The 65,921-nt window shown below is 36.0% G+C and overlaps 4 protein-coding genes, 1 non-coding gene and 1 pseudogene across 9 annotated transcripts; 5 read left to right on the top strand and 1 right to left on the bottom strand.

The window, feature by feature from the left end:
* The first annotated feature begins 5,433 nt into the window (after positions 1-5,433).
* LOC110816486 (U4/U6 small nuclear ribonucleoprotein Prp31 homolog) lies at positions 5,434-16,571 on the top strand. 2 transcript variants are annotated; one of them, XM_022044701.2, is made up of 8 exons: positions 5,434-5,618; positions 7,824-7,889; positions 12,559-12,693; positions 13,220-14,112; positions 14,213-14,283; positions 15,158-15,260; positions 15,423-15,498; positions 16,304-16,571. In XM_022044701.2, the coding sequence occupies exons 1-8, from the start codon at positions 5,616-5,618 to the stop codon at positions 16,409-16,411; spliced, it is 1,455 nt and encodes a 484-aa protein (XP_021900393.1). In that variant the 5' UTR covers positions 5,434-5,615; the 3' UTR covers positions 16,412-16,571. The 2 variants fall into 2 exon arrangements, with proteins under 2 accessions (XP_021900393.1, XP_021900409.1); XM_022044717.2 differs by lacking the exons at positions 5,434-5,618; positions 7,824-7,889 and adding an exon at positions 11,906-12,088.
* Positions 9,459-9,673, top strand: LOC148252788 (small nucleolar RNA U3). The gene has a single exon (XR_015815636.1). It is a non-coding gene; the product is annotated as a small nucleolar RNA U3 (small nucleolar RNA).
* On the top strand, positions 16,428-21,065 carry LOC110816505 (benzaldehyde dehydrogenase, mitochondrial-like; annotated as a pseudogene). The gene is made up of 11 exons (XR_015814225.1): positions 16,428-16,487; positions 17,661-17,724; positions 17,957-18,098; positions 18,193-18,317; positions 18,605-18,826; positions 18,885-18,987; positions 19,700-19,875; positions 19,963-20,100; positions 20,245-20,382; positions 20,465-20,526; positions 20,618-21,065. The product of XR_015814225.1 is annotated as a benzaldehyde dehydrogenase, mitochondrial-like (transcript).
* Positions 21,066-21,455: 390 nt separating this feature from the next.
* On the top strand, positions 21,456-27,852 carry LOC110826078 (benzaldehyde dehydrogenase, mitochondrial-like). Of its 2 annotated transcripts, XM_088209875.1 has the most exons (11): positions 21,456-22,654; positions 24,955-25,095; positions 25,209-25,351; positions 25,478-25,631; positions 25,795-26,024; positions 26,167-26,256; positions 26,518-26,691; positions 26,781-26,918; positions 27,058-27,195; positions 27,313-27,374; positions 27,461-27,852. In XM_088209875.1, exons 2-11 carry the CDS (start codon positions 24,993-24,995, stop codon positions 27,732-27,734), a joined length of 1,506 nt encoding a protein of 501 aa, XP_088066001.1. In that variant the 5' UTR covers positions 21,456-22,654; positions 24,955-24,992; the 3' UTR covers positions 27,735-27,852. The 2 variants fall into 2 exon arrangements, with proteins under 2 accessions (XP_088066001.1, XP_088066002.1); XM_088209876.1 differs by lacking the exons at positions 21,456-22,654; positions 24,955-25,095 and having other exon boundaries at positions 25,221-25,631.
* A 22,829-nt stretch (positions 27,853-50,681) lies between these two features.
* On the top strand, positions 50,682-55,227 carry LOC110813141 (benzaldehyde dehydrogenase, mitochondrial). 2 transcript variants are annotated; one of them, XM_022040167.2, is made up of 12 exons: positions 50,682-50,700; positions 50,965-51,085; positions 51,863-51,997; positions 52,166-52,308; positions 52,391-52,544; positions 52,639-52,868; positions 53,254-53,343; positions 53,860-54,033; positions 54,129-54,266; positions 54,391-54,528; positions 54,618-54,679; positions 54,759-55,227. In XM_022040167.2, the coding sequence occupies exons 2-12, from the start codon at positions 51,022-51,024 to the stop codon at positions 55,030-55,032; spliced, it is 1,602 nt and encodes a 533-aa protein (XP_021895859.1). In that variant the 5' UTR covers positions 50,682-50,700; positions 50,965-51,021; the 3' UTR covers positions 55,033-55,227. The 2 variants fall into 2 exon arrangements, with proteins under 2 accessions (XP_021895859.1, XP_088065407.1); XM_088209281.1 differs by lacking the exons at positions 50,682-50,700; positions 50,965-51,085 and adding an exon at positions 51,095-51,225.
* An 867-nt stretch (positions 55,228-56,094) lies between these two features.
* XTH33 (xyloglucan:xyloglucosyl transferase 33) lies at positions 56,095-57,653 on the bottom strand. Its single transcript, XM_022040168.2, has 4 exons — positions 57,333-57,653; positions 57,151-57,251; positions 56,819-57,027; positions 56,095-56,709 (listed from the first exon to the last, which is right to left on the bottom strand). The coding sequence occupies exons 1-4, from the start codon at positions 57,562-57,564 to the stop codon at positions 56,292-56,294; spliced, it is 960 nt and encodes a 319-aa protein (XP_021895860.1). The 5' UTR covers positions 57,565-57,653; the 3' UTR covers positions 56,095-56,291.
* Positions 57,654-65,921: the final 8,268 nt, after the last annotated feature.

Genomic DNA, 65,921 nt, shown 5'->3' with positions numbered 1-65,921 from the left:
TATATCCACCTGATCTGCTTGACAAGGCCAACACAGGTGCAGTATTCAACCACTTCTTTAGTTTTGAAAAATTTATTTCACAGTTATCGTTCAACTCAAACTCAACATTATTCTTTGTGAGCCGAGCCAGATGAGCAGCTATAATAGAAAATCCTTCCACAAACCTGCGGTAATACCCTGCCATCCCCAGAATGCTACGAATCTCCTTAACCGAGGTCAAATTTTCTCATCTGAATACTGCTTCAACTTTTTCGGGGTTCACTGATACTTCATCCTTTGATATGATATGTCATATGAAGGTAGTTTGCTCAAGCCAGAACCCACACTTACTCAACTTTGCATACCACTTCTTCTCCCTAAAAACTTACAAAACCTGAGTCAGATGGTGAGCGTATTCATCTCTGTTCTTTGAATAGAACAAGATATCATCAATGAACACAATGAAAAACTGATCTAGGAATTGTCTGAAAATTCTGTTCATCAAGTCCATGAAGATGGCTGGAGCGTTGGTTAGTCCAAATGGCATTACCAGGAACTCATAGTATCTATACCTGGTTCGAAAGGTTGTTTTTGGAATGTCCTTTGCCCGAATTTTTAGTTAATGGTAAACTGAACGCAGATCTATCTTGGAAAAGATCTGGGCACCTTACAACTGATCAAAGAGGTCATCAATCCTAGGAAGGGGATACTTGTTCTTGATCGTGACCCTGTTCAGACCTTTATAATTAATACATAACCTCAATGTCCCATCTCCATTTCTTACAAATGTAACTCCGGCACCCCAAGGGGACACGCTATGTCAGATGAATCCATTGTCCTGCAATTCAGTAATTTGTTTTCTTAGTTCCTCTATCTCAATCCAGCTCATGCAGTAAGGAGCAACCGAAATAGGCTGGGTGCCTAGTTGAAGATTTATGGTGAATTCGACTTCTCTATCCACTAGTAGTTCAGGTAGTTCATCCAAAAACATATCTGGATTAGACTACCAGAATCTCTTGAATACAAATTTATTTATTGGGTAATCCTAGTTAGAGAAAATAGCTAGGTTAAAATACTTAATAATAAGAAAATTTGCCATGAGGGAACAAATGTTAAACGATTTTATTAATTTGTAAATGACTCATCATTAGAAGGGTTGAATACAACCATCTTGCTAAACCAATCTATAGTGGCGTGATACGCCGCAAGCCAAGTCATTCCTAAAATTACATCAAAGTCCCCCGTGTCAATTTCTATTAGGTCCACATTCAATTTTCTTTTTGCTATATCTATGAAATAAGTCCTATATACAACCTCCCCCAGTAGTGTGCTACTCCAAGGAGTAGACACAAATAATACAGAATCAAGTTTCTCAAGTAATACATCTAATTTTGATGTAAAAACATGTAAAACAAATGAATACGATGCACCAATATCAATCAAGACATCAGCAAAATGGTTACATATAGTGTACATTTCCTATACTACGTCCGAATTAGCTTTTGCATCTTACTGAGTGAGATTGTAAGTCTTACCCTAGATAGGAGGTCTGGCCTAGTTCTGGTTCCTTGGGCACTCCTTTGCATAATGTTGGACGTTACCACATATGTGGTAGGTGTTGCTGAAGTGATAGCAGGGTTGGTCCCCATGATCATTGCCACAATGCTGACAGATCTTGCCGCGTCCTGCTGCTCGAACCTGAGGGGGAGCCTAAATCATCGGCCTGGGTCTCTTGTTCTGTTGAACAGGTGCAGTAGATACTGGTCTGCGATGTGGGGCTGAGGACCTGAGGTTCCCTGCTGCTTGAGGGAAGGTGCGAAGGCTCCTCTCCGCTAATTATGCTTTGGCCAGAATAACCGAATAAGTACTGAGCTCGAGCACAAACAACTGCTGCCTGATCTCATGAAGGAGACCCCACTCGAACCTTCTAGCATTCTTGCCTTCATCCATCATGCTCTCAGGAGAATATCAACTTAACTCTAGGAACTTGTGAGTATATTCTGATACAGTCATGTCCCCCTGGACCAAGTGTGCAAACTCCATATCTTTCAGATGTCGGAGATGCTTTAGGAGGTACTCTGTATGAAAAGCCGTCAGGAACTATTCCTAAGTGACTGGAAAGGGCAGGGTGGTTTACTTGAGTTGCCACCAGCGATCTGCTTCTCCCTTTAGCATATAGGTAGTAAGGATGACCTTCTGTTCGGTGATCACCCTGAGGGTCTTGAAGGCCTTTTCTGTCTCAAATAACTAGAACTCGGTCTCTTCAAAGGAGGATCCCCCTGTAAAAGTATAAGGATTTAGTCTTTTATACATTTTTATATAGCCTGGGTCCATCATGAGAGGAGCTGGGTTCCATGGATGAGGGACTGGGCTGGGCTGAGGATGGACTGGATGGCCTTGCAATGGTACTTGATGATACGGTGGAGGCACCGAATTGTACTGTGATGGTGCCGGGTTAGGGCACCAAATCATACTGTGGTGGTGTCGGGTGGTACTGTGGAGGAGTAGGGTCATATCGGGGTGGCTCGGGATCTTCTTGCTGCAGGGTTAGCTCAACCTGTGGTAGTGGGGGAAGGTCAAGTAGCTCCCTCCTTTTCTCTCGGGTCTGCTGGGCAGTAATGAGTCTCTCCACCATCTCAAATAACCGGTCAATATCCTCTCTAAGCGAACCCTCCCGGGCTGTTCGGTTTAGTGGAGGTCTTTCTCTCCTCATCTATTTGTACCTGTATTTCACAAGGAATGGTTGAGTGACAATTCATTATTTTTGGTGTTTCCTAAAGATTTTATGTAAGGAATCAGTCCAAGGAACACGACTCTGATACCAACTGTAACAACTCTAGAATGTCCAAAGAAATAAATTATAACTTAAGTGCAGAAGTGAAATAGTTAAGGTTTACATTCCTTACAAAAAAACTTAAAGTCCCAAATAGTGTTACGGGAATTATCCTTTTGAAGGAAATACAAAAAAAAAATAAAGAAATAAATAGAAAATAAATAAAAACAGGTATCCTACTCGCAACCCTTTTGTGGATTAGGATCTGAATCCTGATTCTCTTAATGTGAAATGGGGTTAAATGAGGAATGAGCTATACTAGCCCAATAAGAATATCACGCTACTCACTGATACAAAAATGAAGGTTGGTAGAAAATCAAAACAACTAATGGAGCACTTAATTAAACAAATACATTGATTAATAATAAAACCACTTACCATTCTCTTACTGCAGCGAGATTTATAAAAGCAACCTATAGAGACAATAATATAACACTTATCATGATTCCATATGTAATTGGTAACAGGCACACATTATAAATCCATATTTAATAAATCAAACAACAACTTTTCCTTTTATCGACCTACTGGTATCCATGGGGGTTCATAGGGATGTCCCCGCTACGCGTGAACCATTTCCTTCAACATTCTTAATTAAATGGCTGTCCCCATACCCCGTCCGATATGAACACCAAATCACTAAACCTCAATACCTCGTCCGGTATAAGGATGAAATGGATCGTCTCTATACCCTGTCTGGTATGAGCGTCAAATTATCAAGTCTCGATACCCTATCTAATATGAAATAACGTTCACGATAGGATTTTCTATTGTACCCGGTCCGTCCTCCATCTCTCAGGATATTCAGTAAGGTTGTCGTTTCATCCATTCACTTAATCACACAATTTTTTCAGTTTTCTTTAGTCTCCATTTTTCAAATCAACTGTAATCACATAAACAAATAAACATGCATAAGGGAATGCAATCATATCTTGATTTCTCAATTTAACAGTAGTCACGTAAGGCATACATGCATTCAAACTATAAAATTGATAAATTAGATACTATCATGCATTTAAACTAAAAAATAAATCAATAGAGAACAATTTCCAGTTCTAGTTCCATTAATAACCCGTAATTAATTATAGATATTTTTTAAGTTTCACGAAATACCATATTATTTAAAATTAAACTTCAATTCCATAACAGAGGATAAAGTGAAAGATTCTTACTCGATTTGATACCTGAAAGGCTAAACTGTTAACTGTACCTACTGGCGGTCCCTAGGTTCCATGAATTTTTTTTCGGGAATTAAAACACGTTAGAAGTACCTACAAATATCCCAAAAAATTCAAAATAAGTCTCAGGGTCCAATTTTGGCCAATTTTAGAATTCTGGCACGACGGCAGTCCGCCTCGGGTCGGCTATTTTTGACTGTTTTTAGCCAAATTCGGTTGATTTTGTATCGATCCCTGCGAGAAAATACATTAAGGGGTCTCGGTTGGCTGAAAAAATATAAAAAACTGAAACTCACCAGCGACGGGGTTCTCCGGTGCGGCAGCTCCTCTGGCTCACGTTGCGGTTGAGTATTTTGCTCCGGTCAACCTGTAGAGAAGAAAACGGTGATCACAAAGGTGGAATAATTACACCGAATGGGAATCGAAAAGGGCCTCATTGGAGGCATTTTGTTAAATTCCCCGCGGCGGTGTTGCTGGATTTTGTCTGTAATTTTTGGACAATCAGCCGGTTCTTTTGCTCCCATTTGGCCATGGGGGTGTTTAAAATTGAATTCTGAGTAAATGTGAAAATTTTTACTTTTTTTGGTGGTCGAAAGTAGCCCCGGTGCAGCGGCGGGTGGTGGCTCTCTTTTCTGGCGACTAGGTCTTCTTCTCCAACGAGGGTGGCTAGCGGCTAGGGTTAGGGTTCGGTGTGAAGGGGGTTATTTATATCCATCCCTATTTAATCTGAGCCGTCCATCGCATTTAATATGGACCGTTTGATCATGATTAAATAGGGAGTGAATTTGGACCGTTCATCGCGATCTAATCTGGATCGTCTGATCCCGTTTAAAATCTGACCGTCCGATCACTTTTAGGGAGGGAACGCATTCAGGCTGTCCGTGCACGCAGGAACGGATCTGGGTTGTTCGATTGCGGGCATGCGGATCGCCCGCGTGGCACCTTGTTAGTGTCCGTTGCCACACAGCGCGTCCTAGTACATCGGGGCTACTGACCAGGCATCCTACGTGATAAAATTTTTTTAAATTATATTTTGACCCTCATTTTCTAATTTTTCTTTCAAAAATACCATCAAAACCCAAATTTTCATCATTTTTTTTCAAAATTGTTTTTAATTTTATACTCCATCACATTTCTTTCATTTTTACACTAAATTAAAATAAAAAAATAAAAAAATTATATTTATAATTAATTTACTTGTTTAAATTTTAATTATTTCTTTTACCAAATTAGTTTTAATTTTTTCTATTTAACTGTTGAGGGCTCTAGCACGGTAAAAACTCCACTAAATGGGCTTTAATATTGCTTCCGATTATGATGTTGATTCTTATTATCTGCCGAATAAGATAAAAAAATTTATAATTCGAGAAACAAAAACTCGTACTGGACCGAGCAGGCTGGGCCTAATCGAATCGATTCGGATTGAATCAGACCGCTATAGTGTTATTCGGTTGGCCCTCTCTTACACCTCCACACGACGCACCTCAATTCCAGAACACTTTCCAGATTTCCCAATCCCTTCGCAGCTAGGGTTTCTACTCTTTTTTGATTCTACTTCCAGATTACTAGCGTTCTGATTGCTTATTGTTCTGTATATAGGGAGAAATTCCTTTCGAAGCGAAACAATGGTGAGCTAATTATTCCTTTTGTTATTTCTTCATGGCTGTTCCTCACATCTGTGATTGATTATCCATTTGTTTGTCGGTTATAGCAATCTTTTGGTTTTTTCTTGGACAAGTATCAGAATTACATTACTTGATTATTGCAGATAGTCACAAACCTAATAAGGACTTGCCTTCTCTCTCTCTCTCTCTCTCTGTTTCTTTTGGCTACTTAATATTCTTTTATCGCAGTCGGAACACTCTTAAAGCTCCATTTTCCGGGTTCTGAAGAGACTGCATTCCGTTGCATACGATTTAGGGGATTTTTATTTATTATTATTATCATTATTATTTTGGTATTGTAAAGCTCCTGGCAGTGTCTGCTGTTTCCAGTGGCGAAAGTTTCATTTCGTCATTGTTACTTCTTTTGTCTTATTTGTTCGTTTCTTTTGCGTTTTTCTTAAATTAATGTTCGATCTGTTGTAACCATTAAGTAATTTCAATCAATCAAGGGCTAGTTTATGGCCATTAGTAGCATTCTCTTGAAAGACATTACCCTAACTTTATATTCCCACTACTTTTTCAATGCCAAATCCATCAGTGATATTCCTTGATTTTTAACAATATCCTGCATTTAGATTATTCGAAAAGCCAATTGTTGTTATTAGGTTCAATTAGTAACTAATATGATCCTCTGTAAAGCAAACTGATATCTCTTTTTTGTTTCAACTTGCAGTCTTGTTCTTCTGATATCATGATCCCTTATATGGATACTGCAAATTGTGATGGATGATGAAGAGATGTCAAATTTTTTCCCTTTCTTTTGCTGCTTTTGGTTTATACTTTGTTTCTGTTAAATTAGAAGCCTCTGTAGAAAAGATCTTTCTCCTATTCTTGAAAATCTGTGATTTCTCCCTCTTCCCCTTACCCCTGCCCTCCTGGGAATCTTGTCTGTACTGCCTTTCAATCCTTTTCTCAGTTCTCTATGGCTTTACCTGTTTAGAGACAATAGATAAACTTTAGGAAATATTATCCTTACCTTGAGGATCTAAAAAGTTCTATATTTGCCTGAAGAATATGCTTGTAAAGATTTTGGTGACATTTTAGTGATTAGCATAGTAGATATTGTGTAGTTTATCTGGTATGTACAAGCCGCAAGGGGTGGGGGTTCATCACCAAATTCAGTTTTTTTGTTAACTGATTTTATTTTAGGCAAAGTAATTAGTAGTGATTTATCAATTTCTGTGGTAATGATTATGAACCTCCTCTTCATCCTTTAGGTATTTGTCTTGAGAAACAAGTATAGTGTCTGATTCTTGCAAACATATTTTATGAAACTAATTAGGAAAACTGTGATGATCTTTAAATGGAAAGATGGAAAGATAAACATGTTTAGGATAACAATGCAATGCATAAATCTTGGATTATGTTGTTAAGTGAGATGTAATTAGGATTCCCATGCATTTGTCCACTTTGTATTTTTTGTATCTCTTCTTCTTTGTATTTTCCATGTTGTTGAGTCGGTAATGAATATGACACTTTGTTAACATGGAAGATCCTAGTTGATCTAGGTAATGAATGCTCATTTGTAATATGATTGGCTAATGGAGGAGCTTATTTCACCAAGCATGGAGTTTATGTCAAAGATTCTTGGTATTTTTGTTAAGTTTTAATTTTTCTCTGACTTCAGATGTTTGGGTATGCATATGGGCATCAATTATTTTTTTTATATTAAGTTATTCATTTCATGTTTAGCACTCTGAACATTGATGAATTCTTGCTGATGTTTTAGAGAACCCTATTTCCTAATTTTTGTGAAGTACTTACAACGATTCATATGTATAGATTCATGATTAGCACTGCATACATGTGAATAAATCATGAAGGAAGCTATTAAGCTGATAGCTATTAGAGCTTCAAGCCTTTTTTTAGAGAAGTATCAATAAATATTATATATTTATATCTGCATACTGATTCTCATGACAAGTAGGGCTTTTGAAGGTATAGAGGGTGAGATGTCAACAATTAGGGATAGATGGTTACACTTTTTTGACTCTTTGATTTTGGGTCACAACATTTATACGTGTGAAGATTTTGGGAATGTCATTGATACTATTACAGATTTGTAAATATTTTCTACATGGGTGGCACATAAATATTCATATATACTTTTTATTTTTTTAAAAAATATTTGCATACTGATTGTGGTTTTTTTTGGGGGGTCTTTTTCAGGCAACTCTTGCTGATTCCTTTCTTGCTGATCTTGATGAGTTATCAGACAATGAAGATGATCATTTTGTAAGTAGATTTGTCTACTTCTGGTGCAACAAAAGTTTTGTTTGAAAAGATCAAATATAGAGTACTTAGATTACTCACAACAAAGGCTAAATTTTCAAAGAATAACGTTGAATTGTATTAAGTCATATCTAAAACTGTTACAGATAAATTCTTTTATAAGGTTTATGACAAGAAACCCGTCTAGGAATAGGAAATCTTAAGAAGCTAAGAATCTAAGTAGAAATAGAAAATACTAAGGAAACTAGAAAAATGAAATAAATCTTAGACTTAAAGTAGAAAGACAAGAATAATAAAATAATAACACTTAGAATTAAATTAGGAAAAGTGTGCTGCATCAATCTCCTCCTGTTGAAGAAAAATCATTTTCGAGTTTTGTGGTTTGCAAAGAAAACTTATCAGGAGGATAGTGCTTTGAAAATATCAGCAACAAAGCATTGAAGATATTCATATTGGCAGGAAGGTCAATCTTATAAGCATTGTCACCAATCTTATGAAGAATCCGAATGAGACCAATCTTTTTGTCATTTAGCTTGCTGTAAGAACCTACTAGAAAACAATATTTGCAGAGATGAACCATCGCCAAATAACTCTCTTTGAGCACCTAAACGCTTCTATATTGATCTGCAGCTGTCTTATAATGTAAATTTTGATCTTCCGAATTCTATTTGAATTCTTGGTGAATCCATTGTATATGCTCTGCAAGTTCCTCCACTCTAGGATTGACGTCAAGAGAGAGAGGAAGTCGAATCAAATCAACTGTTTTTGGAGCACTAGTGTAAACAACTTCAAAAGGAGCCTTCATGGTAGAATGGTTGACATCATGTTAAAGGCAAACTTGATCAATAGAAAGGTTGCATTGTTTTGGCTTGTCATTACAAACTGATTGAATCATATTACCAAGGGTTCCATTAGCCACTTCAGTTTGTTCATCCGTTTATAGATGACTGGTATTACTATACTTCAAAGAAGTATCAAATAATCTCCACAAAGTTTTCCAAAAATGACTTAAATTTTACATGTCGTTAGAAGTAATGAAATAAGGAACAACATGCAAACAAACGGTTTTATGAAAGAACAAGTGAGCCACATAAGAAGCATCTTCGGTTTTTTTACAAGGAAACAAACCATTTTAGAGAAACGATCAACTATACAAATACTAAATTATCACCTTGTTGAGTCTGTGGCAAGCCAAGAACAAATCCATTGTTAAATCTTGCCATATTGTCTCAGGAACAAGTACAGGCGTATAAAAATTAATATTTTGTTGAACATACCATCCTACATCCCATTTAATTTGAGGCCAATAGAATCTTTCTTCCACCAAACTGATTGTTTTTTCTCCTTACATGCCCTTCTAACCCTCAAACATGCAATTCCTGGACTACATATTTACGCAAAGAAGTGTGAGCAATATATAATTGCATACCTTTTAATAAAAATTCATCCTGAATCATAACATCAACAAACAACTCTTTGTTATTGCATCATGTCAAGATGTTACCAAAATCTTCATCATTAGCATAAATATCTTTCAAAGAATTGAATCCCCATGATCTCAATATTAATTGTACGACCTTAATTGAACATGATATGGTCTATAAGCTCATAACTCTATGTCCATGAGTTTTAAAGAGACGGGATCTCAAGTCTGGTAGATGAATCACGGCCGTGTGATCAGAGCGTGATTAATGGCGGAGATGGTTCTTAACCGTTGATGCTGTAGAGAATTGTTCTCAGTTGGGTTGGATTCTGGCTGGGGTGGTCGCCCAGTAATCTGACAGACGATCTCATTACTAACTGTAGCTAGTAAAGAGGCTAATCGACTTAATGCATCAAGTACTTAATTCTGTTGACCAGACTTACACTTAATAACAAAAGTAGATTTCTGTAGGAAAGTAATCCAATGACCATGCATCTTATTCTCTGTTTTTTGAGAGTTAAATGAACTTTAAAGCTTGATGATATGTGAATAAACAAACTCCGGTTGGGTCAAATAGGACTCCCAATGCTTTAGGACTCGAACTACTGCATTAAACTCAAGTTTATAGGTTATCCATTTTTGACAGGGTTCATTGACCCTTTCACTAAAGTATTCCACTTGCGACCTTCTTGAGACAAAACAGCTCCAATTCCTAATGTTGATGCATTACAAGCAATTTGAAATACATTCTCAAAGCAACATGAGTGTGTTACACAACTTTGCTTTGGTCAAAGCAAAACTGTCTTCTTGAGCCTCTTCCTCTGGAAACTGTTCATCTTTTGAACATTTGGTGATAGGTGCAATGGTAGTGCTAAACTACATAATAAACTGCCCATGAAAGGTAGCTAAGCAAGGTAAACTTTGCACCTCTCCCACTGTTTTAGGGGCTGGCCATTCCTAAATCGCCTTTGCCAAAGCTTTAGAAACCACATTTCTCAATTCTGATACAATCAATAATCATATTACATACTTTATTCCAAATATTACACCTGGTTCGGAATATTGTGTCATTTGAGAATCATTTGGCTTTTTCGGAGCAATTAATATCTGTTGAACAATGCATGACACTTCTTCTTCAACATCTCCCTCTTCATTTTCAGGACCCTTGTAATTATCTTCTTTGAACATTTGTCCTTTGCACCACCGCCTTCTTTAATAAAGTTAACAGCTTGCTTATTTGGGCAATTGTTTGAAGATGACCTGGTTGGTGGCAGAAGACGCATTTCCTGGGATTAGGCCGTGCATAAATATCATTATTGGTTCATTGTTGCTGCTGCTGCTTCCTGCATTGGGTTTGTAGTGAATTCTAGCCTTAAGAGACATCATTCGCAGTGTAATCACTGCTGGCAGAAGCCACTGAAACCCTTGGATTGGGAGATCCTTCTTGACTTGGTTTTCTAAAATGGTTTTGAGGATGCGCCGAAGACCTATTAATATGATTTTCCATCTTCATTGCCAAATTAACTGCATCTGGCAAAGTCCAAACACCTTGAAGAGCCAAATGATCTTGAATCGCAAGCTTCAAGCCTCCAATATAGCGAGCAATTAATTGATACTCTGTCTCTGATAAATTAATACGAGCAATTAAGCATTAAAATTCCTCTAAATATTCATTCGCAGTATCAGTAACTTGCCAACAATTTTGATATTGTTGGTACAAAAATTGCTCATAATCTGGAGGTAAAAATTGTATTTGCAATAACCGTTTTATCTTTGGCCAGGTATGGACTTGTTGTTTTCATTGGCATTGATGATTAAATTGAAGTTGTTCCCACCAAGCAGAGGCGCCACTTTTCAACTTATATGCCATGAGCTTCACTTGATTTTCCTCTGCAATATTCAAATAATCAAAGAAGTTTTTAACAGTATCAATCTGGTTGAGAAAATCTTCAATATTTTACCGTCCATCAAAGTTGGGCGAATCAATCTTTATCTTAAATTCTTGGTTATTATGATGTCGTTCATTAGCTCGGTATTTGGAACGAAGATCATTGTCTTTGCTCGATGAGTTGTCCAATCCTTGCGATGTGTTTGACGGAGGTTTTGAGGTTGTTGGCGTCGTAGATTGTCTCTGTCGCGTTAAGGTGGGAAACATCCATATGGATTTTTGAAATTTTGAGTGAAATTTTGAGATCCCACTTCTATAAAAGTTTGTCTAGGTCTATAAATGTTATTGTCGGCTGCCGAAGGGACTTGTCAGTGACCATCCACCTCACTGCCCATATTTGCCCTGTAGCCGTTGCTCGTACTTCCGCAGAGGGGCAGACCTCGCCAGTTGCAGAAGACACAACTTGATTTGCGATCTTTGCAGTGATGTTCAACTGCGTCGGTTTCCAGTTGGATTTGCAATCGGTGACAGTTGACATTGCTGTTGAAGGCTATCCGTGGATCACTCCTAACTGGTTGATGAACTGTGGTGCTCTAGGAGGTAGATCCGTGTGATCTGTCTCCCTAGCGTTTTGTGTGAACCTCTCTGCACTACATAGGAATCATTGGCCATCTTTTGTCTCGCTATTGGCGGAGTTGTGTTGTTCATCACGCAGATCTGGTCATCGTTGTCCAGTTCAGATTTCCTTGGGTAGATAACGCAGCTAACGTCTGGGTTATTTGCCGAAGAGCTTCATCGATTCCGTCAGAGTCTTTGCTCGATATTTTCGAACCTCGATTTATTGTCGGTGGCTCGTTTTCCACTAGAACCATCCACAGACTTCAGGTCGAGGTGAAAATCCTTGCTCTAATACCAGTTTTGGTGCAGCGAATGCTATTTGTTTGAAAAGATCAAACGTAGAGGCTAAAGTTTTAATTTAAATAATAACGTAGAATTGTATTAAGTTGTATCTAAAACTGTTATATATTTAAAAAAAAAAAAGAAAATCTAAAACTGTTATAGATAAGTCATTTTATAAGGTTTGTAATATGGACCCGACTAGGAATGAGAAATCTTAAGAAACTAAGAACCTAACTAGAAATAGGAAATATTAAGAAAACTAAAAAACAAAATTAACTTCCCTCAGTTTTTGTCTTATTTCTTACTCTCTTTCTCACTCGGATATGAAAAATTTCATTCTTTTTGTTTCTTCTGATCATATCTTTGATTGAGAACTTCTCTATCACTTATTTTTGACTTCTTATTGGAATTCCTTGACCGATTTTATTGGACTGATAAGCCATTTTTGCACATTGTTTCAGGAGGAAGATGCTGATGCTGAGAACATGGATGAAGATATTGATGCCGGTATGGCAGATATTGAAGCTCTTAATTATGATGATCTGGATAATGTTTCCAAACTGCAAAAGACGCAGAGATACATTGATATAATTCAGGTTAGTTGATGTCCACAGTTTCTTTTTAAATTAATGTGGTTCATGGTTTGAAGATCTTGAATTATTGTATTTGAGTTGCTTGCAGAGTTTAGTTTAGGATGCAATTGATCATCATTAATATTTTTTACCCTACACCTACCATTATTAATATTTTTTACCCTACACCTGCCATTATTAATATTTTTACCCTACACCTACCATTATTAATATTTTTACCCTACACCTACCATTATTAATATTTTTACCCTACACCTACCATTATTAATATTTTTTACCCCATATTTATCATTTAACATTTTCTACCACACACTTGTTTTTTCATGGTTTCCCTAATAGATGTAGTTTTCTTACAGACTTGATTATTTGTGACACATTTTTCTTTTTTTTTTTCTTGTGTTTTTTTTTTATAATGTTGTCCTGTTGGTTAGTGTGGCTAATAAAGTTCGGTGGTAATTGACTGGTGAATTGCCTTTCATGCATGGTATTATTTCTAATGACATGTTTAAATGCATTGTTGTGATGGCAGAAAGTGGAAGATGCTCTTAAGAAGGGCACTGATACATCATATCAGGGGACAATACTGGAGAATGATCCTGAATATCAGCTGATTGTGGATTGCAATGCCTTATCTGTTGATATTGAGAATGAAATTGTTATTATCCACAATTTTATTCGTGACAAGTACCGGCTGAAATTTCCTGAGCTTGAATCACTTGTACATCACCCAATAGATTATGCTCGTGTGGTGAAAAAGATCGGAAATGAGATGGATTTAACACTTGTTGATCTAGAAGGGCTCTTGCCATCGGCTATCATTATGGTTGTTTCAGTTACAGCATCAACTACAAGTGGAAAGCCACTTCCTGATGATGTCCTTCAGAAGACCGCTGAGGCATGTGATCGAGCTCTTGATCTTGATTCAGCAAAGAAAAAGGTCCTTGATTTTGTGGAAAGTAGAATGGGGTATATTGCACCAAATCTTTCTGCTATTGTTGGAAGTGCAGTAGCAGCCAAACTTATGGGCACGGCGGGTGGTCTCTCAGCATTGGCCAAGATCCCTGCTTGTAATGTTCAACTTCTTGGTAATAAGAAAAGGAACCTTGCAGGATTTTCCACAGCAACATCACAATTCCGTGTTGGTTATCTGGAGCAGACAGAAATTTTCCAGAGTACACCTCCGGCACTGAGGATGCGTGCTTGCCGTCTCCTTGCCGCAAAATCGACCTTGGCAGCACGAGTGGATTCTACCAGAGGAGATCCATCAGGGAGCACGGGAAGAGCCTTACGGGAAGAGATTCGTAAAAAAATTGAGAAGTGGCAAGAACCACCTCCTGCAAAGCAACCTAAACCACTTCCAGTTCCTGATTCTGAGCCTAAGAAAAAGAGAGGTGGTCGTCGGTTAAGGAAGATGAAGGAAAGGTATATTCTATATACTTTTTATGTTAGCCATTCTATTTTTATATGCTGTTTCTTTTTGCTTTTGCTAATTATTTTATTTTAATTGCTTTTCTGGACCCAGGTATGCAATAACAGACATGAGGAAGCTGGCTAATAGGATGCAATTTGGTGTACCTGAAGAGAGTTCGTTGGGTAAAATCCAATTGTCTTATTTATTAATATTTCTTCTGTTCTGTACTTTGTAATTTAAAAAGGTAACTTCCTGTGCAGTCAATTAGTTTTTTTGCCGTGCCTCAAAAGTATCAATTCTAAACTACTTTTGCTGTGTAAGCTAATTTCTAGTCACTTCATTTCTTTCATTATGTTTTAGCAGATGAAGTTGGAGGTGTATGTTCTGGTTTCCTCTCATTTTGAAAACTTTTGTTGGATGAGGATTTTGGACTCTGTTTAAGGCATGAAAGCATTTTCTAATATTCCTTTCCTAATTCATGTTTTTATCTATGTTGTTATTCATCAAGGTACTTAAAAAGATGTGTGTTTTTGAAATACTTAAGCACAAAAGGAAAAAGTTCTGTAGAAAACACTAAAATCAACAATTTAAAATTTTCAGATTTCATCATTTTCACTATCACTTATTATTGACGAACTTAATATGTTTTGGTGAATAAAACACATTTAATCTTAGAACATGAAAATAGAAAATAGATTATGTATCGAATAGACCTTGGCTTTTCACTTATTTGTCTGATAAGCAGTTTTGTATTCTGTTCACATCCTCCTGTTTGGCAATGTAATGGATAGGTGGCTTATTTAGTGCCAATAAGCAGTTTTAAATAGAAGAAAAAGAGTGTTATCTCCTTTTTTTTGTATTAACTAAGTGTTTATTTTCTTAACGTGTACAATGCCAATTTAGCCTTGAAGATTTGCTTTTTACAAAAATATAATAATTTTTTTTCAAATAATGATCTTTGTCTAAATATATAACCACTTATCTAAATACTTAGTGCTTTAATCACTTAGCAAACCCAAACAATCCTCTCATTTGTCCTATATTTATTGATGATAGGTGATGGTTTGGGCGAGGGTTATGGAATGCTTGGCCAAGCTGGGAGTAACAAACTACGGGTATCCCGTGTTCAGAGCAAACTTTCTGCTAAAGTTGCTAAGAAGTAAGTGATCTAATAATAGCTTCTTTTGTGGTGGATACACACATTCCATTTATAGAAGCTTACAGAGTATCATCTGTTTTATATCTACTTCAATAAAGTTGTGCACTAGTTAATTCTCAGGCTTCTCCTTGCCTTTGGAATAATCGTAAATTTTATATTTAGGTTTAAGGAAAAGGCTTTTGGAAGCAGTGGTGCTACATCTGGACTGACTTCAAGTCTGGCGTTTACACCTGTGCAGGTAGATATTTCTCTTCCTAAATTGGCTGCAAATTGCTTCATTTAGTTATTATGTTCTCCAGGAGCTTAGTTGCTGTTTATTGGGTGTAACTATTTTGTTCTAACCAGGCACCTGCAGTTCCTAGATATATATACAGTTAAAACTTGGGGACATTGTTGGGTCTGGAAATTTTATAAACCATTTCGTTAACCAGCCAAGTACATGTTACTTGCCATCTAGAGAACTAGCTAAATTATGTCTAAGTTCTTAATCTTGATCCTGTTGCTTCTATCTTCTGAGAGTAATGGGATAAGTACATTTTTTATTTTCCCACATGGTCATCGGATCTCCAGAAGTTCATATTCATAAAGATTTGATTAATAGAGGGTACTGTGATTAGCTTTAGAACTGATGGAGTTAGAAAACATATTTTTGTTGAATACTTACTTTGAAAATAGCATACTTTATTGAATAGAGTCCCTCAGGCCGGGTCCTAATTGTAGGTCTTTTGCTATCTAATCCAGAAGTCACAGGTCCATGCTACCACGTTTATTTATTTCAAAATTTTTGTTCATGATATTCCTATAAGCGTATCTTTTCTTGTTCATTAAGAGCGAATCGAGCATATTGCTAACTGCTAATTGGGGTAAAAGCTGACATGGCTAACTTAAGAGAGTATCTAGCCTAACTTAAGCGGATATTCCTATAATGTCCGCTTGTCCCTTCTTTTGGAGCTTAAAGATGATGCTACTTGTTTTCAACATTTTTTTTTTGGGTAGATGATGAGATATGACTACTAGATTTCCTTTTTCCTGTGTTTTTGCAGGGGATTGAGCTGACAAACCCACAAGCTCATGCTCACCAGCTTGGAAGTGGAACTCAAAGTACATATTTCTCAGAGATTGGAACATTTTCAAAGATTAAGAGAACCTGAGCAACCATATCGAAACATGGCTGCATATGTAGCTTGCTTCTTGTTAGTCTTAGACCCACGTAGATTCAATGTGATGGTTTGAGGAGATATGTAAATTGTTGGAAAAATATTACTTGTATGGTAATTATGAGAACAATAACAGGAAACTTTGTTTGAAGAATCAAGTGTTGAATTATAGGTTTTTTTTTAAAAATGATAGATAAATATAACTTCAACGTGATTAAAAGAGAAAAAAAAAAAGTAGGTAGATTGGAAATTTCGTTCTTGAACAAGTAAAAAAGAAAAAAAAAAAAGAAGGGAAGATTGTGAGTTTAACAAACAAATGAAAAATGAAAGTAAGTGAAAAGAGAGATTTTCATTTTATTTTCAGGGAACAAATTAGTCATTTTATCTAACCTATTATTTATACATTCTGAAAATAATAAAGAGGTCTTTATTTAAAAATATATAACTCAAACTAAAATTAGAGAAATATGATTTTGTGTTATTCACAATTCAAACTAAAATTACCAAAATATAACTCCAATATAAACCTTGGTTTATAGTCAATTATCAGTTATACTTAAATGCATATTTTAAAAATTTACTCATGTACAACTGATGTAAGTTTGAGTGTTCTATTTCTTCATGTTTCCTCTATTCCTGTCGCAATCTGAAATGTTTTGGCACTTGTAACAGTATTCTCTCCAGAAATCCCAGAGCCTGTTTTTGTAATAATATTAGTATATAAATCTATCCCTATGGTAAGTAGAGACATCATACTTATTATATACATGCACGTACTGGGACCAACTTGGAATCCTCGCTCCATACGGAACAATATATGTATAAATAGGATACGTAAGTGGAAGAGGCCACTCAACAACTGAACTTTTTTGTAATAAACATTAAATCATGGTAAAGAATTAGTAAAATTCAAGTATTTATTTTAGTTATTTCGGTATTATATTTTTTCAATTCAAACACATAAGTAGTTTGAATTTAAAATTTTTAATATATAGCAAAAAATTTTAATCTTTTGATGATAAAATTTCATGGTTTGAAAAACATATATAAACGATTAGATTGTTGTATGCATAAATCCTCATTATGGTGGATTAAACAGTGTAACTTTATTGTGTCATTTTTGGTTTTCACATTTGCACTATGGTTGCTTGAATTAATCTGCAGGGAGAAATTCAGTTCTGAGGCGAGCAAGAACTTACAAGTATAGTACTGCTACTGATGTATCTATAGACGAACCTATTAGTCCATCTGTCAAAGTAAATTTTACTCAGCTTTAATCAATGGACAATTTGTCGATGCTGCATCAGGTGATTCCCTCCATTTAGTGATGAATTCTCTATCCATAACGTCTATATGTACATATATATATATATGTATATATCTATACGTTAGAATATAAATAATTAATTGAATTCCTTTTTATGGGTTTAAGATTTGGGAGAATTGGCTTAATTAATTATTTAGTATGGTATTAGAATGTGTTTAAATCTCAATTTTTCTATTTTTATTAAAAATTAATTTTACATTTTTTTGTGGCAGGGAAAACATTTCCTACGTTGGACGCCGACCAGGCGATGTGATTGCTCATGTTGCTGAAGGTGATGCAGAAGACATTAATCGAGCAGTGTCCGCTGCTCGTAAGGCATTTGACGAAGGGCCATGGCCTAGGATCACAGCTTATGTATCTAACTATCTGTTCATAATTGATATATTTATTTAGTTGTTTTCTTTAATGCGATTAAAAGATTGATTGATTAGAGTTCTGACTTTTTCAGGAAAGATCGAACATCTTGTTCCGCTTTGCTGATTTGCAACGATGAGATCGCATGGCTTGAGGCATTTGAACAGGCTGCTAAAATTAAAATGCCTATCATTATTCGCTTAATCCGATACTAGGCAGGTAAAAAAATGTAGAAATTAAGATTAGTAATTTATCAAAATGATAAAAAAACAAGTTATTCTAAAGAAAAAATTATATAATTTTTTTTAATATAGAATGCATATATTCATTAATTATAATTGTAATTCTAATATAATAGAAATAATTTTTAAATAAAAATGCATATAAAAATATAACGTAACTCAAAATTACAAACATTATTTCTTTTAATGTTGGAATTTTATGAATAAAAGAAGATGGTAAGTTGTACAGATAATTTAATTTGTAACATTTGAAAACTTTTTCAGGTTGGGCAGATTAAATTCATGGTTTAACAGTTCCAAGTGATGGTCGGCATCAAGTGCAGACTCTTCGTGAACCAATAGGCCAAATCATTCCATTGAATTTTCCTCTTATGATGTTTACATGGAAAATAGCTCCTGCATTAGCTTAGTGGAAATACCATTGTGCTTAAAACAGCTGATCAGATTCCCTTGTGTGCTTTATATGTCTCAAATCTTCTCCATGAGGCTTTTTTTTGAATAAATTATGACTTGTTTTCAAATGGGGAGATTTTGTTTGTGGCAGGCTGGTCTTCCTCCTGGTGTTTTAAATGTGGTTTCTGGGCTTGGTTCAACTGCTGGTGCAGCACTTGCCAGCCATATGGATGTGGATAAGGTATTTATAAATCGTAAGAAAATGATATAGTGAATTTAGGTCTATAAAGATTTTCGCAAGTTCTTTCCTCTATAAAAATTTGTAATTTTGAGTTGTTCTGTGCATTTATATGTATTTTTTTTGAAAAAATCAATATTATAATGATCATATGTGTATTAATATATATTTTTTTGTTTAAAAAAATTTTAAACAAACAAGAAGAAGATCAAGAACGACAATAATCTCTCATAACATAATTAAAACTTAAACTGTTTATCTCTTTATTCTTTTCTTTTTCCAGATTGCTTTCACTGGATCATCTGTAACTGGAAAAGCTGTTATGGAAACGGCTGCAAAAAACAATCTTAAGACGGTAACTCTAGAGCTAGGAGGCAAGTCTCCTTTCATTCTATGTGAAGATGCAGATATAGATAATGCAGTTGAGCAGGCTTATCTTTCACTGGATCATCTGTAACTGGAAAAGCTGTTATGGAAACGGCTGCAAAAAACAATCTTAAGACGGTAACTCTAGAGCTAGGAGGCAAGTCTCCTTTCATTCTATGTGAAGATGCAGATATAGATAATGCAGTTGAGCAGGCTTATCTTTCACTGGATCATCTGTAACTGGAAAAGCTGTTATGGAAACGGCTGCAAAAAACAATCTTAAGACGGTAACTCTAGAGCTAGGAGGCAAGTCTCCTTTCATTCTATGTGAAGATGCAGATATAGATAATGCAGTTGAGCAGGCTTATCTTTCACTGGATCATCTGTAACTGGAAAAGCTGTTATGGAAACAGCTGCAAAAAACAATCTTAAGACGGTAACTCTAGAGCTAGGAGGCAAGTCTCCTTTCATTCTATGTGAAGATGCAGATATAGATACTGCAGTTGAGCAGGCTTATCTTGCCCTATTTTTCAATCAAGTATGTTATATATCCCATAAATTCTCTTTCAATAAAACTCTTCTTATTTATAGTTTAATTAATCAATATTAAATTAGGCATATACAGGGACAATGTTGTATTTCAGGATCTCGTAACTTCGTACACGAACGTGTCTACGATGAGTTTGTTGAGAAATCCAAAGCACGTGCTGCAAAACATATAGTCGGTGATCCCTTCATCGCAGGGGTCGAACAAGGTCCACAGGTAAATGCTCATATTTTTGGCTCATCTTTTTACATCTATTATATCTTCAATATGAATGATTTAAAAATTAATTACCTATATATGCATATAATATTCCATATGTCAAATAAACGTCATTTTCAATATGAATGATTAACACAACAGATTGATTCAAAACAAATCGAGAAGATCCCCTAGTACATAAGATCAAGTGTTGAATGTGGGGCGACTCTAGAAACAGGAGGTGAGCGATTTGGCAACAAGGGTTACTACATTAAACCCACTGTTTTCTCCAATGTTCAGGTACTAATTAATTATCAAACCCAATTGAATTTAGCTGCAAGTTTCTCACATAATAATCGAGCTAATCAAGTTTATATCTTAGGATGACATGCTGATAGCAAAAGACAAGATATTTGGTCCGGTTCAGTCCATTTTGAAATTAAAGTGAGTGTTTTCTTATACTTATTAAAATACATATATGTGTATATACATGTATATGAAACTTATTGCTAACTTGAATAATGTTTGTAAGTAGGGACATGAATGAAGTTATTGAACGGGCAAATAAGAGTCAATATGGGCTGGCTGCCGGAGTGATTACGCAGAATATAAACACTGCAAACACATTGTCAAGAGCCTTGCGGGTGGGAACTGTTTCGGTTAATTGTTATGGAATTTTTTATGCTGCTAGTCCTTTTGGAGGGTATATGATCAGTGGAAATGGAAGAGAAAAGGGTATGTATGCTCTTTCTAATTGCTTGCAAGTCAAGGCTGTTATTACTCCATTGAATAATCCAGCTTGGCTCTACATCATTACATACATACATATATATATATATATATTTCTCTTTTTTTTCCCTAGTTATCCAACATTGGACATTCGTTAAGCTTGAGATCGCTATACATGTATACATACAGGCATATGTAAGCGTGGTATAACTTTGTTCATGTACAATTATATATGGTTTTTGTCCAATAAAACATCCATATAGTGACTTTTTTTTGGTTATGTAATTTTTGGATTTTCTTTTTTAATTATACATGTATTGTACAATTAAGGGTGAAGAGACTCAGATTATTTCTTCACTAATATATATATATATATATATTTAATTTGTGGTGTTTATTTATGAGCTTAGATATAAGTTAAGATATTCCTTTAGAAAGAAATTAGTCTTTAAGATTAAGCTTGTTGATATGGAAAGAAATATGTTACAATCCCTAATATATGGTTTGCATTATTTTTTAGATTAATACACATTTGAGGTGTTTTTGATAATAATCTTTAGTATTTAACATATGAATTACGTTATTTGAAGTATATCTTTTTTAGGTGAAGCTTATATGTGACACTCCACATGTTAACAATAAGTAAACACATGTTTGATATGCATGAGAAGAGTTGAAGATGGAGAAACATATTTTGTGTGTAAAAAAAGTTCTCTTGGATAAGAAGAGTTGAAGAGGAAAAAAAATATCCATGTAAGAGAGATATTTTCTCTTAGGTAAGAAGAGTTGAAGATGGAGAAATATATTTTGTGTGTAAGAAAATTTTCTCTTGGATAAGAAGAGTTGAAGAGGGAAAAAAATATCCATGTAAGAGAGATATTTTGTCTTAGGTAAGAAGAGTTGAAGAGGGAGAAAAATGTCTTATTAGAGAGAGATTTTCTCTCGGGTAAGATGAGTTGAAGATGGAGTAAAAGATTTCATGTGAGAGAAAAATTTTTCAGGTAAGAAAAATTGAAGAGGGAGAAAAATATCATATATGAGAGAGAGATTTTCTCTTGGATAAAAAGAGTTAAAGATGGAGAAAAAGATCTCATATGAGAGAATAATTTTTTTGGGTACAAAAAGTTGAAAGAGAGATATATTGTACGGGAGGGAGAAGTTTCCCTCAGGTGAAGAATTTTTCCCCTAATATTATCATATTTCTCCTTGGCCAAATGTCACCCCTTGATAAATTTAAGATACTTGGATGAATTTAGGATATCTTAATGATTAGATATCATCACTTGGATAAGTTTAGGACACCTTAATGGTTAGATGTTATCACTTGAATGAATTATGGACACCTTGATAGTTAGGTGTCATCATTTAGATGAATTAAAGACACCTTACAGCTAGGTGTTGGATTTTGGAGTATATTGGATAAACTTTGGGACACCTTGCAACTAGGTGTTAGTTTTTAGAGGTTGCCCTTAGCCAAATGTCTTCCCTTGCTCAAATGAGTGACACTTCGATGTAGGTGTCTTCTCTTGGACAAAGTTTATGACACCTTGTAGTTAGTTATCATTTTTTTAGAGTTTCATCAAGACTATAAATAGCCAAGGTTGGTTTTGGAGGAAAACAAGTTAAAACCAAGAGAAGAAAAAAAGAAAGAGAGAAAATTAAGAGAAAGAAGAAAGAGAGAGAGAAAACAGAGAGGAAGAAGAAAGAGAGAGAAAAAGTCGAAAAGAAAAAGATAGAAAGTCGAGAGAAAGAAATGGAAAAGATAGCCAAAACTTGAAGGGAAAAATCGAGATTTTGAAGGATTTCTCGAAATTAAGGGTAACGAAGTACAGGTCCTTATAAGGTAAGTAGCTTACTATGATATGATTTGTAATTATTTTAATATTTTTGTAAGTAATTTGCTATGATATGATAAACATTTGTTTTTAATGATTTTGTGATATGATAAACAAGTGTTTTAATGCTTTTGTAAGTAACATATTATGCCATAATGTGCAAATTATTTTTATTATAAGTTTTGATAATATGATTCGCGCCAACTTAATTTTGATGATACTTTTACTAAAGTGATGTTCAAATTTTTGAGAAATTATGCAAAGTGAATTTTAATTTTGTTTACTCTTATTATGGAGAGAATCCATTGTGCCCATTCGCTTTAGTGGAGGGAGTCCATTGTGCCCATTCGCTTTGGTGGAGAGACTCCATTGTGCCCATTTGCTTTGGTGGAGGGAGTCTGTTCGTGTTCACCTATATTATGATAAAAATTCCCTTGTACTTATCTATTTTTATGGTGGGAGGTGCTAATTCACATCGATAGAGGGAGTTTGGCCCTTTTGTATATTATATGCCTACTCATAATATAGTGAAAGTTTGTTGTGCCCTCAATGTTAATGGTGAAAATGTGGCTCATTGTACGATGTTACAAAATGATTTTTGATATTTGAAAAGTGCGTATGTGTTTTATGTGCTTTGATGCTTTTGAAAAGTGTATATGTTATAAATGTATATGAATTATTGTAATACTCATTAATCCTTTTTGTTATCATATTATAACTTGTTATTTACTAAGATGTGTCTTTCACCAAATTCATAATCATTTCATATCAAGATCAGTAAGTGTTAAGAAACAGAGAGAAAAATTTTGGAGGCTAAATTTTGAAGAGTTGAAAGTACTAGCAATATCAACAAAGACCTTAAAGTTATTTTGTGTATCTCTATAAATATATTGTATTGTAGTAGAGATTTGTATAAAATATTTTGTAAGTTTGAAAATGGATGTATAAAAGCTTTCTAAATGCTACACTATTTGATGATATATATATGAGATAAATTTTAAGAATTCATGTGTTTTGATCGCACCCAAAAAGAAAATTTTAGAACTAAGAGTGCAAGTTGTGACAAAATTGGTGTTTAAGGTTTTTCCAATGTTGTTGAATTATAAAAGAAAAGATTTTTGTTTTGGAATAAAATAGAGACAAAACAAAAATGTATATTACTACTTATGTGTGCTTCGTTTGGTAAAATTTTTTTGTTTATATATATATTTTTTTATAAAAGATTGTGAGTTCGAGTCAAAATATATTTTATATATTTTTAAATATATTTTATATATTTTTAAATATATTATGTCTATGTATAACATTAACAAAAATATTCTATAAATTATAAATAAATGTTAATTTAATTTTCAATTTGATTTATTTTTAAAATACTTTTTTATGTGATAGATAAAAGAAGTATTTAGACTAAACGTTCTTAATGAAATAAAGATATTTTATTTCTATAAGAAATTACTCGAGAAACCACTAAGTGCCATTCAATTTAAAAATTATTCTTTAAATACAAAGTATATATAATAAATTTATATGAAGAGGAAAAAATTATCATTAAATTAAAATTCATCTAGTTATTATTAAGTTTTTTTTTTTTTTTTTTTTTTAAATTTGTGCTGTCAACCTCGCGGCCAACAATGTATATATATATAGCAAATGTTATCTTATCATATGTTATTCTATATAAAATAAAATATTTAAAATAATTTTAAATTGTTAAAAACATTAATAGCAAATCTTAGTTTTTGTTAGTTTTTAAAAATAAATGCATTTACATTATAATAAATTGTATCATGCATGTTTAAAAATAATTTTTATTACTGAAATTAATATTTATTTTAATACCAAATGCACACTTACTATTTGAAAAACTTTATTGAATGTGAAAATCATAATTATGAATTTATATATTGTTTAAAATATGGTTAAAAAAAATGTATTTTTCTATCTTATACTAAAATAAAATATTCAAAATAGCTTAAAATCATGCACCCATTTGGCAAACATTCTGAGTCAATAACGTTTGGTAAATAATTAATTATTTCAGAATTATTTTTGGGTAAAACCCCCCTTGAAAAATTAGCTTGACTGATGATATGTTGACCAACAAGATGCATTGGTGAATCAAAGTAGAAATGGTAATTTATTAATTAATATCTGCATTTTATTGAGTGGATTTTCCATATTTATTGTATATCCATACATGAGAGTTCATACCTTTTATGCAGATATATTGCCAACATAATTTATGGAAAATTATTAAAGTAAAAATCATTCAGTGTATCTCACCATCTTGTTGTGTGATAAATAGAGAGGGAGCAATCAAGGAGCTCACAAACCAGATCTACAATGGCAGAAACTAATTTCACTGTTGAGGAACCTATCGCTCCATCTGTCAACATAAAATTTACAAAGCTCTTTATCAATGGAGAGTTTGTTGATGCAGCATCAGGTGACCCCTCAATGAACTATTATTTCATTAATATTGTATATGTTTTCATGTATTTTATATGTACTTAATCGATATATAATTTAAATATTGGCATGTCTTAATTTTCATATTAGGAAAAACTTTTTCTACACTGGATCCCCGTACGGAAAAAGTGATTGCCGATGTTGCCGAAGGTGATACAGCAGATATTAACAAAGCAGTCGCTGCTGCTCGCAGGGCATTCGACCAAGGACCATGGCCGAAGATGACGGCTTATGTATTTAATCAATATAATCAATTTCATTCACCTTAGGATTATTGAATTATAGTAAATTTTTAATTAATTTTTAAAGAATTTTTTTTTTTCTTCTCCTAGTGATATTATTTCTGTTTGAATTTTCAGAAAAGATCGCGGATATTAAACCGTTGTGCTGATATGCTAGAAAAATACAATGACGAAATCTCAGCCATTGAAGCATGGGATGGTGGAAAGATTTATGATCAAGTTGCTGGCTATGAAATACCTATGGTTGTTCGCATCATAAGATACTATGTCGGTATGAATTTTAAAATAAAAAAAAATTATTTCGGATATCAATTTATTATAATTATTTTAATAAAAAAATTTATTACAAAATATTATTATTATCAAATTAAAAAATATTAATATTTTTATCATAATTTACATATTTGATATATAACATACTTTATATTTTTCAGGTTGGGCGGATAAAATCCATGGCTTAACTATTCCGGCTGACGGACCACACCAAGTCCAGACTCTTCATGAACCGATTGGTGTTGTTGGTCAGATAATTCCTTGGAATTTTCCTCTTATTATCTTAGCTTGGAAGCTGGGGCCTGCACTAGCTTGTGGAAACACCATTGTTGTCAAACCAGCCGAGCAAACTCCATTATCAACTCTTTATCTCGCTAATCTTTTTCTCGAGGTATAATTTAAAATTATCGATTTTTAAGTATTTGTCTGTCGAACTTTAAAAAAGAATATTTATGTTACTATAAAGAGAAATGTTTTTAGATAGATATGTTTTATGATTTATTTTATTATAAGGTTATGTTTGTGGCATGTAGGCCGGACTTCCTCCGGGTGTTTTTAATGTGGTTCCTGGATTTGGTCCAACTGCTGGTGCTGCACTTGCCAGTCATATGGATGTAGACAAGGTAATTTATTTACGATCTTCAATATTTTGTAGAGTTTCATAATTTTTTTTTAAATATTTTATTTCAAATGAGTTTATTTTAAATTAGATAAATAAAAAAATTATCCAGATTAAAATAATTCCGTGACATATAAAATAGAGAATGAAATATATCAATTGCTTTTTTATATGAAACATGAGTTATAAATTAGCATAAATAACTTTTTATCGAGCAAGTATGCTTTCTTTTCTGATAAATTTATCTATTTAATTGTCAAAATAGATTGCTTTTACTGGATCGACGGCAACGGGAAGAGCTATCACAGAGATGTCTGCGAAAAGTAATCTTAAACCCACACTTTTGGAACTTGGAGGAAAATCCCCTTTCATTGTATGTGAAGATGCAGATGTAGATATGGCGGTAGAACATGCGAATTTAGCTGTGTTCTTTCATCAGGTATATCGACTAAAATTTTTCTCTTTTGAGATGTAAATTTTAAGAAAGTCAAAATTTTATTTCATAATAAATATATTTATTATTTGCAGGGACAATGTTGTGCCGCTGGCTCTCGTACTTTTGTACACGAGAGTATATACGATGAGTTTGTTGAGAAAGCGAAAGCTCGAGCACAGAAAATTATCGTTGGTGATTCATTCAAATCAGGTGTTCAACAAGGTCCACAGGTAAATTATAGAAATTTAATTATTATAAAATCATCTATGTTACGTAATTTATATTCTTAATAAAATTTTCTCTTGCCAACAAAAATTAAAGTATTAAAGTTAGTGAAATTTGACTTATAATTCCTAAATGAATATCTAGATTGATGCTAAACAATTCGAGAAGACCTTGGGGTATATAAAATTAGGCATTGATTGTGGAGCAACTCTTGAAACGGGAGGCGATCGTTTTGGCAACAGAGGCTACTACATTCAACCTACTGTTTTCTCCAATGTCGAGGTATTTTAATTTGTTAACCAATCCGATTAAGATAAATATTAAATTAACTAAAACCTAATAAGACATTAAAGGATGTGATTCCGAATATAACTAATATGATTATCAATGTGTTGTAAGGATGACATGCCGATAGCAACAGATGAAATATTTGGTCCGGTCCAATGCATCATAAAATTCAAGTGAGTTTCTCTTGATCATATGTGTTTTAACTAAAATGTACAACATTAAATTAATCCTACTAAATTCTGATGTGGGTAAACTGTAGGGACTTGAATGAAGTCATTGGAAGGGCAAATGATACTCCTTACGGACTTGTTGCTGGTGTGTTTACTAAGAATATGGACACTGCAAACACACTGAGTCTTGCCTTACGAGCTGGAACTGTGTGGGTAAATTGTTACAACGTGATCGATATTACGATTCCTTTTGGTGGGTATAAGATGAGCGGACATGGAAGAGAGAAGGGTATTTACAGTCTTTCCAATTACTTGCAAGTGAAGGCTGTCGTTACTCCTTTGAATAATCCAGCATGGCTCTAAACCCTCTAATTATTGATTAAAATAATGGAGAGATTAAGTTGATGTTCTTATAATTTAAGATAATTTTAGAATGTATTTGAATGATGGTTTATTAATATTTTTATTTTATTTATTTACATTTCACATATAATATATATAATTTTTTTAGTAGTTATTGCATGATTCTCACGGTCACTATTTTTTCAAACTACCGATTGTTTTGTGTTGTTTGGATAATTTTGTTTATTTATATGCTTACTCTTTTTTATTATTTATATTTATATCTTTATTTTATTTAATTATATATATATTTATTATTTTATTATTATATATAATCTTTTTAAATATTATATAATTTTTTTATTATCATATTTTATAATTATCATATGATACCATACATTAATGAATCATTTTAAAAATTATCTAAACACATCCTTAAAAAGAGTTATAATACTCATGTAGTAAATAAAAAAAAATAATTTAAAATGTATTATCTCAAAGATATTATTATTATTATTTTCGTAGGTTATGAATTTTCCATCAAGGAAAATGTTTTAAATCAACGTGATATGGCAAATATATGCCACGTGGATTCATGTAAATGTGATGTCACATGGAGTCTATGAATTTAGAGGAAGAATTTGATAAAGCATCAATAAACTGGTGGAGTTAAACATATTATTATTTTTTCCTTAAAATAAAATAAAACAAAACAATTTTAAATTTAAAAAACACTAAAATTAAAACCTAAATCATACATATTAAGTTTAAAATAAAATGGGTTTCTGTATATTTCATAAAGACTCAATGAATATTTTTGTAATTTAGCCTAATTTTATTTTTATTTTTATTTTTATGGTTGTTCATATTTTAAGAAATTGTGCATCCACATTCACATATTTAATCTATTATTATTTTAAGTAAGTTCATTTGTATTTTTAAAAAATATTATATTAAGACAAAAGTAGAAGAATGACAAGAGAGTATGATTATTTATATTTATTTTATTCAAATATACTAATACAATAAGATATTATATTAATAGCTCAAATACTAAAGTAATTTTTATATTATTTTAACATATATAAATTGTTCCATATTCTAATTTTTTATTTCTTTATTTTTCTTTTCTTGAAAGGTATTGCACATTGGTTTTTTTTATTTTTTTTATTTATTATTATTTTTTTTAATAGTTTGATATAAATTATTATTTTTCCTTCCAAACATCTTTGAGATTACTAAAGATTAGGGTGAAAAATGTTAAAAAATAATAATCATAATGAAAATTGCCATTAGCTAAAATAACACAAAATTAAAAGAAATGAAGGAGAATTCCATGCTTAAATTTTAAATTTTTTTTAAAAGTAAGTTATCTAGTATTTATAATAATCTTTTTTCTTTTTTCCTAAGCAGGCTAATTTTTTTACTCTAATCAATTGCCAGTCTAATTATTTTCGTTTATAAAATTAATTTTTTTTATGTATTTTAAATTTTTTATATTAAAATAAATAAAAAATAAAACACTTTTTTTACACATCAAATATGACATATCATTTGACATAAAAATTTATCTAATAAAAAGTAATTACGTGTTCAACTTAATTGTAATACCCGGACCCGAAAAGCGGCCCAAAATAATTTTTTCTTATTAAATTATTTTAATAAAATAATTATTTAATTTATCATAATTTTATTTTATTGAATTCTTGAGAAAAAATGAATTAGGAACGAAATTGAAAATAATTTAAAAAAAAAAGGTAATAATTTGAGTTCGGAGTGTATTTTTGAAAAAAAAAATAGAAATAGGGAGTCAAAGTGCAAAAAAGAAAAATTCGACCATGTGAGACGGCCCAGTCAACAGTTCTGACGAACTGGAGTACGCCGTATGTCAAAACACGCTGAAGTCGGCGCCACGCAGGAGGTCACGGGGGTGATTTGTGTGCCCAGCGATCCGATGACCCAGGTTTGATCCCGCACGCGTGAATGACTTAGATTCGTTCGCTCCTTAGACGCGATCGAATGGATGAGATCAATAGCAATGAACGGCCTAGACTCGCCCACGTAATTGACCTAAACAACTAAAGATCGAATGATCCTCCTTACTCTACGTCGACGAGAATGGACATTGGAGAAGAAGGCCGACCGTTAACCGCTGCTGCACTAAAGCCACCGCCGACTGCCAGAAAAGGTAAAATTTTCTCCTACTTGTTAGGAATTCGATTCTGAGCCTTCTTGTGGCCATATCGGAGCAAGAGGAACGGTGAGTGAGCTGGAAATTACGGACAAAGCTCGACAGAACTACCGCGACCAGAACTCAAAAATCCCTCTGATGAGTCCCTTCCTGCTTTTTTTTTTATGCAATTTTTTCATCATTGTATTCATCATCCTTTTCTGTGTAGGTTAGCCGAAGAAGGAACCCCAGCCGCGAATGAGGATCGGCCGAGCTGCTGTACCCGGAGACTCCCCCGCTGATAGGTTCGATTTTTTGTGATTTTTCGACCAACTGAGATGGTAACACCCACCAAAATCTTTTTTTTTATCTCTTATTAATAAATATAATTTTTTTTATTATATTATATTATATTATATTTTAATTTAATGAAAAATGGACTAAAATTGATGGAGGATTAAATTAAAAATAATTTTGAGAAAAAAATGGTGAAAATTTGGGTTCTGCAGGTATTTTTGAAAGAAAAATCAGAAATTGGAGGTCAAAATGCAATTTAGAAAACATTTGCCACATCAGACGCCCGGTCAGTAACCCCGACTAACCAGGACGCGCCAAGTGGTAGAGGCGCTGACGCGGGAGGCCACGCGGGGGGACCACGTGCGCGCAATCAAACAGTTGAGGTCTATTCCCGCGCACACGGACGACCTGGATCCGCTCCCGCCCAAACGCAATCGAATGGCTAGATTAAAAGCGATTGGACAGTTCAGAGTGAATTGCGATGGACAGCCTAGATTGGATCAAGATGAACAGTCCAGATTCACCCCTTATTTAATCGTAATTGGACGGTCTAGATCAAATGCGATGGACTGTCCAAATCAAAAGCGGATGGGTATAAATAACCTTCATCTGCACCAAACCCTAACCCTAGCCGTCAGAACCCCTCTCCGGAGAGGACGACCTAACTGCTGGGGAGCAAACCGCCGCCACTCGCCGCCACACCGAAACCTTTTTCGACTGCCAAAAAAGGTAAAAACTTTCTAATTTGCATGAAATTCAATTTTAAACTCACCCATGGCTAAATCAAAGTGGAAGGACTGGCTAATTGGTTGAAAAATACCGATGAAGCCCAGCGGTATCGCTGCGAAAAATTTTACAAACCACCTCCGATGAGACCCTTCCCGATTCCCGTTTTGCGTAATTTTTCTGCCGTTGTGATCACTATTTGCTTCTCTACAGGTTGATCGAAGCGAAACACTCAACCCAACGTGACCCAGAGGAGCCGACGCACCGGAGAGCTCCACTGCCGGTGAGTTTCGATTTTTCATATTTTTTGGGCCAACCAAGGCCCTTTAACGTGTTTGCTAGTAGAAATCGATGAAAAATCAACCAAATTTGGCCGAAAACGGCCGACCCGAGGAGGACCTCCGTTGTGGGCAGCGTCGTCGTTGCCGGAGCACGGCAGAGCTGCCGTACCAGATTTTCAAAATTAACCGAGTGGGCCCTGAGACTGATTTTGGATTTATTTAGAACATTTGTAGGTACTATAAGCGTGTTTCAGTTTCTGAAAAAAATTCAGGGACCGCCCGTAAGTGCGTTAAACCGTTTACCTCTTCGGTGTTAAATTGAGTAAGGATCCTTCACCATACTCCCTATCATAGAATTGAAGTTTAAATAAATAGTAATACGATATTTTGTACAAATTAAATAGATGTGCATAATTAATTACGAATTGCTAATGGAGCCCAAACCGGATATTGTTCTCTGTTGATTTATTTTATAGCCTAAAAGCATGATAGTATCTGATTTATCTATTTTATGGTTTAAATGCATGTATTGCTACCTTACCTGACTACTGTTTGATTTGGAATTTGAGACATGATTGCATTACCTGATGCATGTTTATTTGTTTATGTGATTATGTTTGATTTGGTAATGGAGACTAAAGGAAAATAGGAAAGTGGTGTGATTAAATAAACAGATGGAATGACAACATTACTAGATATCCTGGGAGATGGTGGACGGACTGGGTACATAGAGAACCCTACTGTGAACGTTGTCTCATACCGGAAGGGGTATAGAGACTTAGTAATTTGGTGCTCATACCGGACGGGGTATGGGGATGGCCCGCTTTACCCTTATACTGGACGGGGTATTAAGGTTTAATGTCTTGGCACTCATATCGGACAGAATATGGGGACGACCCTATAATTGAGATTATTAAGGAAAATGGTTCACGTGTAACGGAGACGCCCTTATGAACCCCCATGGATACTAGTAGGCTGGTGAAATGAGAAACTGTTATAATTTGGTTTATTGTTAATGGATATGAATTTATGATATATTCTATGTTGCTGATTGTTTATGAAGTTATGATCTGTATGGTATTATTATCTCTATAGGTTGTTTTCATAAATTCCACTATGGTAAGTGAACGTCAAATGATTTTATGGTTGTTAAACAAATTTGCTAAATTTAATACTTCATTAGTTATTTTGATTTTATACCAACATTTGTTTCTGTATCGGTGATATAGTGTGATATCCTTACTAGGCTAGTGTAGCTCACCTTTTATTTAACCATTTTAGATCAAGAGGACCTGGTTCCAGAGCCCGATCCGCAAAAAGATTATGAGTAGATGCTAGATATTTTCTATTTCTCATTATTTTTCTTATTTTTCGTGTTTATTTTAGAGAATTAATTCTGTAATGCTATTTATTACTTTTAAGTTATTATGTAAGGAATGTAAACCTTAACATTTTATTTCATTTCCGCACTTAAATTATTATATATCCCTTTTTAGATTTCCAGGGTCGTTACAGTTTGTATCAGAGTCGCGTTCTTCAGACCTATTCCTTACACAATAATACTTAGGGAAACACCAAAATAATGAATTATCACTCAACCATTCCTTGTGAAATACAGGTACAGAAAGATGAGGAGAGGAAGATCCCCACTAAACCAAGCAGTCCCGAATGGTTCGCTTAGGGAAAATGTTGACCGGATATTTGAGATGCTGGAGAGACTCATTGCTACCCACCAGGGCTGGGAGGAGAGGAGGGAGCTACTTGACCCTCCCTCGCTGCCACAGGTTGAGCCATCCCTATAGCAAGAGGATTCCGAGCCACTCCGGTACGATCTTGCTCCTCCACAGTACCACCCGGCACCATCATAGTATGATCCGGTGCCCCAGCCACAGTACCACCTGGCACCACCACAGTATAATCCAGTGCCCCCACCGTATCAGCAAGTACTACCACAGGGCCCCCTAGTCTATGCTCAACATGGTCCAGTCCCTCTTCTACGGGACCTAGTTCCTCCCATGATTGACCCAGGCTACATAGAGAGGTACAAGAGACTAAACTCATCTACTTTTGCAGGGGAATCCTCTTTTGAAGATGTCGAGTACTGGGTAGCAAAGACAGAGAAGACTTTCAAGACCCTAGGGGTGACTCCGGAACAGAAGGTCACCCTTGCTACCTACATACTAGTGGGAGAAGCAGACCGCTGGTTGGAACTCAAACAGACAGACCACCCTACCTGTTCCAGTTATTTAGGAACAGTTCCTAGCAACCTTTCATGCAGAGTACCTTCCAGAGCATCTCCAACATTTGAAGGAGATGTAGTTTGTCCAGTTGGTCCAAGAGAACATGACTGTGTCAGAATATGCTCGCAAGTTCCTAGAATTGAGCCGATACTCCCCTGAGATGTTGTTGGATAAAGGCAGGAAGGTTCGAGTGGGGTCTTCACCCAGAGATCAGACAACATTTGTTTGTGCTAGAGCTCAGGACTTATTGGGCCGTTCTGGCCAAGGCACAGCTAGCAGAGATGAGCTTCTGCACCCTCTCTCAGGCAGCAGGGAACCTCAGACCCTTAGCTCCACCATGCAGACTAGCACCTACTGTGCCTATTCAATAAAACAAGAGGCCCAGGCCGGTGATCCAGGCTCCCCCTCAGGCTCTAGTGGCAGGACGCGGTAAGATCTATCAGCATTGTAGCAGGGATAATGGGGATGGACCCTGTTACTGCCTCAACAACACCTGTCGCATTTGTGGTAGTGCCCAACATTATGCAAGGGAGTGCCCAAGGAACTAAAATTAGGGTAGAGCTTACAATCTCACCCAGCAGGATGCAAAAGCCAACCCGGATGTGGTACAGGGGATATACACTATTTGTAACTATCTTGCTCATGTTTTGATTGATACTGGTGCATCGCATTCATTTGTTTCACCTGTTTTTGCATCAAAATTTAATATATTACCTGATAAACTTGATTCTATATTATTTGTGTCTACTGCTGTGAGTATGACACTATTGAAAAAAGTTGTCTACAGGGCTTGTGTCGTAGATATAGTAGATAGGAAATTGAGTGTGGATCTAATAGAATTAGACGCGGGGGATTTTGATGTAATTTTAGGAATGAATTGGCTAGCGGTGTATCACGCCACCGTAGATTGTTTTAGCAAGAAGATTGTATTCAATTCTTCTAATGAGGAGCCATTTATAAATTAATAAAATCATTTAGCATTTATTCCTTTATGGCAAATTTTCTTATTCATCGACTACTTTAACCCTACTGTTTTCTCTAACTAGGAAAACTCAAGAAAAAGAATTGTATTCAAGAGATTCCGGTAGTATGAGATTTTCCAGATGTGTTTCCAGATGAACTACCCAGATTGCCAGTGGACATGGAAGTCGAATTCACCATATACCTCTAGCCAGACACCCAGCCTATTTTGGTTTCTCTTTGCCGCATGAGTCGTGTTGAGATGGAGGAACTGAGAAAACAGATCACTGAATTGTAGGACAGTAGTTTTATCAGACATAGTGTGTCCCCTTGGGGTGCCAGAGTCACTTTTGCTAGAAAGGAAGATGGGACGTTTAGGTTATGTATTTATTACAGAGGGTTGAACAGAGTTACAATCAAGAACAAGTATCCTCTTCTCAGGATTGATGACCTCTTTGATCAGTTGCAGGGTGCCCAGGTCTTCTCCAAAATAGACATGCATTCAGGTTACCATCAGATGAAAATCAGAACAGAAGACATCCCCAAGACAACTTTTTGAACCAGGTATGGACACTATGAGTTCCTAGTCATGCCATTTGGACTAACCAATGCCCCAACCATCTTCATGGACTTGATGAACAGAGTCTTCAGGTAATTCTTGGATCAGTTTGTTATTGTGTTCATCGATGATATCCTGATTTATTCAAAAAGCAGAGAGGAACATGCTCACCATCTAGCTTAAGTTTTGCAGGTTTTCAGAGAAAAAAAGATGTTTGCAAAGTTGAGTAAGTGTGAATTTTGGCTTGAATAGACCACCTTCTTAGGACACATCATATCAAAGGATGGAGTGTTAGTGAACCCTAAAAAGGTTGAAGTAGTACTCGGCTGAGAAAAATTGACATCAGTTAAGGAGATTCGTAGCTTTCTAGGAATGGCAGGCTATTACCGTAGGTTTGTGGAAGAGTTTTTTAGTCTAATTGCTCCCCTGACCAGACTCACAAAGAACAATGTCACTGTCAAGTTTGAGTGGAATGAGAACTGTGAAAGAAGTTTTTCAGAATTAAAGAAGTGGCTGACTACTGTACCTATGTTGGCCTTACCGAGTGGATCGGGGGGATATACAGTTTACAGTGATGCCTCATATCTAGGCTTGGGTTGTGTTTTAATACAGCATGGGAAGGTCATAGTCTATGGGTCTAGACAGTTGAAGAGTCATGAGAAAAACTATCTCATCCATTACTTAGGGCTTGCCGCAATCATACACGCCTTGAAGACTTGGCACCATTATTTGTATGGAGAGACCTTTCAGATCTATACCGATCACAAGAGTTTGAAACACATATTCACTCAAAAGGATCTCAACATGCGTTAGAGAATGTGGATAAAATTTCTTAAGGACTATAATTGCGACATCTTGTATCACCCGAGTAAGGGCAATGTAGTAAGCGATACACTCAGTAGAAAAAATACAGGTACATTAGCCCATTTGATGATTTCAGAATACAGGCAGATCGGAGCCACACAACAGGTACGACTTTAGGACTTGAGGAGAGTCACATATTTGGGTCACCTGACCGTTCAGCTTGAGTTAATACAGAGAATAAGGGAAGCTCAGTCTGCCGATTCCACCTTAGTAGCCCTCAAGAGAGATGCAGAACAGGGAGTTAGCTCAAAATTTCGAGTCTCTGCCGATGGGTTGCTCAAATTCCAGGACAGGGTGTGTTTTTCAAGTGACAGTGAGTTAAAGAGGAACATCATGATAGACGCTCATAGCTCAAAGTTTGCCATGTATCTCGGAAGCACTAAAATGTACCAAAGTATGCGATCCCAATTTTGGTGGAACGGGATGAAAAGAGATGTAGTTGACTTTGTTTCTAAGTGTTTGGTATGACAGCAGGTCAAAGTAGAGCATCAACGCCCAGACGGGTTACTTCAGCCATTACCGATCCTAAAATGGAAGTGGGAACATATCACCATGGACTTCATGACAGGATTACCTAAAGCAAGATCAGGACAAGATGTCATCTGGGTAATATTTGACCGGCTTACCAAGTCTTCCTACTTCTTGGTCATCAGGATGACCGATCCCTTGGACAAGTTAACAAGAATATATGTCCGAGAAATAGTCAAATTTCATGGAGTGCCAGTAACAGTAGTGTTCGACAAGGACCCCAAGTTCACTTCTCGATTTTGGAATAGCTTTCAGCAAGCCATGGGAACGAATGTGTCCCTTAGTACTGCATTCCACCCTCAGACCGATGGACAGTCAGAAAGGACAATTCGTACACTTGAAGATATGCTCTGAGCTTGTGTCCTTAATTTCGGGGGCTATTAGGATGACCATCTACCCCTAATAGAGTTCGCCTACAACAACAGCTACCAAACAAGTATTAGCATGGCTCCATATGAGGTGTTATATGAGCGCCCATGCAGATCACCGATTTGTTGGGAAGAAATAGGTGATAGAAAAGTGTTCGACCCAGATCTGGTCGAGGAGATTACATCCAAAATAGTTAAGATCAGGAAGAACATTCAGACGACTCAAAGCAGACAGAAGAGTTATACGGACACCCGGAGGAGAGATTTAGAATTTGAGAAAGGCGATCGGGTGTTCCTTAAGGTCATTCATTTCGAGGGAATCAGTAGGTTCGGCAGCAGGGAGAAACTTAATGTAACGGCCCCGGAAATATTGTAATGAAATGAGTATTTAAATATATCGAATGCGGAAGCGAGATCAAAATTTCAGTTAACATCCCTTACACGAAAAACCAAAAAACGTACTTAAAATATAAAAGGTTAAACTAACTAAGAAAGAAAACTCGAAAATAAACTATGCGTATGACTACAGAGTCTCTAGGCATCCCCTTCGTCGTCCTCCTGCGGAACGGGCTCGGGAACCATGTCTTCCTGATCTGAAATGGTTAATTAAGGAGTGAGCTACACTAGCCCAGTAAGAACATCACGATATCTCACCGTCACGGAGATAAAGGTGGGTAGAAAACCACAAAAAGACCAATGGAGCATAATTTATAACAAACTCGTTTATTAACATGAAAACCTTTACCATCCACTTACCTTGGTGGAATTTATGAAAACAATATGAGAAAAATAATAACATTATCATAATCATTGAATAATCTAAGCTGTAAAACATAACACTTATCACGCCTCTTGTAATTCAATCATTGTACAACATATCTTTTTTTTTTTCTCATTTACCAGCCTACTAGTATCCGTGGGGGTCCATAGGGGTTCCGCTACCCGTTAACCTTTAATATTCATAATCAGTTTCCAGGGCCGTCCCCATACCCCGTCCGGTATGGGCGCCAAAACCATGAACCTCAATATCCTGTCCGGTATGAGGGTGAAACGGGCCGTCCCCATACCCCGTCCAGTATGGGCGCCAAAACCATAAACCTCAATACCCCGTCCGGTATGAGGGTGAAACGGGCCGTCCCCATACCCCGTCCGGTATGGGCGCCAAAACCATAAGATCTCCATACTCCGTCCGGCATGTGAGACCACAATCCCGGTAGGGTTCCCTACTGACCCGGTCCGTCCACCATCTCCCAGGATATCTAGTCAAGCTGACCCCCATAATACAATTATCAGTCTACACAATCTTTCATTTTCCTTTTCCTCAGTCAGCATCATCAATTTACATACAAACAAGCAAACAGTAATTCATGCCAAACAGACAACATACAGTATCAGTTTTTCAGTCATTCAACCCATGATTAATAAAAACGTAGTATATGCACACAAATCTGTAAAATGAACACATCAAACCTCATTTTGCATTTAAAGCTGTAAACAGGCCAAATAACAGTAAATCACCAATCACACTAGACTCGGGCTCCATTAGCCACCTTAAGCAATTTCACACATTCGTTAATTCAAGAAATACTGTTTTATCATTTTGAACTTTAATACCGTGATAGGAAATAGGGTGAGGGGTCCTTACTTGTTTTCGAGATCCGAATACGATTCACAGTGCGCCTGCAGGCCGTCCCTAATTTTCCCTGAATTTTTCCCGGGAAACTGAAACACACTAAGAGTACCTGCACGTGTTCCAAAAAAAATCCAAATTAGGCCCAGGGCCTCTTTCGGCCCAAATCGCAACTCCGGCACGGCGGCTCCGCCGTGCTCCGGCGACGGCGCCGCCGCTGGCGGCGGCGAGTCGCCTCGGGTTGGCTGTTTTCGGCCGTTTTTGGCCGAATTCGGCCACGCTCGCATTGGTCCTTGTCAGAAAACAACCCTAGGGCCCTCGGGGGGCCAAAAAATCACGGAAAAACGGAGCTTACCGGCGGCGGCGCTCTCGGGTGCAGCGGCTCTCCGGCGAAGTTCGTGTTTTGGTGATTCGGCTCCGGTCAACCTGTAGAGAAAAGAATGGTGATCACGGTGATATAAAAATTGCATCGAACGGAGGCCGGGAAGGGCCTCGTCGGAGGCAAAAACCGAGAGGGGGCGCGGCGGCGCCGCTGGGCTTCGGCCGCGTATTCCGGCCGTTTTGCCGGGATTTCGGCCTCGATTTGGCCATAGGAGGAATCAGCGGGGAAAAACGAGTCGGGGGTATGAAATTTACCTCGATCGGCGGTCGGAAATTTCCCCGGTGCGGCGGCGAGTGGCGGCGGGTGGCGGCGGTCGGCCTCTGGTTCGTCTTCTCCGGCGAGCGGCTGGCGGCTAGGGTTTGTGGTCTGGTGTGGGGGTTCTATTTATAACCCCTTGCCTTTTGATCACAGCCGTTCATTTCGTTTTAATCTGGGCCGTTCGTTTTTGATTGAATCTGGGCCGTCCGTGCGTTTGAATCTGGGCCGTCCGATCGCGCGATTGATCTGGGCCGTCGGATCGCACCCACGCGGATCGCCAACGTGGCTCCTTTCGGAGTGACGCGATCTTGCCACGTGGCAGGCCCTGGTTGGCCGGGCCTGCTGACGTGGCTGCTGACGTGGCCCCCCCCCCCCTTTTTTTTTTTTTTTTTTTTTTTTTCCTCCTTTCCGGGTGCTACACTTAAGGTCATTCATTTCGAGGGAATCAGTAGGTTCGGCAGCAGGGAGAAACTGAACCCTAGATTCATTGGACCATTTAAAGTCTTAGACAGAATTGATACCGCCGCCTACAGACTTGCACTACCTTCAGAACTTTTCAAGGTCCACAATGTGTTTCATGTGTCCATGCTACATAAGTACAACTTGGACCCCTCTCATGTCTTAGCCCACGAGCATCTTCTACTCTAGGAGGATCTATTCTATGAGAAAGTACCAGTAGGTATTGTGGATCGAAAGAGCAGATTTGTAATGAGCCCAAAAATTTAAAAGAAAATATATAATAATTTAAGTGCGGAAGCGAAATAAAAGGTTAAGGTTTATATCCCTTACACAATAACTTAAAAGTAATAAACAAACATCACAGAATGAATTCTCTGAAAGAAACACGAAAAATGAGAAAAGTAAAAGAAAATATAAAGTATCTAACATCTACTCGCAATTTTCTTGCAGATCGAACTCGGGAACCAGGTCCTCTTGATCTGAAATGGTTAAATAAGGGGTGAGCTTCACTAGCCTAGTAAGGACATCACACTATAACACCGGCACAGAAGTAAAGGTTGGTAGAAAATCAAAAACAACTAATGCAGCACTAAATTTAAACCAATATATTTATTAAAAATAAAATTATTTACCCTTACTTACCATTGGAGAATTTATAAAAACAAATTATAGAAGTAATAATATCATACAGATCATAACACATGCACGATCAGCAACATAAAATATATCATAAATTCACATTCATTAACAATAAACTAAATCATAATCGTTTCTCGTTTCACCAGCCTACTAGTATCCATGGGGATCCGTAGGGGTGTCTCCGCTACACGTGAACCCTTTTCCTTAACAATCTTAATTACAGAGCTGTTCCCATACCCCGTCCGGTATGAGCGCCAAGACATTAAGTCTCAATAACCCACACAGTATGAGGGTGAAGTGGGCCATCCCCATACCCCGTCCGGTATGAGTGCCAAATTACCAAGTCTCCATACCCCGTTCGGTATGAGACAACGTTCACGGTAAGGTTTTTTATGAATCCGGTCTGTCCATCATCTCCTAGGATATCTAGTGAGATTGTCGTCTTATCTATTTATTTGATCAAACCCCTTTCTTGTTTTTCCTTAGTCTCCCTTACTAAATCAAATATAATCACATAAATAAATAAACATGCATCATGTAATGCAATAATGTCTCAAATCTCAAAATCAAACAGTGGTCAAGTAAGACAGTAATAAATGCATTTAGACCTTAAAATAGATAAATCAGATACCATCATGCTTTTAGACTGTAAAATAAATCAACAGAGAACAATGTCCGGTTCGGGCTCCACTAGCAATCCATAATTAATTATGCACATCTATTTAATTTATACAAAATACCGTATTTTTATTTATTTAAACTTTAATTCTATGATAGGAAATAGGGTGAGGGGTCCTTACTTGATTTGACGCCAAAAAACTAAATGGTTACTGTGCCTACGGGTGGTCCCTAGGTTCCCTAAATTTTTCTTTGGGAACTGAAACGCGCTTACGGTACCTACAAATGTCCCAAATAAACCCAAAAATCAGTTCCAGGTCCGCCTCGGGTCGACCATTTTCGGCCGAATTTGGCCTATTTTATATTGATTCCTGCGAGCACACACGCTAAAGGGCCTCGATGGGCCCCAAAAAAATACAAAAAATTAAAAGTCACCGGCGGCGGGGCTCTCCAGTGCGGCAGCTCCTCCGGCTCACGTTGTGGTTGGGTGTTTCGCTTCGGTCAATCTGTAGAGAGAAAAACGATGCTCACAATGGTGAAAAAATTACACGAAACGAAAATCAGAAATGGCCTCATTGGTGGTAGTTTGTGAAATTCCCTGCGGCACCGCCGCCAGGCTTCGACAACATTTTTCGGCCAATTGGCCGGTTCTTTCACTCTTATTTGGCTATGGGTGGGTTTAAAATTGAATTTCGTGCAAAAGGAGAAATTTTTACCTTTTTTGGCGGTTGGGAAAGGTTCTAATACGGCGGTGGGTGGTAGTGGTCGGCTCCTCGGCGGTTGGGTTGTCTTCTTCGGTGAGAGGTCCTGGCTGCTAGGGTTAGGGTTTGGGTGCATATGAGATTATTTATACCCATCCGCTTTTAATCTGGGCCATCCATCGCTTTTGATATGAATTTTTCGATCGCAATTAAATAGGGAGTGAATCTGGACCGTTCATCGCGATTCAATCTGGGCCGTCCGTGCGCGATTCAATCAAGGCCATCTGTGCGTGCGGGAACGGATCGATCGTGCACACATGGATTACCCACGTGGCTTTCCCCCCGCATGGCTTCCAGCATCAGCGCCTCTGCTACTTGGGGCGTCCTGGTTGGTCGGGGCTGCTGATGTGGCGCAATTTTTTTAAATTGTATTTTAACTTCTGGTTTCTAATTTTTCTTTCAAAAATACCCATAAAACCCAAATTTTCACACATTTTTTCCAAAATTATTTTCAATTTAATCCTTAACAAATTTTTATCCTATTTTTCATTAAATTAAAATAAAATAAGTTAAAATAAATTAAATAAACATATAACTATATTTAAAAATAATAATAATAATGTTGGGTGTTACAAGATTACTCCGCAACCGAGAAATTTCCTTTGTAACGGTCATGTGGCAGAACCATACACTGAGAGAGGCTACATGGGAGCTATAATCAAACTTTAGAGTCCAGTATCCCAGCTGTTTAATTCAGAGTGAGAGATAAATTTGAGGGACCAAATTTCTTTTAAGAGGGGGGAGAGTTGTAACACCCACCAAAATCTTTTTTTATTATTTATTATTAATAAACATAATTTTTTTATTATATTATATTATATTTTAATTTAATGAAAAAATGGAGTAAAATTGATGGAGGATTAAATTGAAAATAATTTTGGGAAAAAATGGTGAAAAATTAGATTCTGTGGGTATTTTTGAAAGAAAAATCAGAAATCGAAGGTCAAAACGTAATTTTAAAAAAATTTGCCACGTCAGACACTTGGTCAGTAGCCCCAACCAACCAGGATGTACCAAATGGCAGAGGCACTGACGTGGGAGGCCACGCGAGGGGCCACGTGGGCGATCTGCGTACACGTGATCGAACGACTGAAGTACGTTCCCGCGCGCACGGATGGCCTGGATACACTCCCTCCCAAATGCAATCGAACGGCCAGATTAAAAGCGATCGGACAGCCCAGAGTGAATCGCAATAGACAATCCAGATTAGATCGCGATCAGATTTCTGAAATTGGCCGAGTGGGCCCTGGGACTGATTGTAGGTTTATTTAGAACATTTGTAGGTATTATAAGCGCGTTTTAGTTTTCGAAGAAAAATTTAGGGAATTCAGGAACCGCCCATAGGCATAATAAACCGTTTAACTCTTCGACGTTAAATCGAGTAAGGATTCCTCACCCTATTCCCTATCATAGAATTGAAGTTTAAATAAATAATAATACGATATTTTGTACAAATTAAATAAATGTGCATAATTAATTATGGATTGCTAATGGAGCTCGAACCGGATATTGTTCTCTGTTGATTTATTTTACAGTCTAAAAGCATGATAATATCTAATTTATCTATTTTATGGTTTAAATGCATGTATTGCTGCCTTATCTGACTATTGTTTGATTTGGGATTTAAGATATGATTGCATTACCTTATGCATGTTTATTTGTTTATGTGATTATGTTTGATTTGGTAATGTAGACTAAAGAAAAATAAGAAAGTAGTGTGATTAAATAAACAAATAGAACGACAACCTTACTAGATATCCTAGGAGATGGTAGACGAACCGAGTACATAGGGAACCCTACCATGAACGTTGTCTCATACCGGATGGGGTATTGAGACTTGATAATTTGACGCTCATACCAGATGGGGTATTGAGGTTTAATGTCTTGGCACTCATACCGGACGGGGTATGAAGACGGTTCTGTAATTGAAATTATTAAGGAAAAGGGTTCACGTATAGCAAGGACACTCCTATGAACCCCCATGGATACTAGTAGGCTGGTGAAATGAGAAACGGTTATAATTTGGTTTATTGTTAATGGTATGAATTTATGATATATTTTATATTGCTGATTGTTCATGAAGTTATGATCTGTATGGTATTATTGTCTCTATAGGTTATTTTCATAAATTCTACTATGTAGTCATATAAGGTAGCATACATGTATTCAAACCATAAAATTGATAAATCAGATACTATCATGTATTTAGACTGTAAAATAAATCAACAGAAATTAACAGAGAACAATTTCTGATTCTGGCTCCATTAATAACACATAATTAATTATAGATATTTTTTAAGTTTAACAAAATACCGTATTATTTAAAATTAAACTTCAATTCTATAATAGAGAATAGGGTGAATGATTCTTACTCAATTTGGTGTACAAAAAACTAAGCTGTTTACTGCGCCTACAGGCGGTTTTCGGGTTCCCTAAATTTTTCTTAAGGAATTAAAACGCGCTATAAGTACCTACAAATGTCCCAAACAAACCCAAGATCAGTCTCAGGGCCCACTTTGGCCAATTTTGAAATTCCTGCATGGCGGCTCCGTCGTCTGCAGCGGCAGTCCGCCTTGGATCGGCTGTTTTTGGCTATTTTCGGTCAAATTCGGCCGATTTCGCATCAATCCCTGCCATAAAACATGTTAAAGGGCCTTGGTTGGCTGAAAAAATACAAAAACTGAAACTCACCGATGGCGGGGCTTTTCGGTGCAATGGCTCATCCAGCTCACGTTGCAGTTGAGTGTTTTGCTCCAGTCAACTTGTAGTGAAGGAAACGGTGATCACAATGGTAGAAAAATTACATATAACAAGAACCAAAAAGGGCTTCATCAGAGGTGTTTTGTGAAATTTTCTGCGACGGCGCCGTCGAGCTTTACCCACATTTTTTGGCTAATCAGCCGTTCCGTTTGGTCCGATTTTGTCATGGATTGTTTAAAATTGAATTCTGAGGAAAGAAATTTTTTTTTTACCTCTTTTGGCAATCGAAAAGGGCTCTGGCACGGCGGCGGGTGGCGGCGGTCTCCTTCCCGGCGACGGGGTCTTCTTCTTCGACGAGGGATTCTGATGGCTAGGTTAGGATTTGGTGTGAACGAGGATTATTTATATCCGTTCGTATTTAATCTGGACCATCCATCGTATTTGATATGTACCATCTGATCACGATTAAATAAGAAGTGAATCTGGACTATTCATCGTAATCTAATCTGGGCCTTCATCGCGATCCAATCTGGGCTGTCTGGTTGCGCTTAAATCTGATCGTCCGATCGCATTGGAGAGGGAACGCATCTGGGCTATCTGTGTGCGTGGGAACGGATATGGGCTGTTTGATCGCGGGCATACGGCTCGCCCGCGTGGGCTACCATATGGCACCGCATCAGCGTCCGCTGCCACGCGGCGCGTTTTTATTTATCGGGCCTACTGACCGGTCATCCGACGTGGCAAAACTTTTCTAAATTGTATTTTAATTTTCGATTTTCGATTTTTCTTTCAGAAATACCATCAGAACCCAAATTTTTGCCCCTTTTTTTACAAAATTATTTTCAATTTAATCTTCTATCAATTTTACTTCATTTTTACTCTAAATTAAAATTAAAAAATTAAAAAATTAAGAAATTATATTTATAAAAAATCTTAAATTACATTAAAAATTAATTTAGGATATTGCATCAAACACGATGAACAACCCAGATTTAAGAGAGATGAGTATAAATATCTCGCATCACACTGAACCCAAACCCTACCTGTTGGAGAAGAAGAACTAGTCGCCGGAGAAGGGAGTCGACCGCCGCCCCGCCATGCCAAAGCCATCTTCGACCACCAAAAAAGGTAAAAAGTTCTCCTATATACTCGAAATTTGATTCCAAACACCTCCATGGCCAAATTAGAGCAAAAAGAATGGTGGATGAGCTAAAACTGCGGGTAAGGTCCAGCGGCGCTACCGCAAATAAAATCCAAAATCGCCTCCGATGAGCCCCTTCCCGTTTCTCTTTACCGTGAGTGTTGCCTCATACTGGACGGGGTATCGAGAATTGATATTTTTGTCGCTCATACCGGACATGGTATGAGGTCCGGTATGAGGACGGCCCGATTCACCCTCACACTAGACGGAGTATTGAGAGATAGTATTTTTGGCGCTTATACCGGACAGGATATGGGAATGGCCGGTTAGTTGACAATATTGAATATTAGTTCATGTATAGTGGAACATCCTTATGGGCCCCCAGGGATACCAGTAAACAAATAAAAAGGGAAAGTGGTTGCTATTGCTCACTTGAAAATGAGATTGAAAGGTTATTTGAATTATTTTATCTTTATAGGTTGATTTTAAAAATTTCACAACAGTAAATATATGCAGTAAATAGTTTTTCCTTATGATAAATGAATTACTTAAATTTAGAGCTCTATTTATTGTTTTTATGATTTTTACCAACCTTCAGTTTCTGTATCGGTGAGTAATGTGATACTGATTAGTGTAGCTCACTATTTCATTAACTATTTCAGATCAATAAGAATAAGACCCAGATCCCGATCAACAAGAGGGTTGTGAATAGTTCACAATCCGGACTCCTTCAAAAGGTAGTGAAGGTCGTCCTAAGATGCTCAAGTCTTTACTTTTCGTTTATTTCTTTGATTTTCGTTTGTTCTTTTAGAAGGAACATTTTCGTAACCCTATTGGATATTTTAAACTATTATGTAAGGAATGTAAACCTTAACTCTATTATTCTGTTTTCGCATTCAATTCATGTCTTTATTTCCTTTTAAGTTTCGGGTTGTTACATCACAATTATCCTGATTTCTTATTTATTGTTTTTTTGTACTGTCCTACTTGCTTGTTATCATATTGTGCATGTTCTCAATTTATAGTTTCTATGGTCTTATCAATTTATATGGTTTATTCGGTTATCTGGTTACTTGATTCCTTATTATGATAAATTATATCGTTTGCATAAATGTCATCTAATTAATTTGTAAATATAATATAAGATATTAACATGCGTTTGTTAGTTATTTTGTTGGTGAAAATTTTTATGTGAAAGAATTACTGGGTATCTAGGAAAATGACGGATGGGTCCGGTATATAGGGAACCCAACTGCAAATGTTACCTCAGTCGAACGGGAATGAGAAGTCTCTTACTGATGAAGTTCGAAAGATATAGTTTACCCTTATACCGGATGGGGTATTGAAGTGATGGAATGTTTGGCGCCCATTACCGGACGGGGTATGGGAACGACTAATTAATTGTTAAAATTAGATCTTTCGTATCGGATGGGGTATCGAGACAATGGAATGTTTGATGCCCATTATCGGACGGGGTATGAGGATGGCGGTTAATTGTTAAAATTAGATATTGGGTTCACGAGTAGAGATACATCTTTATGGACCCCAATGGGTAACAGTAAGTAAGTAAGAAAAAAAAATTGCCGTTTCTTGTTTTTTTGTGCGCGAAAATGAAAAATGATATGGATATGAGTCTTCATAGGTTGTTTTTTTTTAAAAACTCGTAACGTTAAGTATCAAATAGACGTTTTTAAGTTAAATGTATTTAATTAAAACAAAGGTTCTATTAGTTGTTTTCCTAATTTTTACCAATCTTCGATTTTTCATATATGTTATTAGTATAATATTCTTACTGAGATAGTATAGTGCACTCTTTCATTAACCATTTCAGATCAAGAAAATCAAGATTCAAATCTCGATCAGTAAGAGTGTTGTGAGTAGTTCACATTCTGAACTCCCTTCAAGTGTTAGTGAATCTTGTTCTAGGATATTTATTTATTTGTTTTTTTTTTAATTAACCGTTTGTCGTTTAGAACAAACATTTTCGTAATTCTATTGCACATTATAATTTACTGTGTAAGAAATGTAAACCCTAACTTTATTATTTGCTTGCGTATTTAAATTATAAATTTATTTTTTTAAAAGTTCAAACCCCTTTACATTAATATTAAGTGATAAATTCACTAATAATGTAGTGGCAGCGCAACCTAAAGGGACCAGAAGGTGGCAGTTGTAATCTGACTGACGCTTGAAGCCGAAGTTGAAGAGGTGTTGTGTCAATCTGGTTTGACCCGTAATAGGAAACTCATATCTATGCAATGACGTCCGGTTGCAACGATGTAATGTTGCTGAGGTTTATGCGCGAGATTAAGGTGTTGTCAATTTTAGGATTAAGACAAATCTGTTTGAGAGACAGATCCTTAAGTGTACGGCGACGGAATCACACGAGTAAGACAGATCTGATCAATGTATAACTAGATCAGAATTGCGCAAAAAAAAGATGTATGGTCTGTGTGTAGTGCAGTTGGAAGAGAAATAATCATGACACAATATTCCAGATTTGTTCAGATCTGTGCAAAGAAGGGATCGGAGAAGAAAAAATTCAAAATGGGGCTGTGAAGTCATATGTCCACTCCTGAAACCAAAAGACTGGAGAGGGAGAAGCCGAGGTGGTAGCTGGTTATACAAAACTATATCTGTTGTGTTTTTCGACATTTTGTAGCCAGATTTCACGATATTCGTTCTAGATCTGAACTAGTTATTTTTTATGTTGATTTTCGGTCAAATCGCAATGCCCATGTGGTGGTCCTGACAGCAACGCATGCAGTGACACGTGTAGTTCTGGGTGGTGGCATCTCTGGTTGCAAACCAATGATTTTATGCATATTCGTGTTTCCTTATGAGTAATTTTTTGTTTTGTTTTTGAAAGTACACAATCTAGGAATTTGGGATAATATTCACAAAGTATGAAATTAAAAAGTTTGATGGTGGAATGAGTTTTAGTGTGTTGAAAATTAAAATAAAATTATTCTTAATTTTATAAGTTTTATGGAGGATATTGAAGAAAAAATTTATTGAAGGTATGAGAGAGCTGTATAAGACAGAGTTGCAAGAGAGAACATTATGTGTGATTTTAATGAGTGTGACCAATAATCTTCTACGGGAAATTACTTGAGGAATTTTTACTTTAGCTATATGGAAGAAAGTGGAAGAGTTATTTATACTCTACAAAATTGTTAACAAACCACTTTTACTTTGAAAAAAAATATTGTACAATATGAGAATAAATGAAAGACACACCAATTAAACAATATTTTAATAAATTTAGTTCTATTTTTATGGACTTAAATAACATATATATCAAGATTGATAATGAGTATTAGACATTGATTAAACAATATTTACCATCATTATCTTATGAGACTTTATTGAATAATATTAATAATGCACTAAAATCAAAAAAATTGAAAAATAATTTTTAAGAATATAGAATAGAAGAAGAGAGTTTGACAAATAGGAGAAGAGCACGTAACAAAAACTAGATCAAATCTAGAGATAAGAAGACAAACTATTTTGAGCACAAGGATTATGGTCACTTTAGGAAAAAAATATCTAAAGTTGAAAGAGAAAATGAGAAATAAGTCGGAGAGTTATGTTAATTTTGTCAACATAAATATGATGCATGTATTGTTTGTCTTGTATTAAGTTAATGCATGTATTGTTTGTCTTGTGTTGATTTATGGTTAAATTGTGAAATTAAAAATTAAATATAAACAAAAAATTGATTGATTAAGTGAATGAATGAATAATAGCCTTACTGGATATCCTTAGAGATGGTGGACGGACCGGGTATACAGAGAATCTTATTGTGAACGTTGCCTCATACTGAACGGGGTATCGAAGATTGATATTTTTGGCGCTCATATTGGACGGAGTATGAGTACGACCCGTTTTACTCTCATACCAGATGAAGTATTGATGGATGGTATTCTTGGCGCTCATATTGGACAAAATATGGGGACAACCGGTTAGTTGACAATGTTAAATAATGGTTCACGCATAGTGGGACATCCCTATGGACTCTAGGAATACCAGTAGTCAAATAAAGATGAAAAGTTTTTGTTTACTTGAATATAAGATTGAAATGTTATTTGAATTATTGTCTCTATAGGTTAATTTTGAAAATCTCGCAAACGGTAAATATATGCAATAAATGAATTTCTTTATGATAAATAAATTTACTTAAATCAAGAGCTCAATTAGTTTTTTTTATGATTTTTACCAACATTTAGTTTCTGTATCGGTGAGTAGTGTGATATTTTTACTGGGTTAGTGTAATTTACCATTTCATTAACTATTTCAGATCAAGAAAATCAAGACCTAGATTTCGATTAACAAAAGAATCGTGAACAGTTCACCACCCGGACTTCTTCAAAAGTTAGTGAGGTCGTCTTAAAATGATAAGTTGTTTACTTTTCGTTCGTTTTTTTTTTATTTTCGTTTGTTTTTTTAGAAGAGACATTCTCGTAACCCTATTGGGCCTTCTAAATTATTGTGTAAGGAATGTAAATTCTAAACTCTATTATTTCGTTTTTGCATTTAATTTATAATTTTATTTTCTTTTAAATTACAGCTTTACATATTTTGTAGATTATTTTATGTATATTCTGGAGAGATTTGTGAGAGAAAACTCTTATAATTACTCTATATATGATTTGATGATCTATTGGTGATGTACTCACATTTAATCAAAGTAAATTTTTTTTTTGTCTTGGCCGTGAATATACACATTTATCAAATTACGTTAAATTTCATATTTTTTGCATTTCATTTTTTTATTCTTTTGTGATTGCGTGCATTTTAGAAATTAAATTTTCTAATAGTTAAAATATAAAAAAAGATATGTAAATGGTGTGTGCAAGGTTTCAACATTCTTGATATAAAAAAATATTATGATGTGATAATGTTTAATTTATAATTTTTTAAAGGGAGAAATTAATTTATTAATTGAATTTGTAATGTATTACTATAATTTTATGTAAAATTATTTAAAAAAATTAAATTAACTTATGTAAATCCATAAATAAATTTAATAATATTCTGAAGTTTTCCAAGTGTAGGTTAAAAATTCCAAATTTTACCGAGAAAGAGGCAAATATGGCGGTCAAACTTCTACTTCTGCAGGCTTCTGACGAATTGATCGGTCAAACCTCAAAGCTGACCGCCATTTGCCAAATTGTTTGAAAATAATTCGTGCTCACTGTAAATTTCCACATCCTAACTTATCTTCGACCTTTTTCGAAATAGGAAAGTTCCTAACTTCTGGTACTAATTCATTGTGGATTTCACTTCCACTTAGACATCTCTTTTGCGGATTAGGAAACCACGTACGCACTTCAAGTTTCTTAACGTAATATATTGATTCACAAAATAGGAAAGTGAATATTACTTCTAAGCTGGTAACAGGCGCGTCCTCTGCCGCTTTTCTATCATTTTTTTCCTTATCTCTGCTCTATCATCATTGGCAGAAAAATTGTCCAGTTCAAGAAACTTTTATCTTTTAGCTATTCATTTTAACTTAAAATCATTCTTAATATTTTATCTTTTCTTTTTTTTTTTTTGAATTTAATTTTCCAAAAGATATATGTCCATTTCATTTTATGAAATATGATTTTATCTATAGTACATTTAAAATTCAAATTATGATACAGGTTTGTTTTATATATATAGAAGGATAGTGTTCGGTCTTTCACGCAACACTAGTGAGGGAAAAGGAAAGCAGCTACGATGGCGACAAGGAGAATCTCGTGCTTGCTCTCTCGCACCTTTTCTTCTTCTATCTTTCCTCGAGGTGAGTCGGTAAACCTCAATTTCTCGATCAGAGATAGGTTCTTTTGCTTCTTGATGCTGTTCTTAGTTTTTCCGATTCTCCTGGAAATAGATATATCTACATTTTTATAATGATGATGATGATCGCATTCGCACTTAATAGTATGATGTTGTTATTGTATCTCAAAATAACTTCTGATTCTAAGGAATATCTATTGATCGTGGCGACAGTGATTGTAATGTTAGAAAGACTTTGATTGGAATCTTTTGCTGTGAGAAAGTTAATTTTTTGTTTGGCTGCCGAGAAAAGCAATGACAGTGGAGGAATCGCGTTTGAATCTTAAATCTAACTCTGCAATATCTGTTTCTCTAGTGACCAATACAACATAAAGCAGAGAATTCCAGACGTCGCTTCCGTTTTCTTTTATATGATTATATCAGTATCCGAAACAAGTATCGAACCGAAAATTTTATTTCCCACGCAATCGGACAACCATTTTTTCTTTTGATACAAATTCGATTCTGCAATCGCATTTATTTCGTTATGATCTTACGCTAGGATTATCAGAAGTTATTTTTGTTCGCAAAGCCAATTGTACTTTGACATCTTTCCTATTCTAAGTGTCTAATGTTTACTGTGTAGGGCTATACCGTAGATAAATAGGTTGCATCGTGTCATATTAATAAAAGCAAAAATCTAGTTTAGCATCTGTTACACTCCGTTTTTTCTGGGCTATGATTTTCTCTTATTTATCTTAGTTCATGGGTAGTACATGATTACTAAATTCCAATGCTTCAGGAAGGAATTCTGTTTTCAGCAGAGGAACCTACAATTACAGCACTGCGGTTTCTCTGGAGGAACCAATTAATCCAAATGTCGACATAAAGTTTACTCGACTCTTTATAAATGGACAGTTTGTTGATGCAGCATCAGGTGAACTCTCAATTCATTGAAAAATTCTGATGTCGTTAATTATATGCATTTTTTAGTTTTTAGAAAACCCTTTTTCTTAGGTTATATAGGCTGATTTACGTGTGCATGAACACTGGCTCGAATGAGTAACCTAAGGCTATGTATCATATGCGAGATTCGTTTGCACAGGAAAAACCTTTCCTACTTTGGATCCCCGAACAGGTGATGTCATTGCAAATGTTGCTGAGGGTGATGCAGAAGATATTAATCGAGCAGTCTCTGCTGCTCGTAAGGCATTTGATGAAGGACCTTGGCCGAGGATGACAGCTTATGTAATCCTTATTTACTTGTTTGATTTTTGTTTAAAGCATAAGATTTGAAGATTTATGCTTTATATTGCCTTTTGTTTTCCAGGAAAGATCAAAGATATTGCTCCGTTTTGCTGACTTGCTAGAAAAACATAATGATGAGATTGCAGCACTTGAGACATGGGATAATGGAAAGCCTTACGAGCAGTCTGCAAAAGTTGAAATACCGATGCTCACACGCTTGTTCCGATACTATGCTGGTGGGCGAGTAAAGAAAATACAGTAATGTTTCTATAACGTGTGTAGTTAATTCATCTCATGCCATTTTTTTTTATCTTTTTACGAGTTCCTCAGGTTGGGCGGATAAGATCCATGGTCTAACTGCTCCTGCTGACGGTCCGTATCATGTGCAAACTCTTCATGAACCGATTGGTGTTGCTGGTCAAATTATTCCTTGGAATTTTCCACTTCTCATGTTTGCCTGGAAGGTTGGGCCGGCATTAGCATGTGGAAATACCATTGTTCTTAAGACAGCTGAGCAGACTCCCTTGTCTGCTCTTTATGTTTCAAGTCTTTTCCATGAGGTAGACTGTGAATTTTTTCCATTACTTAATTCTTTTTATTGTCCTATTTTCCCTTAGTTGAGGATTACATCCAAATTTTGACACTATATATTGTAATTAGAATGTTGCCCTGTAAGGTACAGTATATTTGGAAGTCAAATTATTTTTTAATGTAAGAATTCATTTTAAATGAATGATTAACATCCATCTTACTGTTACTATTAGGTTTATAGGACGAATAGATACATGTTATAATGCCTTCAAGATTTGCAATGATTATTTTTAACTCATGTCTGTTGATTAACAGTCTCATATTGTTCCTGAACATATGTTAGTGCAGAATGATTTTTCTGCCGAAATGTATATTTTCTTTTCTTTTTTTTTTATGGGGTTATCTTTGTGGTAGGCTGGACTACCCGCTGGCGTTTTAAATGTGGTTTCCGGTTTTGGTCCAACTGCTGGTGCAGCACTTGCCAGTCATATGAAAGTGGATAAGGTAATATATAATCTGGACATCTGTACTTCAGCATTTCATGGCTTCATTTTTATGATTTAGTCTAGTAGAATTATAAAACAAGGTTATTTTCCTTTGTAGAACTGCATGCCATAACCTGGAAACAGTTTTCCTGAATTATATAGAGGGTGTATCTTGTTTCTGTTATGATTTAGTAAATATCTGTAGGATAAAATTGAATTCCTGCAATTACGGGGCCATTAATGATGGTAGGCTATGTATCTATTAGGGTATCTAGTTTACAGCAGAGCTAATGGAGAGGGGGAAATTAGCTTTCCCTCAGTTCTTCTTGGAAATAGACTTGGTATAGAGTGATTTAGCTTGAGTGCTACGTAGCGAGTATAGAAAATAGTCAATTGTGGTCTTGGAAGTCTGGGATACCATTGATTTGTTTCGGATTTAATTAATATTACATGTGACAGTGAATAACAATCTAGCTAACTTGCATGTGTTGTCTGAAAAACTTGTGCACTTAAATGGTTAATGCTCTTGCTGCAGCTTGCTTTCACTGGATCAACTGAAACTGGAAAAGCTGTTCTCCAATTGGCTGCAAAAAGCAATCTTAAGCCAGTAACCTTGGAGCTTGGAGGAAAATCTCCTTTTATTATATGTGAGGATGCAGATGTAGATAAGGCAGTTGAAATGGCACACTTTGCTCTATTTTTTAATCAGGCATGTCCAAAATATGTCTTTAAAACACCAAGGTTATTTTAAGCCAAAAAATTTATGCAATTAACATCAAGTTGTGTATAATGTGCTACCTTCAGGGCCAATGTTGTTGTGCTGGCTCTCGCACTTTTGTACATGAGCGTATTTACGATGAGTTTGTTGAGAAAGCAAAAGCACGGGCGGCAAAACGTATAGTAGGGGACCCATTTAAGAACGGCGTTGAGCAAGGTCCACAGGTGAGTAATAATTTATATGAAACTGATAGTCAATTTTTTGTTTTGAGAAGGCCAAGTTGCATCTATGATTTAAGTTAGTTAGCTATGGCTTATAGTGCTGATAACCTCCTAAATGAATAACCAGGTTGATTGTGATCAATTCAAGAAGATCCTAAATTATATAAGATCAGGTATTGAAAGTGGAGCAACTCTTGAAACTGGAGGCGAGCGACTTGGTAATAAGGGTTACTACATTCAGCCCACTGTTTTCTCCGATGTTAAGGTACTTCAAAGATAAAAACCCAAATTTCTACCAATTTGTCACATGATTATGAAGATAACTAACCTGATGAATAATGATCACCATATCAGGATGACATGCTGATAGCAAAAGATGAGATATTTGGTCCTGTTCAGAGCATATTGAAATTCAAGTGAGAATCTCTGTGTCTTAGCTCAATGTACAGCATAAAAGTATCCTTGTTGCTAACTTCAATATTTGGCTGATTGCAGGGACCTCAATGAAGTTATTCAACGAGCAAATGACACTCGCTATGGGTTGGCTGCTGGGATATTTACACAGAATCTAGACACTGCTAACACATTGACACGTGTCTTGCGAGCTGGATCAGTGTGGATAAATTGCTTTGATGTCTTTGATGCTGCTATTCCTTTTGGTGGATACAAGATGAGTGGACATGGAAGAGAAAAGGGTATCTACAGTCTTTCCAATTACTTGCAAGTGAAGGCTGTTATTACTGCCTTGAAGAATCCAACATGGCTCTAAACTGCCTACTTTTTATTTTCACTCTTCTTATTAATCAAAGACACACCGATTTCATAAAATTGAGGTGTGAACAGATAATTATGAATGTGATAAAGGAGGGGATGATGACGATGATCATAGAAACATTTCCAACTTTAAAATCGAATAAGATAAATTATGTATCTACTTTTTTTAAATAAATTTTTTTATATCAAATATTAATTTATTATAATTATTTTAATTAAAAAAATCTAACAATCATAATTTTTTTTTTTTTTTACTAAAAGCATTAAAATAAAAGTCAAGTAACTTCAAATTTGTGATCTTTAAATAGAATATTTGCATCCACTTATAACTAAAGTTATATCTATGCTCTGGGTCTCTTTGTTACCGATTGAAAATTGATTACTGTTCGATATATTTTTTTCCCCAAAGCAAAACCTGTTTAGTATTCATTTTGGCTGTGATACCCTCTCCGCCAAGTCTCTGACAGCATGTCTGCTGCATATATCTACCCAATGTGGCGGTCGGTGTCTGTTTTATAAGTAAGAAAAGTAGACAAGTACAATTTGAAGACAACAAACTTTTGTCGTGACACTTGCATAGATAAACAAAATAAATATAAACTCTTAAAATTTTTAAGTTTTGGGCCAAACCCATGTCTCCACACGAAGTCTTGTCTGCAAATTCAGGCAACAGGGCTTGTGCATATGTACCATATTATTAGTGGCCTCCAGTTAGCCGTATAGCTGTCTCTGCTTAAAATTATGTCACTCGTTTTACTGTAAGTTCTGTCCTACCCTTCTCCCTGTTGACTACCTCTCACCAGAACATTCACAGTGCTTGGAACAAACAAAAAGATAAAAGTAAAATACTTGGGGCATCTGTTGTCAGATTTGATTCATCACGTCTTTAGCTGATGATTTTCTAATTATAATTATAATTATCTGATGGGTGTTTTGCAATATCTGAGAAAGCATCCAAACCCGAGATCTGTTGGGCGACATTTTTTGGGATTCTCAGAGATTAATTAGCTTTTTGCCACTTAAATTTTAATCTACATCAAATCCTTTTACAGGTGAGTTTAATTAGCAAACAAAAATGAGAAGACAGAGTTAGAAACAAGTAGGATTACAATCAATGATTTGTATATCCAAGACAGAGTTAGAAACAAGTAGGATTACAATCAATGATTTGTATATCCAAAAATTTGCTTCACTATTTATTCATTTCCTCCTGCAAGAGGGAAAGAATTAAACAAAAAAGAAATTAAAATAAAATTATTTGCACTCTGGTGGCATGACTTTATACCTGGAAGTATCTTTGCAGTAAGAGTAAAACATGAGCTTTCTTCTTGCCCAATCCATAGCCAAAGCTTGTTGCTTTGACAAGCTAGCAAAGTCTTGTCCATCAATGGGGTCCAAGCTCGAAATACCAGACTTTGAACATGAACTCACTGCCTGTACTGTATGATTATTATTGTTATTATTAGTATAGGTGCAGCCACCGACTTCCATGTCGGCAAATGAAGCAATAAATGGTGCGTATTTGTAGTTAACAGGGTATTTTCCTCCATGAGTTGCCCACTGAGATCCATCCCAGATCGTCACGTACAGTGACATAGGCCTTGATGGATAAGCTGATGAGAAGGCACCTCTGTTTGGGAATTCTCTAACTGGTATGTTATCCACTAGAAACCTGCATTTCATTCAATCAACTCCGATTACCTATACAAAATCTCTCTGTAGTTTGTAATTTTATATATATATATATATATATACGCACACACACAGGCACAAACACATACACTATATGGTGACTGTTCCAGATGATGCTGTAGTAATGGTGTTGTTGAGTTGGGTCAAACCAGAAGTAGAACTTTTCTTCTCTTCCTGTACTTACACTTCCATTTGCATATATATTTGTTTGAAGAACCCAGTCGTCTCTCTTGTCGTGACCCAGAAGTTCAATGTCTATCTCGTCGTGGTGGTGGGGATAAGTGTCTGAGTTAGACAACTGTAACACAAAACATAACAAATTCCCAGGTCTAATTAGCCCCACTTTCTTCATTCTTCAACTCTACATAAACCCTACAGATCAGATCAATGGAATATTAAAAGATCATGAAGCTTTTTTTACATAGAATGCCACAACAACTCCGGAGGAAAAGCCAGCAGGCAACTTAATTGCAGCGCTGAAGAATCCATAGTAATATTTGTTCTTTGAGAGAAATCCAGAGCCTGTAGAAAAATTAGCCCAGAAAATTAAATTTCATCTTGAGATTTTCAACAACAGAAAACGAATGTGAGAGGATTTGTGACCTGAAGATTTGTCAAGAGCAAGTCTAGCCATGGATCCATTACTGATAACTTGAATATTTTTGCCCCCAAAAAAGTTTGAGAAGGCTTGATTAACGGAGACATGAGAGAAGTAATCTGTGAGGCGAGTAACATTAGGGGTAGTATAATGCCTGTCGTGTGAAGAAACCACCATTGCCATGCAAAACAATGAGAGAAGAACCAGTAAAAGATTGTTCTGCCAAATTAGCGCCATGGTTATTTGTGTTGATTAGATGGTGTAATATAAATATGTATGTATATATATATAGTGGGTGCAAGTGCTTAGTTGTGAAGTAGCTGGCTGCATTTTCCTAGTATTTCTGCTCTGTGGATGATTGGATCTAGAGAAATTACATCATGTGGGGGTTGATAAAAAAGTTAGGCCCATAAAGTTATAAATTCTGATGGGATCTTTTTACCCTTTAACCAAAAAAAAAAAAAGAGTCTTTTTAAATCATTGAATTCATATAACACCTTGGGAATCACTTATGAATATGGGGTGTGGATTGTTGTCGCCCAAATTAACACGGAGTTATTTGTGACTTACAAAGGAATTTGGATAATTCATTTTTCTCTTTTCAAGTCTTTTTCTCTTATGATTAATTTCTTCTTCTCTCCAATTCAATATATTTTCTTCAAGGGGTATTATCAGGTGGATTTATTAGTTTGGACCACTGGTTGATTGGTCAAAAGAGCAGGCAGTGGATCAAATCAATCCAGTTCTGCATTAATGGTTGGTTTGATTAAAAGCCTAACCATGAATGTGAAGGAAAAGCCGGAAGTTTGAGAGGCTAAATTACAAACTTTTTCAAGGTAGATATTTAATATATAAGTATATATAAATCCATAATTTTAATTTTAAGGAAAAATTTTTAACTTTTAATATATATATATATATATATATAAATTTCTAAATTTGCTACAAACATATCCTAATTGTGGATAAGCCATTTTGGGTTTTGATTAGCTAAGATGGTATATAAAGTTGGGTGGGTGATTTGATATAATATTTTTGTGATGTAATTAATCATTTCAGTTATCCAGTAGGGTTTTAGCTGGCTTACATTTTCTTGATATCGCTATTAGCCCCCATTAATATAATCAATCTGCAATAAAATCTCATGGAAGTATCCATGAAAATCATGCTCCAACTATAACGACCTTATGGGTAGATTCTGATAGTGTTAAAATCTCAAGAATAAAGAAAATGGAGAGATAAACCATAAGACAGGAAATTCCGGCCCGCCCAGCCTGTTTGGTTGGTTATAATGATTTTGGACGATTGTATGTATATATATATATATATATATGCCAGTTGTAAACGTGGATTTGCTTACATATATACATGATGGGCTTTTCCATTACAGTACTACACATCTACATAATATATATATATATATATATATTATGTAGACACTTGGCAGAAAATCACAAACAACAAGTCGCATGCAAAAGTAAACCATACCATCTTACATGCCAATTTGCATGTATTGATTACTGATTTATAAAGTTTTCAACCAAATCTTCCATTTAAAGAAGGCCTTTTTAGCAATTATAACAAAAAGGGCTCCAATAGTTTCAAGTAAAATGGATTGGGCCTTTAATGAAGATATCAGCAACAATAAAAGGTTTTAAACAATCTATTAAACTACTTGTTCGTAAAATTAAGTTTATATGAATAAATTATGTTAATACACTTTCACCTAGAATTAAACTCAAAATTAGTTAATGGAACTGGCCATTCACTCTCTGGTATGCACATGTTATGTATATGTGTAACTAAAATTTCTTACCAAACCGAGTTAGATACTAACTTTACATGAATATTTTTTTTTTTAAAAAATAGAGAAAATAACATTTTAGCAAGCTACTTTTGCCATATAGAGAATGAAATAGTGTATCAAAAAGACTTCAGTTTTATTCAAAAAAAAAATTCAAGTTTATCTATACACTATTTTCTAATTTACTTATAATATGAATTTTTAAATTTTATCCTAATTAGTTATTATTATTATGATATATTTGATGTCATTAAATAAATATTTATGTGACAGACGATGTGTCCCTATGCAAATTTGATTTTAGAAATATTGCTATCATAATAGTCACGGGTCACCACGTGATAATCACACTAGTAATGTAAAGACACGAAACTTAAAAAAAAATAAAATCATGAATTAAATGCGGAAGCGAAACAATAGAGTTTATGATTTACATTCCATACACAATAGTTTAAAATATTCAATAGGGCTACGAGAATGTCATTTCTAAAAGAACAAACGAAAATCAAAGAAATAAACGAAAAGTAAACAATTGAGCATTTTAGGACGACCTTCACTATCTTTTGAAGGAATCCGGTTGGTGAACTATTCACAACCCTCTTATTGATTGGGATCTGAGTCTTGGTCCTCTTGATCTAAAATAATTAATGAAAGGATGAGTTACACTATCTCAGTAAAAATATCATATTACTTACTGATACAGAAACTGAAGGTTGGTAAAAATCATAAAAGTAACCAATGGAGCTCTTGATTTAAGCAAATTCATTTATCATAAGAAAAACTATTTATTTCATGTATTTACCGTTGTGAGATTTTCAAAATCGACCTATAGAGACAATAACTCAAATAATATTCTAATCTCATATTCAAGTGAATAAAAATAATAATTTTCCCTCTTTATTTGCCTACTACTATCCTTGGAGACCCATAGAGATATCCCACTATGCGTGAACCATTATTCAACATTATCAACTAACCAGCTGTCCCCATGCCTCGTCTGCTATGAGGGTGAAATGAGCTGTCTCCATACCCCGTCTGGTATGAGTACCAAAAATACCAATCATCGATATCTCGTCCGGTTTAAGGTGACGTTCACGGTAGGGTTTCCTATGTACCCGGTCCGTCCACTATCTCCCAAGATATCCAGTAAAGTTACCATTCATTCATTCACCTAACCAATCAATTTTCGGTTTACATTTAATTTTCAGTTTCACAATTTAATCGTAAATCAACATAAGACAAACAGTATATGTATCAAGGAAACAAAACTGAATCATTTTACCAATTCTAGTATATTATCATGTATTTAAAGCTGTAAAATCAAATAACCGGTTAAACATGATAAACAATAATAAATAACCAGTTCTAACTCTATTAATAACCTGTAATTAATTCTTGAAGTTTTCTAAATTATGCAAAATATCATATTATTGGTAATTAAACTTTAATTCCATAAAGGGAATAAGGTGAGAGATTTTTAGTCGAATCGGTGTCCGAAACACCGAACTTTCAGTTGTGCCTATTAGCGGTCCCCAAGTTTCCTGAATTTTTCTGCAGAGATTAAAACACGCTTCGTGTACCTAAAATACTATAAAAAAAATCCAAAATCAATGTTAAAAACCTTTTCTGACAAATTTTAAAATTCCGACATGGTGGCACTGCCGTGCTCTGGCGACGGCACCGCTATCCGCAACGGTGGTTTGCCTCGACCTGACTGTTTTTGGCCAGTTTTATACCAATTCCTGCGAGAAAACACGTTAGGGGGTCTCGGTTGGTTGAAAAAAGTTAAAAAATAAAAATTTATTGGTGGCAAAATTTTTCAGTGCGGCGGCTCCACCGGCTTACCTTTGCGGCTGAGCATTTTTCTTCGTTCAACCTGTAAAAAACATAATAAAGAACACAATGATGGAAAAATCGCACGAAACAGGAAACGTGAAAGGGCTTAGCGGAGGCAATTTTGGGTTTTGCCCGTGGCGACACTGCCGGGCTTTACACGCAGTTTTTATCTCATCCACCATTCTTTTTGTTTCAATTTGACCATGGGGGTGTTTGAAATCAAATTCCGAGTGAATAAGATAATTTTTACCTTTTTTGGCAGTTGGAGGTGGCTGTAACGCAACGACAATTGGCTCCCTTCTCCGACGACTGGTTCTTCTTCTTCGGCGAAAGGCTGGCGGCTTAGGTTTGGGTTCGGTATGACGCGAGATATTTATACCAATCTCTCTTAAATCTAGACCATTCATCGCGTTTGATCTCGACCGTCCGATCGCGTTTAAAGATAAAATAAATTTGGACCATTCATCGTGATTTGATCTCGACCATACGATCGTATTTAAAGAGAAAACGAATTTGAGCCGTTCATCGTTTTTAATCACGACCATCCGATCGTGCCTGAGGAGGGAACGGATCTGGACCGTCCACGCGTGCAGGAACACATCCGGGCCGTCTGATCGCGAGCATGCGAATTGCTGGCATAGCACTGAGTCAACGTGCCTTGCCACGTGATGCAGGAGTTCATCGGGGCTGCTAACTGGGCAGTCCTACGTGGTGTAATTTTTTTTAATTGTATTTTGACCTCTAGGTTTTAAGTTTTCTTTCCAAAATACCATCCCAGCCCAAATTTTCACCCATTTTTTTCAAAATTATTTTTAACTTCATCCTCAAACCTATTTTTTTTTCTAATTTTACATTAAACAAAATTTATAAATTTAAAAATTATATTTTTATACATTTGTTTAGACTTTAAAATTAATCTTGGGCTAAATTTTGGGTTTGGATATTACAACTCTCCCCCCTTAAAAGAAATTTGGTCTTTCAAATTTGTCTATCTCTCACTCAATCAAATAGTTGGGGATACTGGGCTTTGAAGTCTGATTCTAGTTCTCATGTGACATCTCTTAGTATGTGATTCTGGCATAAGACCTTAACGAAGAGAATTTTCCAGTTGTGGAGTACCCTGCTCTTTCGGTCCACAACACCCACCGATACCTACTTATAGGACATATCCACCTAGAGTGAAAAAGGCTCGTGGGCCAATATGCGAGAGGGGTTCGAGTTGTACTTGCGTAGCATGGACATATGAAACATATTATGGATTTTGGATAGTTCTGGAGGTAGTGCCAGTCTGTAGGCGGAAATACTAATTCTGTTTAAGATTTCAAATGACCCAATAAATCGAAGATTTAATTTTCTTCTCTTGCCAAACCTACTAATTTTCTTGAAAGAACTGACCTTAAGGAACACTCGATCACCTTTCTCAAATTTTAAATCCCTCCTCTAGGTGTTCACATAACTCTTATATATGCTCTGAGCTATCTGGATATTCTTTCTAATCTTAACTATTTTGGTTGTAGTTTCTTCCACAAGATTTGAGTCGAACAATTTTCTATCACCCACCTCTTCCCAACAAATCGATGATCTGCATAGGCGGCCATATAACGCATTATACGGAGCTATGCCGATACTTTCTTGATAGCTGTTATTGTAAGCGAACTCTATTAAGGATAAATGATCATCCCAATGGTATCCGAAGTCAAGAATATAAGCTCGGAGCATATCCTTCAGTGTGCAGATCGTTCTTTTTGATTGTCCATCGGTCTGAGGGTGGAATGCGGTACTAAGAGACAGTTTCGTTCCCATGACTTGCTGAAAACTAGATCATAACCGAGAAGTGAACCTAGGGTCCCTGTCGGATACTACTATCACTAACAGTCCATGTAACCTGACTATCTCTTGGATATACATTCTTTCTAGCTTGTCCAAGGGATTGGTCATCTTGATGACCAAGAAGTGGAAAGACTTGGTGAGTCGGTCAATAATTACCCAAATGACATCATGTTCTGAGCGTGCCCTAGGCAATCCTGTCACAAAATATATTGTGATGTGTTCTCACTTTCACTCCAGAATCGGTAGTGGCTGAAGTAGCCCGCATGAGCGTTGATGCTCTCCCTTGACTTGCTAACATACTAGACACTTGGAAATAAAGTCAGCCACCTCTCTTTTCATCTCGTTCCACCAAAATCAGAGTCGCATACTTTGATATATCTTAGTGCTTCCGGGATATATGAAAAACTTTGAGCTATGAACCTCTGTCATGATATCTTTTTTTAGCTCACTGTCACATGGAACACACACCCTATCCTGAAATCTAAACAACCCACCGGTAAAGACTCGAAATTCTGAATTTACTCCCAGTTCTGCATCTTTCCTGAGGGTGCTAAGGTGGAATCGGCATATTGAGCTTTCTTTATTCTCTGGATCAACTTAGGTTGAACAGACAGGCGGGCCAAACATGTAACTCTCTTCAAGTCCTGAAGTCGTACTTGTTGTGCGGCCTTTATTACCCTTCATTCTGAAACTCTTAGGTGAGCTAATATACCTAAACTTTTTCTACTGAGTGCGTCGGCTACCACGTTGCCCTTACCCGAGTGATACAAAATATTACAATCGTAGTCCTTAAAGAGTTCTATCCATCGTCTCTATGCATATTGAGATCCTTTTGAGTGAATATATGTTTTCAACTCTTATGGTCGGTATAGATATAAAAAGTCTCCCCATACAAATAATGGTGCCAAGTCTTTAAGGCGTGGATAATCGCAGCAAGTTCTAGGTCATGGGTGGGGTAGTTTTTCTTACGACTCTTCAACTTCCTGGACCCATAAGCTATGACATTCTCATACTGCATCAGAACACAACTCAACCCCAAGTAGGAGGCATTACTATAAACTATATATCCACTTGTCTTGCTCAACAAAGCCAACACAAGTGTAGTAATCAACCGCTTCTTTAATTCTGAAAAACTCCTTTCACAGTTTTTGTTCTACTTAAACTTGATGTCCTTCTTTATGAGTCGAGTCAAAGGAGCAGTTAGGCTAGAGAATTCTTCCACAAACCTATGATAATAACTTGTCATTCCCAGAAAGCGACGAATATCCTTGATCGAGGTTAATTTTTTCCAGTCGAGCACTGCCTCAACTTTTTCGGAGTTCACTGACACTCTATTCTTTGATATAATGTGCCCGAAGAAGGTAGTCTGCTCGAGACAGAACTGACACTTACTCAACTTTGTATACAATTTCTTTTATCTAAAAACCTGCAAAACTTGAGTCAGATGGTGAATGTGTTCCTCTCTACTTTTTGAATAGAACAGGATATCATCGATAAATACAATGACGAACTGATCTAGGAATTATCTGAAAACCCTGTTCATCAATTCTATGAAGATGGTTGGTGTGTTGGTTAGTCCAAATGGCATGACCAAGAACTCATAGTGTCCGTACCTGGTTCGAAAAGCTGTTTTAGGAATGTCTTCTGCCTTGATCTTTACCTGATGGTAACCTGAACGCATGTCTATTTTAGAGAAGATTTGAGCAACTTATAACTGATCAAAAAGGTCATTGATCCTGGGGATGGGGTACTTGTTCTTGATCGTGACCATGTTCAGTCATCTGTAGTCAATACATAAACTTAATGTCTCATCCCCTTTTATTGCAAATGTGACTCCAACACCCTAAGATGACACACACTATGTCGTATGAATCCACTATCCTGTAATTCATTAATCTGTTTCCTCAACTCCTCCATCTCCACACGACTCATGCAGTAAGGGAAAATTGAAATAGGCTGGGTGTCTGGTTGAAGATCTATGGTGAATTCAACTTCTCTATCCAATTCATTTGGGAACATATCCGGGAAGTTTTTGACTACCAGAATCTTTTGAATACAAATTTCTTTTTTAGGTTTGCCTAGTTAGAGAAAACAACTGAGTTAAAGCACTTAATAACAGGAAAATTACCATGAGGGAATAATATTTAAAATTTTTTATTAATTTATAAATAACTCTTCATTAAAAGGGTTAAATACAAGTTTCTTATGAAAATAATCTACGGTGTCGAGATATGTCGTTAGCCAGTTCATTCCTAGGATTACATCAAAGTCCCCTATGTCAATCTCTATTAGGTCCACACTCAATTTTCTATCTGTTATATTGTAGTAACTAAAAAAAAAAGAAAAAAAAAAGAAAAAAAAGGGAAACGACGTCATTTTGAGAGGCATGTGAGGTATAAATAGGAGAAGGGAAAGAAAAAAAAAAGAGGAAAAAGAAAAAAGAAAAGAGAAAATAGAGAAGAGAGAGGGCAGGGAGGAAAAAGAAAAAGAAAAGACAAAACAGAGAAGAAAGAGAGCGGGGAGGGAAAAGAAGGTTCGAGAAAGAGAGAGAGAGGAGTCGGAGTGGAGAGGAACGAGAAAGGAGAGAGAAGAAGAAAGAGGATGGTGACGATGCGATCAGTGGGATGAAGAAAGATGGAAATGGGAGGTACAGTAACTTTAAGTTTCCTGTTAGTTGATGTGGATTTAAAAACTTACCGTAGGTGGAGGAGTTGGTGTGAGTGTCAGTGGAGGTGTGTGGAGGAGATAACTAAAAGAGAAAGAAGAAAAAATATGGCGTGAGAGTGCGGTCTGTGAGGGAGAGGAGATGTTGTGTGTGAGCAGGGGCGCATGGAGGAGGCTAGGCCGGGGGAGGAGAGAAAGGAAGGAGTGCAGTGTGTGTGAGTGGGACTGTGAGGGAGAGGAGTTGTTGTGTGTGAATGGGGGCGTATGGAGGAGGCTAGGCCACGAGAGGAGAGAAAAGAAGGAGTGCGTAGTGTGAGTGCGGTTCGTGAGAGGGAGAAGATCTTATGTGAGTGTGAATGGAGGCATATGGAGGGGGGCAGCGGGAGGAGAGAAAGGGAGATGTGTAGTGTGTGAGTGAGGTTTGTGAGAGGGAGGAGATGTTGTGTGAGTACAAATAGAG

The sequence above is a fragment of the Carica papaya genome, chromosome 8 (genome assembly GCF_054855325.1).
Source record: "Carica papaya isolate Zhongbai chromosome 8, ASM5485532v1, whole genome shotgun sequence".
Classification (NCBI taxonomy): domain Eukaryota; kingdom Viridiplantae; phylum Streptophyta; class Magnoliopsida; order Brassicales; family Caricaceae; genus Carica; species Carica papaya.
The sequence above is the reverse complement of the archived record's forward strand: the minus strand, read 5'-3'. Positions and strand labels throughout refer to the sequence as shown.

Bases quoted from the DNA above. Each gene is read 5' to 3' on its own strand.
- LOC110816486 (XM_022044701.2), top strand. The intron at 14,284-15,157 runs GTAAAATCCAAT...TATTGATGATAG, and splicing joins ACCTGAAGAGAGTTCGTTGG to GTGATGGTTTGGGCGAGGGT. The intron at 15,261-15,422 runs GTAAGTGATCTA...TTTTATATTTAG, and splicing joins TCTGCTAAAGTTGCTAAGAA to GTTTAAGGAAAAGGCTTTTG.
- LOC110826078 (XM_088209875.1), top strand. From the start codon at position 24,993: ATGGCAGAAACTAATTTCACTGTTGAGGAACCTATCGCTCCATCTGTC. The intron at 26,257-26,517 runs GTAATTTATTTA...TTGTCAAAATAG, and splicing joins GTCATATGGATGTAGACAAG to ATTGCTTTTACTGGATCGAC. The intron at 26,692-26,780 runs GTATATCGACTA...TATTATTTGCAG, and splicing joins TAGCTGTGTTCTTTCATCAG to GGACAATGTTGTGCCGCTGG.
- LOC110813141 (XM_022040167.2), top strand. From the start codon at position 51,022: ATGGCGACAAGGAGAATCTCGTGCTTGCTCTCTCGCACCTTTTCTTCT. The intron at 54,267-54,390 runs GTGAGTAATAAT...ATGAATAACCAG, and splicing joins GCGTTGAGCAAGGTCCACAG to GTTGATTGTGATCAATTCAA. The intron at 54,529-54,617 runs GTACTTCAAAGA...TCACCATATCAG, and splicing joins CTGTTTTCTCCGATGTTAAG to GATGACATGCTGATAGCAAA.
- XTH33 (XM_022040168.2), bottom strand. From the start codon at position 57,564: ATGGCGCTAATTTGGCAGAACAATCTTTTACTGGTTCTTCTCTCATTG. The intron at 57,252-57,332 runs GTCACAAATCCT...ATTTTTCTACAG, and splicing joins TGCTCTTGACAAATCTTCAG to GCTCTGGATTTCTCTCAAAG. The intron at 57,028-57,150 runs GTAAAAAAAGCT...TTTGTGTTACAG, and splicing joins GAGTTGTTGTGGCATTCTAT to TTGTCTAACTCAGACACTTA.